Source organism: Balaenoptera ricei, chromosome 17, assembly GCF_028023285.1.
Source record: "Balaenoptera ricei isolate mBalRic1 chromosome 17, mBalRic1.hap2, whole genome shotgun sequence".
Taxonomy (NCBI): Eukaryota; Metazoa; Chordata; class Mammalia; order Artiodactyla; family Balaenopteridae; genus Balaenoptera; species Balaenoptera ricei.
This window is the reverse complement of record NC_082655.1, coordinates 54,318,325-54,384,154: the sequence shown is the minus strand read 5'-3', so window position 1 is coordinate 54,384,154 and position 65,830 is coordinate 54,318,325. Positions and strand designations below refer to the sequence as shown.

Below are 65,830 nucleotides of genomic sequence, written 5' to 3'. Positions count from 1 at the left end.
CTCCTTTCCTCACTTACCCTTAGAAGTAGCCCCTTTCTTGGGACTTCCTTGGTGGTCCAGTGGTTAAGACTCCACAGTTCCACTGCAGGGGGCACAGGTTCGATCCCTGCTGGAGGAGCTAAGATCCCACATGCTGCGTGATGTGGCCAAAGAGAAAAAAAAAAGAAGTAGCCCCTATCTTGAATATCATTATATTTTTATCACGTATATATGTATCATAAATAATAGATGACATTCTTTTTTAATATTAACACTATATAGCCACATACTATGTATATTATGTATATATACAGTGCAACTTGCTCTTTTGTTCAATTTTGTGCTTTTAAATATATATGCATTAACAGTATTATCTCTAGTTCATTCATATTGACAGCTTTGTGATATTGCATTGCGTAAATGTAATAAAATATATATTTTCATTCTGCTGTTTGACGGACATTTATATGGCTTTAAAATTTTTACAAAGAGAAACAATACTGCTGTGATCATTCTTGTATGTTTATCTCTCTAAAGTATGTCCTAGATATCAAAAGATTTTAAAACAATAGAAAGGAAAAGAAAAAGGAAAAAACACCAAAACTGTCATTATCTACAGACTAAATGATTATCAATATATTAGAATTAATAAGAAAATAATTATTAAGCAAGTAATCTGAGTCTAAGGTCAATTATGAATTACACACCAGCATCAAGTAGTATGAAAATGTTCAAAAGATAGAATTTACAAGTGAAAATAAACACAATGTACCTAATTCTAAATTTAATCAAAAAATGAAAGAACATTAAATTTACTTTTAGAGTAGTCTATCTTTTTCTGTGGAGAATGGGTTGGAAAAGACAGGAGCTAAAGCAGAAAGATGAGTTCAGAGTTTTTCACCATTACCTAAAAGAAAAATGATAGCGACTAAGATCAACTTATTTGTAGTAGAATCGGAGATACATGGTGAAATAAAGATATGATTTGGAAATAGAACCAAGAGGACTTGGTAATGGATTAGATGTGGCGGATGAAGGAAAGTATCAAAGAGATTTAAATATAGTTTTGATCAATTGAGTGGTAATGAAATCTACTGAGGCTTGAGACAAATTAGAATGGTAACAAGAGTTCCACCTTAACATATCAGTATTGAAGTTGCCTGTTATGTACAAGTAGATATAAGCAGAGGCTTCTCTTTCCAAGTGAGTGGACTAGCTTGTACCAAAACAACCCTCCCACTAAAAATAATTTTAAATGTATAAAATATTAAGATGTCTATTTGAAAAAATAAGAAATATAGCAAAGCAGTAAGGGTTTAAGCAGTCAAAATCCTGAAGAAAAAAGAAAACTGGAGAAGTGAGCCTGACATTCAGCATCACTTCTCCCCTAGAAGCATTTGGCAATATGTAACTGGTGAATCAGAAGATACATCAAAATAAAATACCTAGACAGAAACATGGAGAAAGAAGTAAAAGATGGAAATACAGAAAGCAGAGTAAACATGTATAATATGGGCACAAGTCTAATATACTTCTGGGATATAATTTCACATCCATCAGATCAGCAAAAACGTTAAGTCTGACAATACTAAATGTTGACAAAGCTGTGAAATTTGGAATCATCTAATAAAACAGCAGAACCCTGTGAACTAGCAATTCCTTTCCTATGAATATCCTAAACTCAAATATGGATTAAAGAAGAAATTGTAAAAAATGTTCATGCAGCATTGAATTTAATAGTGAAAAAAGGTCATCAAAAGGCAAATAGATACATTCATAAATAGAAACTGTAAAGGCACCTTCATTCTTCCAGTTGCCAGGCCCACATACCTTGGTCAATCTTATTCCTTTCAATCTCTCATAACCCCACATCTAAATCATCAGCAAATTCTATAGGGTCTACTTTAAAAATATATCAAGAGTCCAATCACTTCAAACCTCCAATGCCAGCATTCTTGTCCCTAAGCTTAAATACTTGCTAGTTCTATGTACTTGGAGTGGTCCATCCCCAGCTCCTTTCCTTTTTTTTTCTTTTTTCTTTTTTCCCCAGCTCCTTTTCTTGTGTGCAGCTCTAATTCCAGAACTACAAGTAATACAATAAATAATCCAGACAGCCATCTACTGCATGCTTAGGAACATCCTTGGATCAGGAATCAGTAAATAGAAACCCCAGCAACCTCATTTATCTCCAACAGCAGTAAGTTCAATTCAGGGTAAAATTTTCCTCAAGAGTACCTGTGGTTGAGATATAATTCACATACCATACGACTCCCCCATTTAGAAACGGTTTTTGTATATTACAACTTTTTAAAACTTGTGGCAAAATACATATAACACAAAATTTGTCACTTTGACCATTTTTAAGCGTACAATTCAGTGGCATTAGTCATATTCACAATGTTGTGCAGCCATCACCGGGCATATTTGAATTTTTGAATAATTAACATGAGAAACATTTTAACTCTGGCCTTAAAAGAGTTCACAGAATCTTAGAACAATTCACAAGTTAATCATTTTCAAAACCAAGTTAACGGCAGTAATAAAATGCTTATGTAAGGACAATGGTTAAATCAAGAAAGCACTTTGCAGAAGAATCATGGGGGGAATGTATAAGAGTTAGCAATCCACATGAAATTTTAAAATTATTTTTCAGGATTAAAAAAAAAAACAGGAAAAAGGCAAAAGCATGCAACTCCTGAGGGCAATAGGATTCTTCCGTGGAAACATTTTAATATTTAGTGCCACAATAGGGGCAGGAATCTTTGTGTCTCCTAAAGGGGTATTAAAATATTCCTCACTGAATGTAGCTGTCTCCCTGAGTATTTGGGCTGCTTGTGCTGTGCTGACTTTGATCTCCGCTCTCAGTCACGCAGAGCTGGGGACAACATTCCCTAGAAGTGGAGCACAGTATTATTTCCTCAAAAGATCTCTTGGATCCTCTGTTGCTTTCCTCAGTCTTTGGATCAAACTTTTTACTCATCCCTTAAGACTAGCTACTGAAACCTTGTTATTATCTACCTATACAATTCAGCCTTTCTATGCCGGGTGCCCAGCTCCAGAGCTACCAAAGAAGTGTCTAGCTTTGGCTATTCTGTGGTCTTTGGGACTTCTAAATACTCGAGGGGTGCAAACAGTGGCTTGGTTTCAAACTATCAGTACTGTGGCAAAGATGACTGTCCTCTGCTTCATTTCCCTCACTGGGATTGTACTGTTAGGGATTGGGAAAAAAGAGAACATGGCCAGGTTTGAGAACGCTTTCGACGCTGAACTTCCTAAAGTCTCACAGATTGCAGAAGCCTTCCTACAAGGATTGTTTGCATATTCGGGCACGTCAATCCTGAACAGCATAGCAGGTAAATCTTTTTCTGAAATATTTTTGTCGCAGGCATAAAGTTTTGTCTACAAGTCTGTGGAGAAAGATATATCTGATTTGTTTATTTGCAAGGAATTGAATTAAATCTGTTCTGCATGCTCTACATGTATGTAGTTTAATCATCATTAAGACTTGGTAGATACTTATCTATATAATATACACAGAATTTAGTGTTTTTCAGGTCATTCACCTATCACAAACTTGGGAATTTTATAAAGTTTTCAAGAGAAAATTAAGACCACTCTCAGATTTTACCGTACTTTATTCTAACAATTTTTCAAGACATTTTGAGTTAAAAATCAATTATATAAGAAATATATTAACATAATCCATTTGCAAAAAAATAAAGCTATCACAGATTTTATATATCTCCTACCACATTGGTAAAATGTCACATCCTAATTTTGATTCCACAATATGTCTTAGAGAAATTTCCATATTAGTTCTTAGTCATCTGACACATTCTTTTAACTGCTGCATAATATTCCTTAGAATGGCTTTACTGCACTTTCACATTAGTGGTATTTTAAATGCTTCCCATTTTTTACAATTTCAAGGACTGGTATAATATCCATACTTCCCTGCTTATATGCACTGTTGTTTCTGCAGGGTAATGCTGCCCCCTCTGATGTCATGGTACCAAATGAATTTGGTAATAGTTGCATAGCTCTCTAGAGTAAACAAAAGAAATAAATAGAAAACAATTCACTATATTTCTTTTTCATTTTAAAATTATAGGAATATTAAATTTTAAGGAATATATTAAATCTTGAAGTTATATAAAACTTCCAAACAAAATCTTTGCAAAAATTTTAATAAGAAACTGGAGTTTGTTCCTCTAAATATAACGTTGCTATAGATTTTGTGTTTGAAATGTCCTTAATACTTTATCAAAACTTTTAATGATGATTTCTTCAAATTCTAAATTCTTGAATTATTGAATTTTTTTTATGTTCCCCGGTCAATGAGACACTTTGCTCACTCATGTAGATTACTAAAAATTTAACAGTTGATATGATTTTTAAGTACTTTAGCATTTTCCTTTTTTAATTGACAAAAGTAACATTGAAATTTCTTGCAATAAAATTAACAAATTTTAAAATATCAAGGCTTTTCAAATAAGACTTTAATTTACCTAGCACAAATTAATTATGCCAGCAGTCACCTTGCTGCTAGTTTGGCCATTAAAAGGCACATAAGTTATAAGTGAAAATATTGGATATATATGGAGGCAGAGTTTCACAGGTCACTGCTTTTGGAACTGCATCCTCCAGGGGTCACCTAGTCAGTGGGCAGTGGTGGGTTTTGCAAAAATAAATACCCAGATGTTAGTGCATCCCTTGGCTAAAGTAAAGCATTGCACTAGAGCAAGCCCAGGTGTTCTTGATAGTGATCATTACCTAAAGACACAGCACAATGCAGCTTTAGACCCAATTCTGTTTGAAGCACCCATCTCATTCTCCTCCTACTCCTTGGTTTGATTTGTTATCAAACAAGTTAAACCTTGAATTAAGGACAAGAATCCCATAACTGGAACTGATAGAGAAATGTAATTTCAGATCAGTAGGGTTGTGTTTGAAATGTCTAGTGAAATTTTCTGGATCTGCAGACTATTAGAGCAGAAGGTCGAATGTGATGAGTACAGTAACATGGCCAGAACTTGTGGCTAATTGAATGGGGCTGGCTATCAGAACCAGCACTTCATTAACTTACCAAATTTAGAGATCTGGCTTCTTCCGTCTCAAAATAGGGTGATCCTGGCTAGAAAGAACTATCTCCCTCAAGTTTGGTTCTCCGAGTTCCTGAGCTGTCATATTCCTGACCAATTGTAAACAGAATAGATAGCTTGTGTCTAGATTCTTATGCCAGGGCCTCCCAAAGGGATAACACTGCATCCCAAGCACCACTATACATCCTTTATATTTACCTCTGAAATAAGGAATTATATTAGGTCTCAAAGCCATCAGTGCATCCATCTCAGTAGCAGGTCTGCCAATATTCAAAGGAGTCTCTATTGACATAGAGAACTGTTGGGACTCGAGTTCTATCCACTCAATTACAAAAGGACAAAAGGCCACTGCTTCCATAACATGACTTGTGTGACTTTTGCAAGGAACAATCAGACAAGATACCATGGTATGCTGTTTAGAAAATCAGCATCACACAAAGCACGTTAATATTGTGAGCAGTTTAAAGAGACCCTCAGATTTAATAATCTGCCTAGAATTCCCATTGTTAGTGAAGGGAATTTAGGAGGAGAAATAGAGATATACAGTATTGGCTGACCCTTAGAGGAAGTTGCATTAATAATGGCTCCACCCACTTAGATTTGCATCCACTCCTCTGCCAAAGTCCTGAAAGCAGACTTGAAAAGGGTAGTTCCCCAGCTCTATGCACAAGGTGGCCCAGAACAAGTGGTGACTTGTAGCCGGAGCAATACCCTGATTGGCTTCCTGTTAGAAGAACTTTTCAGAGACAGAATATACATGAATACTTGGAAACCCTCCTCCTGACACTTAGCATGTTGCAATATACAGTAGTCCCCCCTTATCCACAGGGGATATGTTCCAAGACGCCCAATGGATGCCTGAAACCATGGATAGGACTGAACCCTATATATACGACGTTTTTTCTTGTATTAAGGGATCAGGACGGTAGCATATACAGCGTGGATCCTAGAAAAAGGGATGATTCTCGTCCTGGGCAGGACAAGCAGGATGGCATGAGATTTCATCACAATACTCAGAACAGCATGCAATTTAAACTTTATGAATTGTTTACTTCTGGAATGTTCTATTTAATATTTTCAGACCACGGTTAACCGCAGGTAAATGAAACCATGGAAAGTGAAACTGCAGATGTGGGGTGGGGGAGGGGTACTGTATCTCAGTTTCAGGGGGTAAAAAAGGACTTCTTGAGAACTGGTGAGCATGAAGCACCCATTCTCTTAAGTTGCTGCAAGATGGAAATCTATGACAGACTTCATTCACCCTCAAGAAATCCAGCTTAGTCCTCCGGAAACTAAAGTTGTGCACACATGGGAGAGAAAAAAAGGCTCATTAGACAAAACTTTCCCCTGCCTGTATGGGAGACCAAGCAGGAGAGTCTAAGCAGACAAGGCCCCCAGCATAAGCTGCTCCTCTCCTATGGTTGGAGATCAGAGGCCCTGGTCTTAGTTTACACTGAAGACAAGAATACCGCAGGAAACACAAGCCACTGTTTTCCTAGACACACTTAAAATTTGGTAATACTCCCAGGTCCTAAGGATTTGACCAAAGTTGGGATCTGTTAGAGAGGATAAGGAATTTTCCACATTAAAAACAGCCAGGCTGAGCCAAGAGACAATATTCTCAAAGGACTCTTTATAAAGGATGTTGTTTTTTGAACAGTGGTGGGAAAAGAGTAGGATGAGGAAGAAATCGTTAAGCTGGCACAGGTTAAATTTTTCTTATCTTTTACTCTTCGCTTCTTAAAGAAAAAAAAAAATCCATGTTAGATGTTAATGTGAGTTTTATAACTTTCCAAAGTTGGAGTTAAAATTATTAGTCAATTTTCTTATGGTATAAATTAAAAATCATAAGTTTTCATAAACCATTAATTTTAACTTATAAATAATGATATACATATATAAAACTAAAAATTTTACATAAAATTCACTTGTTCTTGTTTTTTAATAAGTGGTTGATTACTAAATTGAACATATTAAATGTCACTAAAGAATATAACCTCACTCACAATTTATAAACTGTTTTAATTGTATGTTAAAATGTATTTAATTTTTAAGCACTTTAAATGTCTGACTTGCAAAGCCTTTCTAATCACTTACGTCCTGTAACACTAAAATATTGTCTTAAATATGATGAATTTTAAGTTCTCTTGTACACTTAAATACTGTTCATAAACAATGTCTCCTATACTTGCAACTTAAAATCGCACACCTGAAAATTCATTTACATTTAAAATTTAAGTAGCAAGGCTGTTCTTTCAGGTTATCTAACACGCCAGATTCTCATAAAAATTAGACACTGGCACAAATTGTGTAATTTAGCAGAAAATAAATGGTATCAAAGGTTTTCATTTACCTGATCATTACTGTATTTAAGTTGAAACAGTGCCATCTTATATTGGGTTTCCTAGAAGCAGAGCCTGAGGTGGGGATCCTTGTGCAAGCACTTTATTGAGGGCTTACTTCCAAGAGACAGCTGTGAGGAGTGAAGGAAACAGGACAAGGTGGCGGGGTGGGGGTGGAGCTGAACAAACGTGTGGTTTCAGCTGAAGTCTAGCCTCGGCCAGATCCTACAGAGCCGCACTGTCCAACCTGGTAACCACCAGCCACATGTGGCTAGTGAGCATCTAAAATGTAGTTAGTCAAAGTGAGGTGCTCCATAGGTGTAAAATACACACCAGAAATCAAAATCTTGAATGAGCAAAACAATGTCCAATAGCTCATTAATACTTTTTTATAAATGTTATATACTGCAATGATAACATTTTGGATATCTGGGGATAAATATATATTAACAATTCCATTTCACTGGTTTTTCTTTTATGTAGCTACTAGAAAATTTAAAATTACATAAATGGCTCACAGTATATTTTTATTAGACAGTACTGCTAGAATAGGAATAATACGAAATGTTCCCAACTAGAGGCATTAGGGATGGGCTTTTGTACCTTTTATCGATGCGTCAATGACTGTGGGCTGCCTCTGAGGGGAGACTGTAAACTTCTAGATTTTTCTAAGCAAGGCAGCTTCCTCCCCTCCCTGCCAAATCACCCAAGGACTGAGGGCAATTCTCAGGAGAAGGGTTCAGCTATGGGGAACTAGCAGCCATTATTCACAGAAGCTGGAGGAGAGGAGAACCTGCCAGTCAAGTTGTAAAGTCATTTACCCACACAGGGGATCAGGGTCACTATCTTAGGTGATTGAAGCTGCTGGGTGGACCATCCCAGCTTACACAGTTACTTACACTTCCCAGATTCAAGATAAGACATGTGATCTGAGCACTTGATGCTTCAAGTCACATATGCACAGGCTGGTTCTGTCACACCGTTGCTATAGTAATAGGGGACCCGAAGACCTCACAATTCAGCTGACATTGATTTTATATCAATATCGCCTGATTTCTTTCCGATCGGAATTTGGATGGACAGACTGTCTCGCTTCTACACGGCTTACGACAAATTTCCTTCACTGCTTGAGTAGATTCAAACAATCTCTTGACTGCCTGATGGACTCTAAATTGTTTTCCTCTTATTACTTTATTAATAACCCATAAGATCCTGAATTCCATTCACACCTTTCTTACTTATGATGACCCAGTAGTCATTTTAATACAGTAAATTTGCCTAGGTAGGAAAAGGTTGCTTGGGAGAGTAAGGATGAGAAAGGAACTTCCTCAGAGGTCAGTTTGCTTGAGGGAAAGAGATGATGAGAGAACCATTACTTCTGAAAAAAGGAAGAAATTACGTATCTCAGATGGGATGAAGAGACATGCTACATACCAGTCTTTTTTTTAAACGATTGTACATTTTTTATTTGTACAAATCTGTGGGCTGGCAATCTTTGTTGCCAACTGCAAAACCTGTTTCCCAAGGTCCAACAGCTAGTGAGGGTCACAGCCAGGTTAGAACCCCAGACCATTTAGGTCCAGGCCTATGCTCTTAACCACTCCCCTGAACTTCCTTTTTAAGAAAAACAGTATGATGTTTAGGAATTTTGAGATAATAGGTCAATTTTAGGAATTCACTGTTGATGCAATGTCTCCTCTCCTGAGGTAAGGTCCCTACAATTGACAGAAACTGACCGAAAGGCCCCTACAATTGACAGAAACTGACCCAAACATTGTTGGGTGCCTTGAGCTCATCCCTGCTTTTGGTTTAAAAACTTTATTATGTATTGGAGCTCAAAGATTTTCCCAACTGAGGACGTCTATCCAAGAGGGTGGGAGTAAGTGTCAAAAAGAACTCTGCACCTTCTGTCCAAGAAATCCATCACCTCAAGGTCAAAGAGATCTAGCTACATGAAGGCTGGAGGGTGCAGTGGTTACTGTCTGGTGTCAGACCAAACTTGGTTAAAATCCTGCCCTCACCACATATTTGCTGTGTGACCTTGGGCAAGTCTCTTAACCCCTCTGAGTCCCTGCAGTTTCCTCTGTATTTGAAATGTAGACAAAGCACAGTATGTCCTTGATGCTATCGTGAGTATTCAATACTACACTTTGGAAGCCTCTGTGACAGAGCAAGACATAGATGCGCTCACAAAAGGCTGCCATGGCATGGGGGAGGGGGGGTCTGTTTTCCTTTTGCACCAACTGTTTCCTTTGCATAGAAGGCTACCCACTGAGATCTTCCCATAGTTCCCTCCCTCACTTCTTTTAGGTCTTCCCTCAAATGTCATTTCTCGGCTAACTTATTTAATGCAAACTTCCTCCCCCCACTCTGCTCTCATCTTTGTTTCATTTCTTTCTCTTTTTTTATTGAGGTATAGTTGATTTACAACATTATATAAGTTTCAGGTGTACAAGATAGTGATTCACAGGTTTTAAAGGTTATAGTCTATTTATAGTTATCATAAAATATTGGCTATGTACTATGCACTGTACTATATACCCTTGTAGCTTATCATTTTATACATAGTAGCTTGTATTACATAGTCTTTTCCATCACTGTAAATCCATAATCATGAAATAGTTGGAATAATTGGATTTTTAGTATAAGATGGTGAGAAATCCAAGCTTTCAGGCAAAACTTGCAAAGGAGTAGAATCAGTCAAGCAGATGAGGAAACAACAGACACATGATTAATACTTTCTCATCCTTTTCATTACAAAGAAGTCTTCAAAAGTCTCATAATAATATGACCTTTTCTGATGAGTTTATTTGTGTTTTTTAGGAGAGATAAAAAATCCTGGTGAAAATATTCCCAAATCTCTGATTACTGTCCTTCCCATGGTGGCTGTGATTTACTTACTGGCTAATGTATCCTACCTGGCAGTTTTGACTCCCAGGGAAATCATCTCTGCAGGTATGAATGTGTCTAGACAAAGAGGAAATAGTCACTACTACCTCCTCTGAATAAACAGGGACTCCTATATACTGCTATTTTTTCGATACACCCATAAGAGTGTAAATGTGATGTGGTCCTGCTTTGGTTTTCACAAGAAAGGAAAAATAATCATCTAAACAATCTATTAAAAAAATGAGCACATGCTGAAGACTAAGGTCGAAGGGTAGAAGAATGTGAAGAAGCAAGAACTGAAAAGAGAATGAGGAGGAAGAAGAGGTGGAGGAGAGACATGGAGGAGAAAGAGGAAAGAGGTGAGGAGAAACAGAAGCAAGCAAGGCAAGAAGGCAAAGAAGAAACACTTTGTTAGAAGATGTTCCACCCTTAAAGGTGCACCCAGATACCTGCCCTCAAAATAGTTGTTTGGAACAAGCAGTACCATCTTCATTATCTTCATTTTTCAGATGAGGAAACTGTAGGGAGGGAAGTTAAATAATGAACAGCATTGATAAGATTCAAAAATAGGTCTCAGTCATGCTCTTCTAATGATAAAAGATTACTTCTTGTTCAGGTTATTGCCAGTAATGGATTGTAAATGTGGACAGCAATTTGCGACCATCAAAGGTCAGCAATCTGACCTTCAAAAATATATTCTTCCCAATTCCATCAAGCATGGTGCTCAAACTTACACAGCTAGTAATTGAAAAAGACAGACTGAAATCCAGGTTGTTTGACTCCAAGACCTGTGTTCTCAACCACCATACTAAAATGCCTCAACACAAGCAAACCAAATCAAAGCATAACCACCACTAATAGGGCCTATTAGCAAAGCAAGCAATAGTATGAATATTTATTAATATATATCAGATGATGAATTTTATTAATACATATAATCATATAACATACACATGACTAAATGGAGATACAACAAAAAGTTAATAGTAAATGGCACCATCTGAATGATAATCTTGCAAGATATCTTTTATTTCCTTTTTTATACTGTTCATATTTTCCACAATTAGCATGTTGTACTTATGATCAGAAAAAAATCATTTTAATACCAAATAATTATATTTCCACAGAATCAAGTGATGAAATTTTAGGACACCACTGGGTCTTTTATAAAAAATGTTAAATTATGTTCACTTTACTTTAAAAAGGCAGAGTAGTATTTGAAATATATTAGAAAAGTTCTACAAAATTTTAATTTTTAAAAAATAGTTACTCCTGAAAGAAGAGAAGTTTGGTTATCTAGAAAATTCATTTATTGAGAACAACTAACTCTTCAAATATTCTGGATAGAGGTCAAATAATACATCAACAAAAACATAGACTCCAAAAATATTGTATATACAGATAGGCACAGGGGTCTATGAACACGTATCGGGTGTGTGGTTTTGGAGGGGCTGACTGTGTCACTCCAGTAACTAGAATTCCCCTGTAAGGGATGTGTTTTCAAGGCCAGAGGTCACAAAGAGGATCAGTCTAGTGAGCCGCATCACTGAACTGGAGTTCTGCTCTATCATCTGCATTCAAAGCCTTTACAAAAATAAGAAGCTTTGAAGGTCATTTTTTAAAAAACCTATATTTGGGCTTCCCTGGTGGCGCAGTCGTTGAGAGTCTGCCTGCCGGTGCAGGGGACACGGGTTCGAGCCCTGGTCTGGGAAGATCCCACATGCCGCGGAGCAACTAGGCCCGTGAGCCGCAACTACTGAGCCAGCGCATCTGGAGCTTGTGCTCCGCAACAAGAGAGGCCGCGATAGTGAGAGGCCCACGCACCGCGATGAAGAGTGGCCCCCACTTGCCGCAACTAGAGAAAGCCCTTGCACAGAAACGAAGACCCAACACAGCCAAAAATAAATAAATAAATAAATAGATAATAAAAATAAAGGAATTCCTTTTTAAAAAAAAACCCTATATTTTACATGGTTCCAAAAGTCAAAAGGTGTATTTATGCATCTTCTCTGAGACTAGTATAAAAATGTTATGTTGATTCGAAAAGAAAAAGAGAAATATCAATTTCTAAAAGTAAAAAGAAACACGTTACTTCCCACAATTTGGTCTCACAGGAATACAGTAACACACTAAAGGAGTTTTTTTTTTAATTATTAGCACCTTTAATTAATTAATTAATTTTTTTTTTTTTTTTTGGCTGTGTTGGGTCTTCGTTTCTGTGCAAGGGCTTCCTCTAGCTGCAGTAAGCGGGGGCCACTCTTCATCATGGTGCACGGGCCTCTCACTATCACGGCCACTCTTGTTGCGGAGCATGAGCTCCAGACGTGCAGGCTCAGTAGTTGTGGCTCACGGGCCCAGTTGCTCCGTGGCATGTGGGATCTTCCCAGACCAGGGCTCGAACCCCTGTCCCCTGCATTAGCAGGCAGATTCTCAACCACTGTGCCACCAGGGAAGCCCTAAAGGAGATTTTTTTAACTATTAAAATGAGGGGGAGAACTATAATTTGCCTTTCACCCTACTTCCAAACCAGGCAGCAAGTTCTGTAAAGACCCACCTCACTAACATCTCTCTCTTTGGGTGTTCCCTCCTCTTCTTTCCCCCACTCAGTGCCCAGGCCCTTATTTTTCTTACTTCATTTACAGCAATAACCTCCTAATTTATACGCTCACCTCTAACTTCCTCCTTCCAATCCAGCCTCCACTCAGTCTCTAGAGATGACTCTATAAAACGCAAATCTAATCCTGTCATCTCCCTGCTTAAATATTCCACCATCTTGTTTTCTTGCATCTCCTCCCAATCTCACTCTCACAGCTACTGCAACCACCACCCCATCAGTCCATCACCACCTCCTTTAGACCAACTATCAGCTCCTAACCTGACCATGGCAGGTTCTCCAAGATCTGATTCAAGCCTAACTTTCTATCCTCATCTCCTGCCTTCTCTTGCACAGACACACACCCTCACCACACGTCAGCCTTTCTAAACAACTTATCATTTACAGAATAGATATTATTCTCTCTACCTCCCCAGCAATGCCATCTCACCAGCCCCAGCCTGACTGCCTATTTCATACTTGATGTCACACTAGTAAGATTGATTCCAGATATATTGCCCATTTTGCACCCATGAATACATCATAGATATCATGTAAAGCAAGTCCAAGGCAGATTGAAATGCAGTGGCAAATCACCCCTTCCAATGCATTCTCTGGCCAAAACAGACCACAAGGCCAGACCGTATTCAAGAATAAGTAAAGAGACTCCCTTTCTTAGAAGGAGCTGCAAAATCATATTACAAAGGGTATGGTTGAGGAGAAAGTGAAGAATTATTGCCATAGTTTCAATCAAGCAAAGGGACTGACGTTTTTGAAATTTTTCTAAAATTTTCATAGATGCTGTTGCTGTCACCTGGACGGACAAAATAATCCCTTCCATGCAATGGGTCATTTCTTTTGGAATTTCAACTTCAATATTTAGCAGCATGTGTTGTACAGTGCTTTCGGCATCAAGGATGATCTACACAGCAAGCCAAGAAGGACAACTGCCTTTGATCTTCTCGATGCTCAATAACCACTCGTGTCCAGCCATGGCTGTCAGCCAGATAATCATCTTAACTTCAGTTGTTATTATAACCTCAGATTTGATCAATTTAATAAAATATTCAGGATTAGCAATATGGTTTTTAAGAGGGTTACATATGATAGGTTTACTTAAACTAAGGTACCAGGAGCCCAATCTACCTAGACCTTACAAGGTAAATCAAAATTAAATGATAATAATGAAATGAATGATGATAATGAAAATTATGATGATAATGAAAATTAAAATGATAATATTAAACTTCTATTCTCTTTCTAGGAATATAATCTCTTATTCTATATGAGATGCTTCTAACCAGTCATGAGTCAAATTTATGAAACATCTGAACCAGACCTCCATTTCCCAGCTTACTGATGTGTAATTGACTGTATGGGCTGCATTTGGTCTGATTTTTCTAGAGTAAAACGTCAAAACTGATTCTCCTCAAGGAAGACAGATGTTATCCTTTTTGTCATCTTTCAGGAGCTAGGCAGTAACACTTCTGAGGGGAGGGCTTTTTGCCCAGCTCAAAAGCATCTCCTCAGTCCATGAACAAATGAGGGTGATGTGGCATACTCTTCTTGTGTATGGCCTTGACAGGGTCTTTATTTTATACAGTAAGATGTTAATCTAAGCCTCAGTTTAGGTGATTACAAAAATTTTGAACCTGAACTTAACTAGCAAGATAGAATCACTATCCTCTAGGTAATGTCAGCAGGGCTACTGTAGGTTCCTAGAGTGTCTTCGTGCAAAACATAATAAAGCACCCCTCCCTCTAGGCAGCCCCAGCCCCGTGCCCAGGCACAGAGGACTGGTGAGCTAGATATCAGCCCCCTTTTGCCCCCTCAGATGGGTATGCTTGTATGAGTGTGAACTGCCTAAGCAACCATATGCAAAAGAAATAAAATCAGACTCTCATTTGAAAAGACCATTCTGACAATAGCGTAGAAAGTGAATTAGAAGGAGGGGTGAGCCGATTCAGGTCAAACAGCTGGCATAGATTTTCTTAGCTTTACCCCCATTTAACTCAGGAGAATCCTAGAGCTCAGAGATTAAGTAAATTACCCTAGATAAAAGGATCAGGGCTGGGATTTAAACCACACATTCTGATTTCAGAGACCAAATTTTTGTTATATTTACTGAAAAGATAGTGATGAAATTTTTTATTCTATAAAGGATCCACTGAGGAAATTTTCTCTGATCTTAGCATCAGGAATACTTGGGCCTCTTCTAAACAACTGATTTGCTTATGTCTTTTGGTGGCCTGCTTTCAGAATCTATATGGGGCATTGTGGCATGCATTTTGTGAGCCAAATTTATTGTTTATCCATGTTTCTTTATTTCCCTCATTTCTTTTTTTAATTTTCATTTATTTTGCCTTGGTATAAAATAAGCCATACCTTGCTATAATGTAAATCCTAAAAGTTTCCAAACAGTCTTTGTTTTATTCTTTAATCATGTTATAAATATAATCCAGTGGCCCATATAATTAAGATACTTCCTGGTTGTAGAGATTGTATGGAAAATAAAATTATAGTCCCATATTTCATGCCAGCGACCATAAAACCACTTGAGTGTGCTTGTTAAAAATCTGAATTCCCAGTCTCAACCCTGGAGGTTCTAATTTAGTAGGTCTTAGTTGGGCCTTAGGAATCTGTATATTTATCAATTATCTTGGAGATTCTTATGCAGAGAGGTCGATTGATCATATTTTAAGAAACACTAGCTTAGACAGTTTTGACTTTCTTCCCTCCCAAAAAATGGATCCCTCTTGGCCATGTCCCAAGTTGAAAAAAGTGAACAATAATATCTCGAATTTCAGTCATCCATTCATTCAACAAATATGCAGTGACTATCTGCTATATTTCAGGCACTCTGCTAGGCAGTTCAGAGAAATAAAGATGAATCTTTCCATCAAGAATCTTCTTAGCCTCATAGAAGAGTAAGAAATGTATACAAATCACTGTTATAAAGTTAATTAAGAAATGCCATTTGTTGAGCACATTTTACTGAAGTACACTGTATGCAATTCTGACAAAGATTTTAGGAGACCAGCATTAGATAAAAAACTCATTTTGCAAATGAGTCTAAGAGGACCCTTTTTTTTTGACACTCAGACTTTATATTTAAACCGTAATAACACACAACACACACATATTTCAGGAATATTTGATTAAAAACCTCTGAACATAATTATCCATTAGTACCCGCCGACCCACCGTGTCCTTCCTTCAGTTGTGGTAGGGGTGCGGGGCCCTGAGGGTCTCACTGTGCCGTGTTTGGGGTCCCTGTAGAACAGGCACTTGGGGAACCACCTTCTGGTTGTTCTCTGCAAATGGGTCTGAAGATCAGATTAATTAGGTAGACCAAAGTTATACTGCTAGTCAGTGTCACAAGCTCCCTGGAGAAGAAACTTTATCTGTCCTAAATACCTCTGTATCCTTAGCATGGCACATGCCACTAAGCAATTCAGTGAATATTTCTTGAAAGAATGAGCAATTAAAATAACAGAGATTGCATTTCTAACCAGACTTTTCTGATTCCAGTATTTCTGCTGTTTCTATTACTTGATGGTGCTGCCCTAAGAAAGACTGGCACATGCTCCCTTAAAGAAGCATTATAAACAAATATTTCAGTTATGACATTACTGGATTTTCAAATTCCCAAAACTAAGAATGCTTCAATGATTAATACTAGAATGACATAGATAATTTTTGATTATGTTTAAATGTATTTTTTCTATGCCTGAAAACGAAGCACTAATTTTAGTAAATAAATGACAATATCTGATGAATTGAGTAGGCATTCATGAAAACTATAGAATGAATAAAATACAGTTCCACTTTTTTACAATCATTCAGTCTGCCATTGATTTACTTTCTGTAATGTAATACTGACCCTGTCCCTCTAAATATATTTGAAAATATATTTGTACTTTTCTTCCTGATGTTTGGAAACATTTGTTCCATAAGAAAGAGAATGTTCTTATGTTGTTTATAGAATCCTGAGGACAAAGGCATCACTAATCTTAATATTTTTTTTTTACTTTCAGGTGCCTTTGCCATTTATATTTGGATGCATAGCTATATCTTTGTTTCTGATTTTGACGCCATTGATTCAGGCTCCTAAAATAGAGCATGTCTATGGGCTTATCTTTATGTTCAGTGGACTCCTGTGTTACTGGATTCAAGTTCACCTTAATCAACATTCTGTCTGTTCTGTCAAAATCACTTGTTATTTACAATTACTGTTTAATGTTTCACCACCTGAAGACCATGATGAAGGTATTTCAACAGGAAAAAAAGACCTTAAAGAAATCTTTGTAAATAAGAAACTTTAAAATGTAAAATGTTTAATGAATGAATACATTCTTAAAGGTAACCTTTGCTTTAAAATATATACCCACAAACACAAAGCCTCTACCTCCTGCCCAACCCCCAGCTACACATATCAAACTCTTTACAATTCAAATTATTTTCCTTGTAATTGAGGCCTTAGTTCCATAGTGCCCAACATGTTTCTCACCACTTTCTTCTTGGTCGAAATAAATGCGCACGCACACACACACACACACACACACACACACACAAAGCTTAAAAGGCATAATATGCCTTAGTCACTTAACTACTGCCTACTTCCATGTGTAAAAAATATTATAATGTTGTAAACCAGAAAATAATATAATGTATGTCAATTATATATCAATAAAATAAATAAACAAACAAGTAAACAAACAAAAAAAAAGTCATTGCCAGGAAGATAAATTCATAGGTGCCTAGTGTATAGCAGATACTTAATATTTGCTGAATGAATGAATATAGATGCATCAGCAAAAATAAAGAAAATATTGTAAATCTGAATTTGATATTAATAAATACTATGCATTACTTTCTACTCACTGGTCTAAACTCTTCACAGTGATACCAATTAAAAGAACATATTTTACTTTCAGGTCTCTGTGTTTAGCCTTCATAAAGTGTGATATGCTAAATCATGGCCCTCAAAAATACATCCAGGTCAATTAAGTTCATATCTAGTAAGAGAAGTTTATCAAAATGTTTCCCAAATTTTGTGGAACCCTAAAACCAATACATTAACTGGCATTTAAAAGGGAATAAAAGAACATAAAGACACTAAAGTTTCTAAAATCCAGTAATAATAATAATGACTTTATTTTGTTCCTGTAAAAATAAAAATAAACAAGGCATTATTTAAAAAAAAAAAAAGAAGGGAGAGAATGTCATGAAAACTTGTTTAAATACTTTGAAATCGGGGTGGGGAACTTATTGGATGTCCTGTCTAGTGTACCTTTCTTAGTTACTTGCACTTTTTAATGTCTTTAAGCTATGTTACAACCTAAGTTGTAGAATATTCATAATAATGCAAATGATCTTTGACGATAGAAATATAAGTGAGTTTTGTCTAGTGGTTGCAATGATTACCATGGATACTGACCACTTTTACTTCTACTTGTAAATTTATTTCGACATTCTTGATTGCCTAAGTGTGCACATTGTTTGAAATCTCTTTTAAACTGGTTATAACATCTCACTGGTTCCCTCATTAAATAGTGAGTTAAAATTTTTTTAAATATATATATATGTATAAGGTTATATATATTTTTTAAATATTTAATTCATTTTATAGATATAGATATAGATGATAGATATAGATATAGATATTGATACTGATATAGATAGATATAGATCTCCAGGTCCTAATCCCTGGAACCTCTGAATCTTACTTTATATGGAAAAAGAGTTTTTACAGATGTGATTAAGGATCTTGAGATGAGGAGCATTTTACTGGATTATCTATGTAGGCCCTAAATGTAATCACAGATGTATTTATAAAAGAGAGATAGAGGGAGATTAGATACAGACAAAAGAGAAGACAGGGGGAGACCTTCAAGATGGCGGGGGAGTGAGATGTGGAGATCACCTTCCTCCCCACAAATACATCAAAAATACATCTACATGTGGAACAACTCCTACAGAACACCTACTGAACGCTGGCAGAAGACCTCAGACCTCCCAAAAGGCAAGAAACTCCCCATGTACCTGGGTAGGGCAAAAGAAAAAAGAAAAAACAGAAACAAAAGAATAGGGACGGTACCTGCACCAGTGGGAGGGAGCTGTGAAGGAGGAAACGTTTCCACACACTAGGAAGCCCCTTCACTGGCGTAGACGGGGGTGGGAGGGTGTGGGCGGGGGAGGGAAGCTTTGGAGCCACAGAGCAGAGCACAGCAACAGGGGTGCAGAGGGCAAAGCGGAGAGATACCCACACAGAGGATCGGCGACGACCAGCACTCGCCAGCCCGAGAGGCTTGTCTGCTCACCCGCCGGGGCGGGCGGGGCTGGGAACTGAGGCTCGGCTTCGGTCGGATTGCAGGGAGAGGACTGGGCTTGGCTGCATGAACACAGCCTGAAGGGGCTACTGTGCCACGGCTAGCCGGGAGGGAGTCCGGGAAAAAGTCTGGAACTGCTGAAGAGGCAAGAGATCATTGTTTCGGGGTGTGCGAGGAGAGGGGATTCCTTCCCCATGTGCCCACAGAAGGCAGAGCGCCACCTAAACGAGCTCTAGAGATGGGCGTGAGCTGTGGCTATCACCTCGGAACCAGAGACGGGCATGAAACATTAATGCTGCTGCTGTAGCCACCAAGAATCCTGTGTTCAAGCACAGGTCACTATCCACACCACCCTGCCACCCACCCAGAGCCTGTGCAGCCCGCCACTGCCAGGGACCCATGATCCAGGGACAACTTCCCTGGGAGAACACACTGCACACCTCAGGCTGTTGCAACGTCATGTCGGCCTCTGCCAATGCAGGCTCCCCCCCACATTCCTGTTTTAACTATGTACCCCTCCCTCCCCCCAAACCTGAGTTAGCCAGAGCCCCTAATCAGCCGCTGCTTTAACCCCATCCTGTCTGGGTGGGGAACAGATGTCTGAGGGTGACCTACATGCAGAGGTGGGGCCAAAACCAAAGCTGAACCCCAAGAGCTGTGCAAACAAAGAAGAGAAAGGGAAATTTCTCCATGCAGCCTCAGGAGTAGGGGACTAAATCCCCACAATCAACTTGGTGTACCCTGCATCTGTGGAATACCTGAATAGACAATGAATCATCCCAAAATTGAGGCAGTGGACTTTGGGAGCAACTGTAGACTTGGGGTTTGCTGTCCGCCAATGACTTGTTCCTGATTCTTATGTTTATCTTAGTATAGTTTTTAGCGCTTATTATCATTGGTGGATTTGTTTACTGGTTTTGTTGCTCTCTTCTTTTTTTAATTATTACTACTTTTTAATTTTTTATTTTAATAATTTATCTTTTTCTTTTAATAATTTTTTTAAAATTTCTTTTTCCTTCTTTTTTTCTCTGTTTTCTTCTGAGCCGTGTGTCTGACAGGGTTTTGGTGCTCCGGCTGGGTGTCAGGCCTGAGCCTCTGGGGTGGGAGAGCCGAGATCAGGACATTGGACCACGAGGGACCTCCCAGCCCTATGTAATATCAATTGGCGAGAGCTCTCCCAGAGATCTCTGTCTCAACGCTAAGACCCAGATCCACCCAACAGTCAGCAAGCTCCAGTGCGGGACGCCCCATGCTAAACAACTAGCAAGATAGGAACACAACACCACCCATTAGCAGAGGCTTCCTAAAATCATACTAAGTTCACAGACATCCCAAAACAGACCACCAGACGTGGTCCTGCCCACCAGAAAGACAAGATCCAGACCCACCCACCAGAACACAGGCACCAGTCATGTGTTCCAACAGCCACTGAACCAACCTTACCCACGGGGGGCAGACACAAAAAAAAATGAGAACTACGAACCTGCAGCCTGTGAAAAGGAGACCCCAAACACGGTAGGTTAAACAAAATGAGAAGGCAGAGAAACACACAGCAGATGAAGGAGCAAGGTAAAAACCCACCAGACCAAACAAAGGAAAAGGAAATAGGCAGTCTACCTGCAAAACAATTCAGAGCAATGAGAGTACAGATGATCCAAAATCTTGGAAATAGAATGGAGAAAATACAAGAAACTCTTAAACTGTCCTCATTTCTTTTCATTCTATTTTCTTTTTTCTGTTCATCTTCAGTGATTTCCACTATCCTGTCTTCCAGCTCACTGATCCATTCCTCTGTATCATTCAGTCTATGGTTGATTCTTTCTAATGTATTTTTCATTTCAGTTATTGTATAAGTAATCTCTGTTTGGTTGTTCTTTATATTTTCCAACTCTTTGTTAAAAACTTCTAACTTCACACTCTGTGCATTAATTTTTCTCCCTAGTTCTTTGATCCTCTTTACAATCATTTCCCCAAACTGTTTCTCAGATAGGTTGCCTATCTCTACTTCACTTAGTTCTTCTTCTGGGATTTTATCTTGTTCCTTCATTTGGGACATGTTCCTCTGTTGCCTCATTTTGCCTAACTTGCTGTCTTTATTACTGTGTACCTGGTAGGTTGTTTACATTTCATGACATTTGCCAGCACCAGTGTCCATGTGGTAGAAAGAACTTCCAAAAATGGCTGCCACTACTGTCTATGTCCCCAGGGTGAGCTGCAGTTGCATCCTGCTTCTCCAGTAGATTCCCCCAGTAGGTCTGACCCAGACACCTTTCAAATTACTGCTTCTGTCCTGGGTCCCTGGGCATGTGCAATTTTGTGTGCACCGTTTAAGATTGGAGTCTCTTTCTCCCCCAGGCCCCTGAGACTCTGGGACTCCCCAAAGTAAGCCCACTGGTCTTTAAAGCCAAACGTTCTGGGGGCTTGTCTTCCCAGGGCAGGACCTCTGGGCTGAGAAGCCCAATGTGGGGCTCAGACCCTCACTCTTTTGGGAGAACCTCTGCAATTATAATTACTCTCCTGTTTATGGGTCGCCCAGCTTGGGGTATGGGTCTTCACTATACCATGACTCCATCCTTCTTACCTGTCTCATTGTGGTTCTTTATATCTTTAGTTGCAGAACATCTTTTCTGGTAGATTCTGGTCCTTTTCATCAATAGTTGTCCTGTAATAGTTGTAATTTTGGTGTGCCCCAGAGAGGATGTAAGCTCAGGCTCTTTCTACTCTACCATCTTGGCTGATATCTCAGTAACAACTTAACTTTGATTGCATACAAAAGCCCTAACCTTTTACTCCCCCCACCAAAACCTTTCATTTTGATGTCACAATTTACTTCTTTTTTATATTGTGTAGCCATTAACAAATTATTGTAGCTATAGAAATTTTTAATATTTTTGTCCTTTAACCTTTACACTAGAGTTAAGTAGTTAGCATGCCACATTAAAATATCAGACTATTCTGAATTTGACTATATACTTACCTTTACCAGGGTGTTGTATGTTTTCATGTTACTAATTAGTGTCCTTTCTTTTCAGCTTGAAGAATTCCTTTCAGCATTTCTTGTAAGGCAGTTCTAGTGGTGATAAACTCCCTCAGCTTTTGTTTGGGAAAGTCTTTATCTTGCCTTCATTTCTGAAAGACAACTTTGCCAGGTAAAGTATTTTTGGTTTGCACTTTTTTACTTTCAGCACTTTTAATATGTTATCCCATTCTTTCCTGGCCCAGAAGGTTTCTGCTGAGAAATCTACTGATAGATTGATGGGAGTTCCCTTGTATGAGAGATTTTTCTTTTCTCTTTTTGCTTTTAAAATTCTCTCTTTGCCTTTAATTTTAGACAGTTTTATTATAGTGTGTCTTGGAGAAGATTATTTTGGATTGAAATGTTCGAGTACCTATTAGCATTGTGAACTTGGATGTTTAAATATCTCTCCAGATTTAAGAAGTTCTCAGCCATTATTTCTATAAATAAGATTTCTGTTCCCCTTCTCCATCTCTTGTCCTTCTTGGACTCTAATAATTCATAGATTATTTCTCTAATGGTATCCTATAGTTCATGTAGGTTTTCTTCACTCTTTTGCATCCTCCATTCTACGTTCTCCTCTAAGTGGATAATTTCAAAGGACCTGTCTTCTACTTCACAGATTCTTTCTTCTGATTGATCCTTTTTGTTGTTAATACTCTCTAATGCATGTTTCTATTCATTCACTGTATTCTTCAGCTCCAGAACTTCTGTTTGGTTCTTATTATTATTTCTATCACCATGTTAAACTTTTTATTTTATTCATTTATTGTTTTACTGTTTTATTGCTTTCCTGATTTCACTGACTTGTCTTTCTGTGTTTTCTTGTAGCTCAAAGAGCTTCCTTAGAACAGCTGTTTTGAATTCTATATCTGGTAAGTCACAGATCTCCATATCTTTGGGTTACTGGGAGAGTATTGTATTCCTTTGGTGCTGTCATGTTTCCTTGATTTTTGATGTTCCCTTAAGTCTTGTATTGCTATCTTTGCAGTTGAAGAAGCAGTCACTGTCTCCAGTCTTTAATGACTTGCTTTGAGATAAAAATCCCTTCTGTCAGACCTTGTAGAGATTCTGAATGCATGGTAAGCATTCAACAAAAATGATAAAGTAAGCTCATATTATTTGCAAAGTCACTTTCTTTTATACTATATATTACAATGAAGCCACTTTCAAAGATTATATAGAAGTTATTTTTTATAAGTGGCCTCATTTTTTTTTTACAGAAGAGCTGAAATACCTGGTAAAAATAGCTTGTAGTTGAGGAAATATTTATCTGCCAACTATTAACCCTTTCCTTCCACACAGACACCAACACCACTACCTCTTCTGCCTCCACACAGTCACCATCCATCACTCATCACCACCTGATATATTATACATGTGTGTTTATTTGTTTGCTTACCTCTCCTCTGACTAGAATAAGAAAGTACTTTGTCCTGACTAGAATATAGAAGGTTTGACTGTTTTGATCCTTCATATAGTGGGTACTAGATAAATATTTGTTGCATTTTAGGGGGTCTAGAGATTTTGAGGCTGATAAAGGGAAAAGATAAGATCAGCTTGTGATAGCACATACAAGACTTACTTGGGCAGCACTCTTACTGGTTTGCAAGTGAGAGAAATCACTCACAGCATGAGACTTCCCAGAGGCCATGGCAGGCCACTGGAGGGGAGGAAGGCAAGAAAATTCCTGGGGAAAGGAGAATCAGACAGAGGCTTGTGCGTCTAGAAGATGTCACTCAGCAGCACAGCATGCAGTCTCTGGATCAGAGAGTTCCCAAGGGCAGCAGTGATGTAGAGTCTTTATTGCCCTGAGCTTACCTTACTCGTGCTAACAGATGTTGTGTGCAGTTTCGCAGGGCATGCAAAGCAGGCAAGTTCTAAATGGCTAAAATATGATTATTTGGACTATATTTAAATCAATGGAATGTTTAAAAACTTGCTTGCTGGCTTTAGAGCTAATGGGTTTCAGCCTGCTGTGAGGAAGCAGACAACCTAGAGTCCAGTATGCAGAGGTCATCTTTGGCTCCTTCACATACCATGTGTGAAATGAACAAAACATCACAAGTTAATTTCTCTATAGCTGATCCTGCTACCAAATTAGTGGAGGAATAAATGTTTGAATTAATGAATAAATATACATTGGGTAAATTAATACCTATAAACTGGTAGAAGAGCAGTAGCCTTACATAAATTTAATACTAGACTGGTTTGCATATATACTCAGGCCCAATATAGATATACTAGTTAATCCTAATTGTGGTGTAATTAATCCTAATATGTGAGGTAATCCAACAGATGTTTCACATATATTATCTCATTCAATACTATGGAGCTTATACTATAATATTAAATTGTTATCTTCATTTCATAGATAAGGAAATGTGGATTCTAAAAAAATAACACAACTTGCTAAAAACCATGCTGCAAGTAAGTGGCAGAGTGGGATCCAAACCTTTGCTCACTTGAATGCAAAGTTTACATTCTTTCCATTAAACTACAACTTCCTCCCTAAATAATCATCTACAAAGTATTATTTGAGTTAAATAATATCATTGTTATACCTCCAGTGGAGACTTCTCCACCCAGAACCTTTGAAATCGTCCTTTCTTAATTAGCTGTGACTAACTTGTTCCGTGGCATAGACAATTTTTTAAAAATAATTAACGTGTGAAACATTTTAACTCTGGCCTTCAAAGAGGTCACAACATTGCATAACAATTCACAAGTAAATCATTTTTAAAACCAAATTAGGTTTAATAATAAAACGCTTGTGGAGGATGAGATGGCTAAATTAAGGCCATGTCACTGTTTGGGGAGCCTTTCAGGAACATGGAAGGAAAGTATAAAGACACAGCAATGCACATGAAATTTTAAAATTATTTTTCAGGATTAAAAAAAAAAAAAGGCGAAAGCATGCAACTCCTGGGGGCAATAGGATTCTTCTGTGGAAACATTTTAATGTTTAGTGCCACAATAGGGGTAGGAATCTTTGTCTCCTAAAGGGGTATTGAAATATTCCTCACTGAATGTAGCTGTCTCCCTGAGAATTTGGGCTGCTTGTGCTGACTTTGATCTCCACTCTCAGTCACACAGAGCTGGGGATGACCTTCCCTAGAAGTGGAGCACAGTTTTATTTCCTCAAAAGATCTCTTGGATCCTCTGTTACTTTCCTCAGTCTTTGGATCAAACTTTTTGTTAATCCCTTAAGAATGGATGCTCAAACCTTATTACCATATGGCTATATATTTCAGACTTTCTATGCCAGGTTCTAGGTGTCCATGGAGTGCAGGTGGGGAAGCAGTGAGGTTAGACAGTAAAAGACTGTGAAAAAAATAATTTTGTAAATTTGTTTTATTTTTTACTTGAGTGAGCAAAATTTCTCATCGATGGTGACCATCAAGAACTTGAAGAGATCATCATTAAAACTTTTTGAATTAAAATTTTATAGTCATTTCAAATATAAAATATCTTTTTCATCTTCAAAATTAATTTTTGAAACCATATACATTTTAGAATAATTTTGTCAAGTTCTATAAAAGATTCAGTGGGGATTCTCATGATGGAATTTTATTTGAAGTGTATTTGGGGAAAATTGACATCTTTATAATAATGATTAAAGGTTTCTCTTGATTAAACTTTTTGATAAACTTCAGTTTCTTACACAAAATTTTGCATACTTCCTGCTAGACTTATTCCACAGCTTACAATTTTTGTTGCTATGTTGATTTAGAAAATCCAAGAGAATCTATGCAGGAAATTATATCTTATGCAAATAAAAGCAGTTTAATCTCTTCTTTTTAAATTCTTAAAACATATTTTTCTTTCTTACAGCATTGGTTCTAGTTCATTTTTAAAATAGAGCAGGAATCCTTGATTTGCTCATGACTTTAACGAGAATACTTCTAATGCTTCATATTAAGTATGATGTTTGCTGTACGTGTTTAGAAAATGCTGTTTAGTTACAGCACCATCGTCTACCCTTCACTTGCTAAGATTTAAATTATGAAAGAATATTGAATCTACTAAATGACCCTTGCTTCATTAAGATAATTATGCTTTCTTAATCAACTAATGTAGGGCATCTTTTTTAGCTTAATGAGTCTTCCCTCTTTTTTTCTGTTAGTCTAACAGTTTCTTCATTTTATCTTTTTGAAAAACCAACTCTGTTTTGTAGATTTTTCCTAGTGTTTTTCTAGTCTCTAGTTCTCTTTCTGCAGGAGCCCATAGTCTTTTACTCCCTCTGGTGTCCAACTGATGTACTAACTAGGGGCCAGGATGGAAGGCAGTTCCACTGCTCTCCCTGCTTTCCTGTGGAGAAGCCTCAAGCCCTGGCCTTCTCCCAACCTAGCAGAGCTGTGCCTGGGTGCCCAGCAAGGCTCTCATCCCTTTTCCTTTGTTCTTAGCTGCCCCAGCAAACTATGCCAAAACCAGCCCCACTGGCAGTGCCATGAAAGGCCAGGACGTTCTGGCATGCTCTACCCAGTGTTTGGAGGGGGTGGTGCATACAACTAAGTAACTAGAATTCATGAGTGATGCAAGTTCTTTCAAGGCCACAAATCACAAAGGGGACTGATCTTATGCTCCCATGCCATTGACCTGATGTTCTGCACTGGGATCTGAATGTATCAAGTCATCATAAAATTTTTAAAGCTTTGGGTTTTATTTTGAAAAAAGCTTATATATTTTTTAGATGGTTAAAAAGCCAAATGATGCCTTTGTGTATCTTGTCTGAGAAATTAGCATAAAAGTGCTAGTTGATTCTAACAGAAAAAGACAAACGTAAATAACAGGATGTAATAGCACCATTACATTTTGGTCTCACAGGAATGAGGTAAAACACTAAAGGATATTCAAAAAATATCAATGAAGAAAAAGTTAACAACTATAGTTGCCTCTACCCTGCATCCAAATCAGTCAACAAAGTTTATAAAATCTATGTTATTAACTTCTCCTCAGGTATTTTTTCTCTACCATCAGTCCCAGTCCTTTGTCCAGGCCTTCATTTTCCTCAGCTGGTTTACTGCAACTGTCTCTTAACGCCTGCTGCCAATCTTTTCCCTCCAATCCAGCCTCCACTCAGTTTCTAGACATGTTATAAAACACAAATCTAATCCTGTCATTTTCCTTCCTAAATACTCATCTTGTTTTCTTGCATCTCCTCTCAATCTCACTCTCACAGCTGCTGCAACCACCACACCATCACTCCATCATCACCTTCCTTCAGACCAACTATCAACTCCTAACCTGACTATGGCAGGTTCTCCAAGATCTGACTCAAGCCTAACTTTCTATCCTCATCTCCTGCCTTCTCTTGCACACATACACCCTCACCACACGTCAGTTTTTCTAAACAACTTATCATTTACAGAATAGATACTATTCTCTCTACCTCCCCAGCAATGCCATCTCACCAGCCCCAGCCTGACTGCCTATCTCATACTTGATGTCATACTGGTAAGATTGATTCCAGATATATTGCCCATTTTGCACCCATGAATACATCATAGATATCATGTAAAGCAAGTCCAAGGCAGATTGAAGTACAATTTAAAAATATAAAATAAAACTGCAGAATGTAGTTATTGAAAAGAGTTGATTACAGATTATTTACAATTACAATTATTTACAATTACAACCTATTAATGATAGGTTTTTTGAATTTTAGAACTGAGATCTCCTATAGAAACTACTTTAATAATTTTTGTTTTGCAGATAAAGAATTAGAAGCAAAACTGCAGGTTTCTAAGCACTTGTGATTTTAACAGGCAAATAATAGAAGTACAAATTCATCAAATTATCATTCTGAAAAATCAATCAACCTTTAAGTGCTGAGGTAACCCAGATACAATCTACAATTTTTAAACTCTACTAACTATAATAAATATCTTGATTAATTAATTTAATTAATTATAATTAATTACATAATTTTGGAGGAAATATCCAGTACATTTAATATCATTGCAGAATGACTTGTTTCTTATATCAGTTGTTTGTTTTAGGTTAGACTATAATACTTATCCTCATTGAAAAAAATCTCTATTTTAATTGATATTCAGTTATCGTATTAGTGACTTATCTGTCATCTAATCCTATCTCCTCCAGAACAAAACAAAACCCTTTATTTAGCTCCTATTTCTGTTATTTGGCAATTTGCACTGGTTCAGCTAGCTGCTTCCGGGCTCATGCATGCATCTGTGTGTCCTTAGCTGGGGTGACTTGTTTCTGCTACATGTAGCTTGCTCAAATGGCAGCTCAGGCAGTCTTCCAAGAGAAGGAGCAGAAGTGTGCAAGATGTCCTGAGGCCTAGCATTAGATGTCTTGGGACTAGCACTAGAATTCCAATGAATTCTATTGACCAAAACAAAAAGTAACATGTAAGCCCAGAATCAAGGATCCAGTAAAGAGTTTATACCTCTACCTCTTGTTAAAAGGAGTTGCAGACACATGGTAAAGCATGTAGCTATAGGAAATAGTGAATTGTGGCTACAAGTTTTAGAATATATTAGGTACAGCTAAACAATAGGAGAATAATGACAGTTAAGTCTGGATATATCTTCAACATTAGAAAGTTAGCCCTTTATTTGACGGCCAATGATAATCAATAAATGATCTATAATAAAAATAGGAAAGAGTTTTATTCCAGCCAAACTAAGAACTATAGCCCAGGGGACACAGATTCAAGAAGTACTTGAATTATGTTCTGCTGGACAACAAAATGGGGAAAGCAAAAAACAGCAAAATTATATAAATTGTCAAGAATTGGGCTTGGAGCTGGTTAAGAAGTAAGGGTGTTTGTTAATCAAGGTTAGGTTGGGGTCTGAAATGGTTGCATAGTTACAAGGGGAGACTTTGAGACCATAATGTTGCAGCTGGCAGCTGCTAGCAGATATTGTTTTGAAAACAGCTGGTGGTGTCCTTGAGTTTGATACAGTTCAGAAAATTCAAGTTCTGGAAGATGCAGGAATATGTTTGAAACCACATCTACAACGGCTGCTCAGCTCCATTTTGAATGCCTGAATCAGTTAATCCATTTTGATTTTTAAATGCATTCTTTCCTTTAATGGTTAAAGCAGATGTACAATGCATGTTTGACGTAAGGTAGGCTGTTCCAGTTAGCATAAAGCCAAATCATCTATAAGCCAGAATGACTTCCCCATGCCTCAGTATGTGAAAATTTCTTCCGTCACCAATGGGGAACCACGGAAGATTTTAGTTTAGGATAGTGACTGGTCCAGGGTTGAGATAAACATTTTGTCTCCATTTAAAAATATTCCCTTGGGCTTCCCTGGTGGCGCAGTGGTTGAGAGTCTGCCTGCCGGTGCAGGGGACACGGGTTTGAGCCCTGGTCTGGGAGGATCCCACATGCCGTGGAGCAACTAGGCCCGTGAGCCACAATTACTGAGCCTGCGCATCTGGAGCCTGTGCTCCGCAACAAGAGAGGCCGCGATAATGAAAGGCCCGCGCAGTGTGATGAAGAGTGGCCCCCACTTGCCGCAACTAGAGAAAGCCCTCGCACAGAAACGAAGACCCAACACAGCGATAAATTAATTAATTAATTAATTTAAAAAAAAAAAAGAGTAACCAGATTTAAAAAAATATTCCCTTGACTCAGAAAGCAATGTAACCAGGAGGGTTCTTGCACCTTATTTGGGTATTGTTTTCCTACCTGGAATGCCATTCTGTCCAGAACACACTGTGAGCTAGCAAGACTCTGATCAGTCATCTACTAATGACTTCCTTTTATAAAACATTCCCACTACCCACAGGAATATACAGTTGGCTTAAATGCTTCTGTGCTATTCCTAGCACTGGCCCTGCTGCACAGCAAGTCTCCTTCCTCCACTGAACTATGAATGCTTCCAGGAACGAGAATGGGCTTCATCTTATTCCTCACTGCATAGGGAGGTGCCTGGCACAAGTAAGGCATCCAGTAGACGCAATAACCTGGGGGAACAACTTATAGGTGTGTAAGACTATAGGTCTGTAAAAACAAACTGCTGTGAAATCGCCTTCAGAAGTCAGTCGCTTACAATGCAAAAATCATACAGAAGAGCCACAAAGGTAAGACCCATTCCTTCCCCAACCACCAAAGGCCAGGCAAAATGTTTCGCTTTACGGCAAGGCTCGGGAGTCGCGCCGTAGATACCGTAAAAGGGAGGGAAGCCCTCGTTGGGGAAGCTCAGGCTTCTGGCTTTGCGACACCGTCGGGGCGGGAAAGTGCCGGCTGTCGGTTGGAGGGAGGGTCCTCGGCCGCCCCCTAGGGCCGGACTTCCGCGCCCCCGGGAGGCGTATTCCGGCCTTTCCGACCCAGCGCTGGGCGCGGGTTAAGACCCAGCTCCGCGTCGCCGGTGCCATGGAGGTGCCGCTGGAGGCGGAAGTCGAGAATGAGGACGGCGAGAGCAGCTGCGGGGATCTGTGCTTCATGGACAAAGGCCTGCGGAGGTAAAGGGCAGCTTTACCGGAGACCGCACGGCAGGGGCCGTGGGCAGGGGCCGTGGGCAGCGGGCGGTGTCGGTGGAACGGAGGCGCGGGGCAGCTTTACGGAGACCGCACGCAAAGGCGTCTGGCTGTCGCCCGCCGTTCTCCGCCACAACTGCGCTGCTGAAGTGCCAGATCCAAATCCAGCGAGCCCCCTTTCCTTTCCTCCAGGGACTAATGAGCACCCTGGAAACTGCCCCACGTCCTGGTTCCCTGCCGGCGTTTGACCATCCTCCCTTTTTCGCTGGTTCTCCTTTCTTTACTGGCAATTATTTCTTTGCTTGCCCTGTAATTGTTGGTCTTCGCGGGTTCTGTCCTCTCTTCTTTGCTCTTTCTCTATGACAGAAAGTGGCAAAGTAGTATCTCTGGCAACCGTAAAGCAAGAGTGTGCTGCTCTTCATTGGTTTTGCCTTGATTCTATTAGCTCCTGGTCTAATTTCTACTTTGCAGAGCCCTGTGATACACATACTGTTATACTTATTGAAAATACTAAACATAACATATTTAGTTCACCGCTTTCCTCTTTCATGCAGTCCAAATTTGTTCACGATACTAGGCTCTTGGTTCTGCGTTGCTGATTGGTCCCTCTCTGCCTTTTCAGTCTTGCCTCTTAACCTTTCTCCGGTTACACCCTGTGATTAGCCACACTAAGCTACATGCGGGCAGCTCCATAGTAGACTTCTCTGTGCCTTTCCACACACTGTTCCTTTGTTGCCTGCCCTCTCTGTGCACCTTGCTGATAATTAAAGCAACTTGTTCTGGATCCTGATCTAAAATTTGCCAGAAAGCCCCAGGAAGGTGTTTTTCAAAAGAATATTTATATTTATATTTAATAATAGCTGCCATTTACTGAATGCCATTTGTGTATCCATGTTACATATATTATCACAAATCTTCACAACAATTCTGCAAGGTAGTAATTTTATGAGGGACAGATCTGAGATTCAGAGGATCTTTATAATTTTCCCAACATCATGCAGCTGGATTAAGTTTGAATTCAAAACCATTTCTATCTAATTTCACTGTCTGCTTTTTCGACTATACTATATTATATGCACAATACTAATTTCCAGAAACCGAAATGCTTCAGAAAATAGATGGCTGTCATTAAGAGCATGTGTTAATAGCATAAAGTCTGGCACTAAATAATAGCTCAGTAAATGACAGAAGCAAGATAATTGGAAAATATTTAAAACAGTCACATTTAGAGATTGCTAGTTTGAAATTTAGAAATGCTTTATCATTTTCTGCCAGGGGTTCTTATGTGCTTCAGTCTGAAGACTAAAGGATAAGTTGAATGACCTTATGTCATATTCATACTTTTCGTGTTTTAATTTTAAATTTGAGATTCTTAATGCAAATTTGGAAGCAAACTTGAATTCCTTGTTTTCCCTTTACTCCCTGACTGCTAAACTTCTCATTTTCCTGCTACTAGATTTCCTACAGCTTTACTATAGCTGCTATAGAACATAGAACAGATGCCAATGACATTGTGTGTCCCAGTTCAAGCATCTCTGAATTATGTGCACTGTAGTTTATATCCCTGGAACTCCTATCTTCAGAAGAGGTTCCAGTTAAAAATAGCAGTAATTGACAGCATGAAGAGATGAGTTCCATTTAGAGGAGATGCTTTCCAAATTTCAGCAAGGGAGGACAGGGACTGTTGCACTACGAATAGCAATAACTAGTGGTTTATTTTGAAATCAACTACATTCTGGGTTAAACAGTCATAGCAGACAGTGAAGAGAATAAGATTGTAAACTCTAGTGCCAGATCTGTATTTATACTGGCTCAATTTGGTAATAGCTACAAGAATTTGGACAAGTTATTTAATTTCTGTAAACCGTGGCATCCTTTGATACCTACTGCTTGGAGTTGTTCTGAGGATTAAATGGGCAGAGGAAACAGGTAATTCATTTACTCAAGTAACACAGCAAAAGTGGTAGAGTGCAGATTTGATCTTGGGGTGGTAATTCATTTACTCAAGTAACACAGCAAAATTGATCTTGGGGTGTTATGATTCTAGGAACTGACTTTACAAATAACTGCTTTCACTCAGTGCTGATGACTTTGTTTGCATATAAAAGCTAGAAATGCCCGGTATCCCATGCCTCTCTTGATAATGGTCCAAAATACTGGTTAGTTGTAAGAAGCACTGTACCTTATGAGACATTTCAAGGCTACCACAAGTAGGAAGAATTTTATTATAGAATGAATAGAGCACATACTTACTATCTACATACTGTTTGGTTAATTTTAGTTATTTGGTCATGATTTTTAATCCATTTTTTACTTGTTTTTGATAATATATATTTTCCTTTGTAGCATATCAGAGTTATCCTTAGATTCAGACCTTCATGCCATCAATCTTCATTGCAATAACATCACGAAGATCAAAGCCATTGATCACATTTGGAATTTACAACATTTAGATCTGTCATCTAATCAAATAAGTCAAATTGAAGGGCTAAACACACTGACAAAACTACGTACTTTAAACTTGTCCTGCAATTTGATCACAAGAATAGAAGGTTTGTAAGTGATTTTCATCTAATACTTTGCATAGGGGAGCTGATTTAAGTCCATTTTTCATCTTCTTCCCAAAAGAATGGGATAAGTATTATCATAAACTTTTCAAAACTGACCCTAAAACTCTATATAAAAAGTTTTCTTCTGGAAAAATTATCAATTTTTAAAAAATTATTTTGTAAAATACCAACAGAATTGATTTCACTGTTATCAGACTGTAGATTTGCTTCAGAGCAGTCTGAAATAGTATTGTAATACCATATAACTCTAATTAATTGATTATTTGAATCTTATAATGGCTTTATTTTATTTTAGGACTTGAAGCACTAACTAATCTGACTAGACTGAATTTATCTTATAACCACATAAATGATCTTAGTGGTAAGTAGATATGCTTATGTTTTCTATAATGCTGAGTATTTGCCACGTATAATGAGTTAGACTGAGCTATGCATATTGAAGAACTGAATAATCCAATTTTTGACCAAAAATCTTATCTAGAGGGTGTTTCTCAGTCATATTTGGTTTTTGTTGGTGCTAAAGCTACAGCTGGATAAAAAACTAGGAATAAAAACCAGAGTAATCAGTAACAGAAAAAACTTGGTTAGAAAGAACCTACTTTGGGAGAATAATGTTTTAATCTTAGATAATTAATATACTATTATGTAGAGAGGAATAGTTCCAGCAGAACTTTTTACAATGATGAAAATATTCTGTATCTGTGCTATCTGGTATGGCAGTCAGTAGACAGATATGGCCTTTGAGCCCTTGAAATGTGGCTAGTACACTGAGGAACTGAATTTGTAATTTTATTTAATTTTAATTAAATTTTTATTTAAATTTAAAAAGCCACATGTGGCTAGTGCTACCGTATTGGACAGTGTAGGTATATAGCATTCCAAAGCCTATAGCAAATTAACAATCAAGGGTTTTTTTCTTTTAAAGATTTATTATTATTTATTTATTTAATTTATTTTTTTGGCTGTGTCAGGTCTTAGTTGAGGCATGCGGGATCTTTTGTTGTGGCGTGTGGGCTTCTCTCTAGCTGTGGCATGCAGGTTTTTCTTCTCTAGCTGTGGCACGTGGGCTCCATAGCTGTGGCACGCAGGTTCCAGAGCGCATGGGCTCTGCAGTTTGCGACATGCGGGCTCTCTAGTTGAGGCGCGCAAGCTCAGTAGTTGTGGCACACGAGCTTAGTTGCCCCGCAGCATGTGAGATCTTAGTTCCCTGACCAGGGATCGAACTCGCATCCCCTGCATTGGAAGGTGGACTCTTTACCACTGGACCACCAGGGAAGTCCCAGGATTTTTTTTTTATTTTCTTTTTGACTTTACCATATATAAGAAGGTTAAAAATTGTTAATCTTTTAATTGATTAAAGTGATACACTGATAAAATGAACGGAGTTTTATGATAATTTTTAAAATTATCTGTCAGAACTAGCAGAATTTCTCTAATTATCTTCATAATCCTTATCAATATTTGAAACAGTCTTATTATTCATTTGTTTGTTTTTCTCCCCTGCTAGAAAAATACGACCCTACGCCAGGTATTTAGTACACAAAAAAATAAAATACAATGACTTAGTCCCTACCCTTAACCAAGGTAGCAATGGTATTTTAATTTTTAAATACCTTTTTCCCCCAAAATGTGAAAGTATTAGAATTGACTATTAACTGTAGCTCTGTCTCTGCTGTGTGATGCTGAGCAAAGTATATTGTTCTTTGGATGCAATTTCCTTAACTGAAAGATGTGAATTTTGGATAATATAGTTCATTCATTTACTTCTTTAGTGATGAAAAAATAACAACAACAAATAGATAAAGTTCTTATCACAAGGCTTACATTGTAGTGGGGAAGTAAAACAAATAAATGAGATCATGTCAAACGCCCCCAAAAAAATAAGCAAAAGATTTGAGCAGACCCTTCTCCAAGAGGATATCCAAGTTGCAAACAAGCCCATGATAAAAAAAATGTTTAGCATCCTTAGTAATTAAGGAAATGCAAATTAAAATCATAATGAGATCCACTTCATACCTACTAGAATAGATATACTTTTAAAAACTTAAAATACAAACCGCTGGTGAGATTGTGGAGCAACTAGAACTTGCATACATCGCTGGTAGAATTCAAAATGGTAAAGCTACTTTGGAAAACAGTTTGAAGGTTTCTTATAATGTTAAACAAATACTTAGCATATAATCATGCATTTCTACTTCTAGTTGTTTACCTAAGAAAAATGAAAACATGTCTAATCAAAGACCTGTACATGAATGTTAATATGATTATATCACTTTTTAATATAATCATGTTTATATGATTATTCATAATCTCCAAAAACTAGAAACCACCCATTTGTCTATTACCTGGTAAATGGATAAACAAATTGTGATACGTCCACAGGATGGAATACTACTTGGCAATAAAAAGGAATGAACTATTGATATATGCAGCAACATAGATAAATCTAAAAAGAATTATGCTAAGTGAAAGGAGCCAGACACAAAAGATTACACTGTATGATTCCATGCATACGATATTCTGACAAAGCCAAAGATACAGGGGCAGAAATGAGATCATTAGTTACCAGGGGTTGAAGATGAGGAGAGAAGATTGATTTACATAGGGACACAGTGATTTGGGTGATGAAAATGTTCTGTATCTCCATTGTAGGGGTTACGTAACCGTATATGTTTGTTAAAGCACATCAAACTCTACTGTATATATTTTCTGCAAACCTATTAAGTTCTAATAGATAATTCTTAGAATGATAATATTTTATATGTTCAGAAACACTTCAGTAAGTAAATAATGACAGTTCATACAATTAAGAACATGCAAAAACACTAGGGCGTGATCAAGCTTGCCATGATAAAGGCAGAAAGAAGGCTGCTGTGGCTAGAGCATAGCAAATGAGGGATTAATGTGCTAAGAAAAGAGATAACAAAACAGGCAAAAGTGAGATCACGTACAGCTTCATAAGCAGGGTAAAAAGTTTGCATATTATTCTAAGTACAATAGGAAACCATTGGAAGGCTTTAAACAAGTAAGTGACTCAATACATCTGTCTAAAGGATCACTTTGGCTGCTGAGTAGGTGAAGAATGGACTTCAGTAGGACAGGGGTGAAAGTCAGGTGACAAGAAGCTATTCCAGTGGTCTGGATGAGAGATGATGGAGACTTGGACTAGGATGGAAACAATATAGAGGAGTACATACATTATGCTTTGCATGTGGAGTTCATAGAACTTGCTGATGGATTGAGATGAGATGAAGGGAAAAGGAATCAAAGATAATTAAGAGTTTTCTTTGTAGTAACGGGTGGATGATGGTACTATTTCCTGACATGGGGAAGACTGGAGGAGGAACAGGTTTAGAGATGAAGGGGTAAGAATGAAGGATCCTATCTTAAATTCGAGAGCCCTATTAGATATATGTGTGTGTATGTGTGTGACCTGCGGGTTTGGGGTAGGGCATCAGGGGTGGTGTTGCAGGTTTGGCACATCAGTGGTGTTTGTTGCCTTGACACTATAGGAGATTCTGGAGAGTGTATGAATAGAGAAGGGGGTGACCAGGAATGCGCCCTGGGGCACTTTAAAATCAAAACATAAAAGGGACATGAAGCTGCAACATAAGAGAAAGAATGAGTAACATGGAACAGGAACTTAGAAATGTGATGGTAAATTAAGAAGAAATGCTGAGTACTCATAAGAATGCTTGACAGGAAATCTGATCCTGTAGTGAGTGGTCAGAGACTTTTCTGAGGGTGTGACAGATGAACAGAAGTTAGTGATGAGGACTATGAAGAAAATAAAAGAGGCAACCCTGTAAAACAGATGAGTAGAAGTTAGCCAGATATGATAAAGATCATTGAGGAGAGAAGAGTATTCCAGTCAGGTTGAAGAAATTGAAGGGGAAAAAAAAAAAAAAAAAGGTGAGTAAAGTTGAATTTATACATGGAGAGTACTAAACTAGGCAAAATTGAAAAATAAGACCTTCATCTGAACAGTGTAGAGTGTATCTCAGAATGGCCCTTCCAAAAGAAGGAAGGCTAGGGCATTCAGCCATGGATGATTCTCCTTTTGTTTTGAGGGGTTCCTGGAGGTGTTAACTCCTTCACACTTCTGAGCTAAACTCTTGCTCAACAAGCTCCATTTTGAAGAAAATTCTGAGGCATGGCCCCTGTCCACCACAGCTGCAGCTGAAGTCAGGCTGGCCAGGGAGATGTGCCAGGAACCAGTAGCCTCTGCTACAAACCTAGTTTCTAACATTACCATGCTCTAGATAATCTCATGCAAGAAATGTTACCAGGGAGCTAAATCAAATGGGTGCTATTTATATTTATTTTATGCTCAAACCAATGAAATTGGAGTGTTAGCTTATGTCTCCTAATTTAAAATAATGTGTTGAGAGCCTAAAGCCATTGCTTTATTCTTATTCTCATAAAAGTACATGGGCCCGTAAAATAGATAGCTAGTGGGAAGCAACCGCATAGCACAGGGAGATCAACTCTGTGCTTTGTGACCACCTAGAGGGGTGGGATAGGGAGGGTGGGAGGGAGGGAGATGCAAGAGGGAAGAGATATGGGAACATATGTATATGTATAACTGATTCACTTTGTTATAAAGCAGAAACTAACGCACCATTGTAAAGCAGTTATACTCCAATAAAGATGTTTAAAAAAAAAAAAAAAAAAAGTACATGGGCCTGGGGAGGCTCATTTGTTTTGTTTAAACAGAGCCCAGGTACCCCTGGGCTAAGGCCTCAAAGCGATGCCAAACCTTTGTTTCTTCAAAACAACAATTGACTTTGCTGATACCCTGTTCATTAGATATAGCTGTTTACAGAAGGGTCTTATTAATGCTACTCCTTTGCCTCTTGAAATACAACTTATATAAAAATTATTTTTAGTTAGCTGTTAGAAAAATTACTGTTGTGACATCAAAAAAATTTTTTTCCTGTTGCAGGTTTGATGCCCCTTCATGGAATTAAACATAAACTTAGATATATTGACCTACATAGTAATTGTATAGATAGTATCCATCACCTACTTCAGTGTACAGTAGGATTGCACTTCTTGACTAATCTTATTTTGGAGAAAAATGGAGAAGATAATCCTGTCTGTCATTTACCAGGTATGATCGATTAATTTAATACTTTTTGTAACAGTTGATTTTCAGAGCTCTTTTATTTCCTGCAACTTGTATTTATGACCTCCTTGAATTTGTCTTAAGCTTTGCAACTTTTTATTATGTATTTGGAAAAGTATAATTGCAAATAAATTATTTTATTAAGACAAACTAAATTGCTGTTAAAAGAGGAATACAAGCTGAAGAGATAAGTAATTCTCTTTAGACAGTTTTATATTTGATAAGTGAATGCCTCAAAATTAAATTGTGCTTATGATATATTCTTATAGTATAATACTAAGCAGCCATAAAAAAGAATATAGAATCTCTTTAGCTACTGATAAGCAGATATCTCCAAGATATACTACTGTTAAGAGAAAGAAAAGCAAGTTGCGAAACATTGTGTATAGTACGCTCCCATTTGTGTGCAAAGGATAACACGTGTGTGTGTGTGTGTGTGTGTGTGTGTTTGCTGAGTATATATATATAAAATATCTAGAAGGATACACAAAAAACTGATAATAGTGGCTAACTTCAGTATTAGGTAGGTAGGGATGAGGAAATGAGAAAAGGGCATCTGGGAATCAGGAAATGTTAGGAAAACTTTTTACTGAGTACCTTTTGAATTTTATACCATGTGAATGTGTTAAATTATTAACAAGTAAATGACTTTTTTAAGAAGAAAGCTTAAACTTAATATGAGCTTAAACTTATTAAGATACAAGATATATAGACGATGCTGCTGAAATGCCATTTGACCTAATTCCAAATCATTGAGGTTGGCAAAGATAAAGCAGACCAGACTGCCATTTCTAGAACTCACTTATCTCAAATTGCTTAACCCAACAATAAGATACAAACGTAGAATATGAATATACATTCTAAAGATGTGTTTGGGTAGAAGTTGGCTGCAGAGGCTGTATTCTCATTAATATGCAGCTATGAGAAGGCTTTTGCCAGAATGGAAACCTATTTTGATAATTTTACTTTGCAGAAGAGTGTATTAGATTTGAGATCCACTATTTTCCTAAGCCCATATAATGATAGAGTCTCCCTAAAAATCAGAGCAGATTTCCATTTTGGGGGGAAACCCTTTTCTTGGAAAAAAAACCTTATTCCTAAGACAACTTTAATTTACTGACCCACAAGTTGGATTCTTTTTCCTAATAATCTCGTCTCAAGAACCTCTAGTTCCTATAGTCTGAACCTTTGTTTTTCATTTTCTTTCCTAGATGAGGTATTTCTCTGAACACAGTTGCCCTTCCCCCAGAATTATTACTGAAATTACTTTTCTTTCCTCAAAATTTCTAACATGAATTTGCCAGACTTCTTTCTTTTGTAGTTCTTCCAACCACTTTATTTTACTTGGTTTTAAAATTTATCAAAATTGAAGTGTTTCTATTAGCCTAAACACCAAATTAATGTTAATTTGCCAGACTTCTCATATGTAATTAGGGAAAATAAACATATTCTTAAATACTTGATTGATTGTTTTAATCCTAGTTATATGGAATTTAAGAGGAGAAAGCAGGAATGTTTAAGTTTGTTAATGCTTAGGCCTCACTAGCAAAATTCTTGCTTCTCTGATTGTTATTCTCATCATCCTGATTTACATCTATACTAATCATATTACAAATAAACAAGAGATATGTTTGGCTTTCTGTCTGGAATAAATTGCCACTGGTTTCATGCATTTATAGCTTTACAGCAATTTTATGAAAGATAGATCCAGAAATGATGATATTTTAACTTTCTGACTTTCATCAGGAGGGTTGTTTGGGAGGGATTGGGGGGGGTAGTGTTTTGTTTGTTTTGTATTTAATGATTATGTACTAGAGAAGAACTAAGTAGTTTTTTATTACACGTTTATTAGTTGCATTCCAGGACTAATTTTATCATTCAGGTGATATATCTGGTAGCTGATAAATTTACTTCGTTCTAGAAATAATTAACCTTTCTTTCTGTGCTTGAGTTTTCATTTTGAATGATTTGTTTCCAAGGGTACAGAGCAGTTATGCTCCAGACTTTGCCACAGCTTAGAATCCTAGATTGTAAGAACATATTTGGTGAACCAGTAAATATGGCAGAAATAAACTCATCACGCCTACAGTGCTTTGAAGGTCTTTTGGATAATTTAGTTTCTTCTGACTCTCCCCTAAATATAAGTGAAGATGAGGTATAGTACAGTTTTTTTTTTCTAATATAAAAGATATCTTCAAATTTTAATTAATAAATAAATATAAATTTAAAGGATTTTGGTTTGTTTCTGTGTCATAGATCATTGACAGTATGCCAGTGGTAACACCACCTATCGATGAAGTAGCTCCCTTGGATCACTTTGCAAGTACACCAGCAGATACTGGTTTGGCATCCTTTATATCTGTGTGTCCTTCTTCTGCGCCAGAGAAAGTTAATAATGAAAGTGATTTTCAGAATGAGATGAAACTTCAGAAATTAGATGACCAAATTTTACAGCTTCTCAATGAAGTAAATATTTTTCCTACTTTTCTAAGCAATGTGTTTGTTGAAGAAAAAATAGTAAGAAAATGTGCAATAAAATTGCATACAAGCTGACCCACCAGAAACAATCTATATTTATTGCATTGGTGTGTAAGTTTATTTTTTTTTCTTTAAAATAGGATTCTATTGTAGTAGCGGTAGAAAAAACATACTTTTTTCACTCATTTTCCTTAATGTCCTCCTTCAAATCTTCATTATGTAATTCCTTTGTTGTTCTGCTGTACTTCACATTATTTCCACCCACCCACCTTTTATTTCAAGTAAATAGAACTCTTTGGATTCAGTGCTTATTAACATAGAGGCTACGTGAGCTACTTTTGGCCTCTACTTTCTCTTCAGTTGTTTCATGGTCAAAACCACTTCTATAACCTATAGCTAAATGGCAAGTTATTTTATATAATTCCTGCTTCAATTCCTGTTTGCAGCAGACCCTTACCAAATAACCTCTGCTTTCTTGAAATACTAATCCTTTTTTACGCCTGCTACTGGTTCTCTGGTTTTTAGAAATCTTTGAACTATGTGGATGATCTGTAATTCCTAGAATTTTCTACTATTTGAGTCTCCAACCTTCTCTCTAGCATTCTTGCTCTGATCTATACTGACAGTTGTTTCCTTAAACACTACACCTCCCAGAATGCAATGGATTTTTCCTTTATCCCCTACCTGGACATGGGGGAGAAAGACTGTGGGATAGGCCTGAAAGGCTATTAGTCAAAAGTCAGTTTGACCTAGAAATTTGTAGTTGAATTTTAATATTTAAATTTTTTCTGAAAATGGTGGGTAGTGGAAAATGCTTATGGAATGATTATGGTTCAATTGGTTTTTAATAATCCTGAACTATTGTCTTAGCTATAACATTAGCAATGCTTGACAAACATGAGGTCTACCTTAGGTGGGTGCGTGAATAAGACTATAAGGATTCTGTGTGCCAAAAATCCCTAGAGATTTCAATTTGGGCCACAGAGGTAGATTGTAGTAGAACTGGGACAAGAATGCTGGCAGATGCATTCTTTGACATCATTGATATATTACTGAGATACTAGGCTCTTCATCTCTTCAGGTTTCATCTTCCATCTTAGAATGGCTCACTCTTCTTTCTCAATGTCAGAACTTAGATTTAAGCTTAATAACCTAAATTTGAAGTGAACTTTTCAGCTTCTCTTATGCCATCCTCATTTCATTCTCACAGTAACTCAATCAAGTAGATAGGGATTAATATATCGTTGTTCTTGTTTTATAGAAAAGAAACTCAGTTTATTTAAGAGTCGTTTATTTTAGTGAGGCAGAGTTGAACTTCAAACCCAAATGTCCTGATATCCAATCTGATATTCTTTCCACTGTCATGCTTCTTATGCAGTTAGTGATAATTCTTCCTACTTTATAAATAAGAATAGGAGTCTAGCTCTCTGGGGGAAAAAGGATGATTTGTTGCTATGCATATAAAAAATGTTTAGGAGAAGGACTTCTTGTTTGCTAACTTACTTGGTATAAAGGGTAAACATACAATTTGAATTTCAGTTGATATATACACTTAAATTATAAGTGAAGTCATAAAGTTACTGAAAATGTGCTATAATATAATGATGGTTATTGTTCTTAATTACTGGACTTATAATTGTTACACTGATTTTGAGAATTCTCTCTGTGAAAGGCTGTTTTGTCTTTAAGTTTTCATTTTTCCCCCACTGTTTTATTATGAACATTTTAAAACTTCGAGCAAATTTAAGAGAATTTCTTAGTGAATTAGCAGTATACCCACCAACTAGATTCCACCATCAACATTTTACTATACTTATTTCATCATGTGTCTATCCATCTACTCATTTATCAAACTATCTTATTTTATGACACATTTTAAAGTGAATCACACGTATCAGTATACTTCCCCCTAAATACTTAAGCCTGCGTATCATATCATTATAGTTCAGTATATTTTTACAGTTTTTTACTTTTACTTTTTCTTTTTTTTTTTTTTACTTTTGATGTAAAATAGAGATGTGTGTATTCCCTGAATTGACAGTACGTAGGCCTGTTACCCAAACTTTTATGAAGGTAAGCATCACTGTCCTAAAATGTTCCCTCATGCTGCTGCTCACAGGCATTCCTCTCCTGCACTCCCCACCCTCACCATCACTTTTCTCATTTTTTTTGACCATAGATTATTTAATACTCCTTCCAGAACCTAATATAAGTGGAATCATACAGTATATATACTCTTTTGTGTAAGGCCTCTTTCACTCAGAATAACCTTGAAATCAGTCCATTATTATGTGTATCAGTAGTTTGTTTTTATTGCTGCGTGGTATTCCGTTGTATGAGTATGCCACAGTTTATTTTTCCATTATCCCTCTTGATACGCCACTGGGTTCTTTCCAGGTTTGTGGATAAAACTGCTATGAACATTACAGTACAAGTCTTTTTGTGAACTTAGGTCTTCATTTCTCTTCAGTAAATAGCTAGAACTAGAATTTCTAGATTATAGGGTAGGTGTTTGTTTAGTTATATGAGAAACTGCCAGAGCTTTCCTAAGGTGATTGTTCCATTTTATTCCCACCAACAATGTATAACTGACTGTTCCAGTCGTTCCATATCCTCACCAGTGTTTGGTGTTAGCATTGATTTTATTTTAGCCATTCTAGTGGGTGTATACTGGTATTCATTGTGACTTTAATTTGCATTTCACTAATGAACAGTGATGTTAAGCACTTTTTCATGTACTTATTGAATCTTTGGTGCAGTGTTCAGAAATTTTGCCCATATTTTTATTGAGTGATTAGTCTATTACTGGGTTATAGGAATTCATTTTATATCTTGAATACTAATGTTTTGTCAAATATATTTTCTCCCAACCTGTGGGTTGCATATTCATTTCCTTAAGGGTCTTTTGATAAGCAACAGTTTTAATTTTACTGATGTTTATTGTCTAGTTCTATCAGTTGCATGTGAGATATTAGATTCTTCAACTATGATTGTGGATTTGTCTACTTCTTCCTTTAATTCTCTCAACATATGCTTGCCATATTTTTAAGCTCTCTTACTAAGCACATACACATTTATGACTACTTTTTCTTCCTATTTAAGTGACTCTTTTATCATTATGCAATGTAAATTTATGTTTTTACTCAATTTTGGAATTTTTGGACATCATTGCTTCAAATATTTCTCTGTCCCATTCTCTCTTTTCTCTTTTTTCAAATTCCATTTAGACCTTTTGATGTGTCCCACAATCCCCTGATGCTCTGTCCGTTTTATCAACTTTTTTTCTCTGTATTCTTCATATTGAATAAGTCCACTGAACTATCTTCAAGTTTACATATTCTTTCTTTTATCACCTCGTTCTGTATTAGTCCAGCCACTCAATTTTTACTTTAGACATTGTATTTTTCAGTTGTAAAATTTCCATTTTTTTAAATAATTTTTACTTCTCTGCTGAATTTCCTTTTCATTCATGATAAGCATTTTTTATATCATTGAGCATACTTATGATCACTGTTGTATAGTTCTTCTCTGCTTATTTGAACATTTAGGTCCTCTCAGGTCTCCATTGATTGTCATTTCTCTTGAGAATAGGTCATATTTTCCTGGTTCTCCCTATTGTGAGTAATTTTGGATTTTGTCCTGGACAATGTGAATGTTACTTTGTGGAGAATCTAGATGCTGCTATAGGCCTCCAAATCCTTTGCTGGGCTTCTTGCAGTCTATTCCATACTATCCTCAGATTCTTCAGACCCAAAAGTTTGTGGGTTTCCCACCTGAGTTTTAAGACTCCCTACGTAGTGCCGATTGTGCTGTTTTCTTAGGATAAAAGCCATAAAGCAGAAACAATCCATTCTGGTCATATTTCCAGGTGTCAACGCTCCTCTAGAATAAGACTACTTTTGTTCACTTTCCAGAATTCCAAGTAGTGTTTGTTTGTTGTTGTTTTCTTTGTATTTTTCCCCGGTTTGTAATTGTTATCTTGAGAGCATCAACCTCATAGGAGCTTACTTGTCCATACCAGAAGTTGAATCTTGTCTTTAATTCCAAACATACCTAGTTTATAAATCTTTAATCTTGTAAAAAGTTATAACATTTTAGAAAATGTCAAATTATGTTCTTTTATACTGAATTGAACTTTTAAAAAACTTTGGTTTTTTTATTCTAGACTTCTAATTCTTTAATAGATAATGTTCCTGAGAAAGATCTCAGACCAAAAAGAGACACAGATGTGACTTCTGAAAGTGACTGTGGAAACAGAAAAGAATGCAATAGAAAAACTCCTCGAAGATCAAAAATCCCATATTATTCCAAAACTATTCAAACTATTAAGCACCACAGTAAAAACAACAGTGCTTTTATAAGGTACTTCTTTTAGTTCTATAAATTCAGATAAGGCACACAGAAGTTAATATTGCTGGCTTCTTTCTTAAAGCTATCTCATGGTCATATTTTTTACTATTCTAATGTCAAAAGATTTGACTTTTCAGCCTTGCAGCCTCAGATTTAGTCAGCACTTTCATATAAATTTATATAAAAGGCTCTCTTTCCTTATGCTGGATTATCATTACCTAAGTTGTAAAAAATAGTTATAAGTATTATACATTTCTTTGAGTTATTTTTTGTGGTTTTTCTTTGCAGTTGTAATCGTAAAATGAAACAACCTTTCTTTAAAGAATTACACGTAAGATCATCTTTAGTGAACAATAATATATTAGAAGAATCAGAAAAGCAGAAGACTGAAATAATTAAAGTAAACAACGGTAGCTCAGAAAATGCCACTTACCGGGTATGATTTAAGAGATTAAGAAAAATTGGATATGAATAATCTTAGTTTTATATTCAAAGTTAGTCCCAGAAAAATTATGCATGTTTTTATGAGCAAAAAAATATTTCGTGTAATTTTATTGGGGTTTGCGGTTGGGTTATTTTCCCTTTCCTGATTTCCAGATTTTGTGTAATGTTACTATTTTTGTAATTTTTAAAGGAATGGAAATTACACATTTATTTAAGATCAGATTTCAGTGAAATCATTTTGTTGTATGCTTTGGAGGAGAAAACATGTCTGAATTTTTGAATTCTTCCTAAAGCAATGGTTCCTAACTTATGAGTCTCAGACTCCTTTAAATATCTAAGGAAATCTATGGGTTTTTGCAGAGAAACTTCCTTAGAGAAACTCATAAAATGTTGTATATAATTTCAGGGTATTCATGGGCTCTCCTGAAACCCAGTTTTGGACCCACGGATTCCAGATTAAGAGACATTCAAGAATTTTTAAATTCTTCAATATTTTCCTTAATCATTCACATGTTGTTAAGAATCTTTAGCACACATTGATTTATTTTATATTTTTTATTAACTTGCCCTTATTTTACTGTGAACAACTGGTTATACTTATGATTGTAATGTGCACTATTCTTCCAATAGTATGATTACTTTTTGAAACATTTCACACCTTTCATGCTATTGGTTTTGTCCCCTTATTCTCAGGTATAAAGGCCTTAATATTTAGAAAATAATAAAAATCATTATGACAATAATAATAGCAGCTAACATTTATTGAGTGGCTATTTTGTGCCAGACACGTTCTGCATGCTTTACTTCCATTCTTTTGGTTAATTCTCACCACAGCCCTTTGAATTAGATGCTCTTATTCCCACATTATAAATGAGAAAATTGAGGCAGTGAGAGGTTAGGTAACTTTTCCAAGTTCACATAACAATATTGTTTTCTTTCAGGCACTTGTTGAGGAACTAGACCAAGAGAGAGAGAAGAGATGGAAAGCTGAACAAACTGAAAAGAAACTTATGGATTATATTGATGAACTGCATAAACATGCAAATGAAAAAAAAGATATTCATAGCCTGGCTCTTCTTACTACAGATAGGTAAGGGGAAAGTCTGTAAACCATAAGTTATCTCATAGCACAAAGAATGCTGAACTTGGAACTGGAATGCCTTAGTTTAAACTAGCTGTAGTATGATAAAAAAACTATGTATGTGGTTTTAGTTTGAACTAATTTTATTTAAAGATTTACAGCTTTGTCAGTTTTTTACATTAACAAAGGATTCAGGATATTTGAGCCCTCAAGCTGGGAGATGTCAGATCAATAAAAAAAGTATTATAAGTAAAAAACAGGAAGAGTGTAGAGCTGAGATTGGCAGGCTTTTTCTGTAAAGGATGGGGCTTTGCACACTTTTTCTTTAGGCTTTCTGGGTCATAATCAGTCTCTGTGTTGCATATTCTTCTCAACAATGGGCTTCAGTACCAGATAACCCAAGTTTCTTAATTCTAATGTTTTTATTCCATCTTATTCCATTTCCCGTTTCATCTCTTTTTTTCTGTAGTAAATTATGTAATACAGGATTGTCTTATTCCAATATGTGAGAATACCAACTGGTTTTCTGAAATAACAATAACTTTTTTCTTCTGTTTCCTATAGGCAATTACTTCGAAAGTTATGCTTTTCCTTAAAAGGTTATAAGATTTTTTCCATGGGGTTCCTTTCAATTTTTATCTCTTCTTCTCCTTGAATGAGCACTGGGTTTCTAGACTTGGTATTTGCCAACAAATAGGGCTTAGGAAGTTGCTCTTGGTTCCATTTCTTAGCTGCTTATACAGTAGATAATTCCCTTTCTACAATCTTCATTCATTAGTAAGTTGACGTACATAGCTCTCAGCCCAATTCCCAGGTTCTTTTAAGCATTTAACTAGTAAAGTTGTGTGGTACTGATGTGGTATTTTCTACCCCTCACTACCTGATTCTCTGATTCTTTGTACTTATGGAATATAAGGAAAATTACTATACTGAACGTGTTCCATGAAAACCTCTGTAATTACTCAAGCTATGATGCTTTGTGCTATTACTAGCCAAACCACCACTACCCACCAATTACTTGCCTTATACAAGACAGTGCTGGACAGCGGTAAAGGAACAGAATGGATAAAATAACTGTCCTCTGACCACCTCAGAAGAAACAGCACTTTTGTTTGCAGTAGGTGCTTAGGTAGCCAACATAGTTTAATGATAGATTTATAGAGACTGTGTGACTCAATGAGTCACAGTCAGACAATGAAAGAGAGGATATATCTTCCCTTTTTTTTTTTTTTTAATCCAGAAAGATACAAGGCAAAGCCTGAGTGTTCTAAGAGCTGTTATTATTTTAATTTAGTTCCATTTGCCTTATTGTTGAAATTCCTCCCTGATTTTGGCACTGTGTTTTCTGTTGTTTAGCATCATATGTGTATGAATTTTTGTTTTATTCTGTTTTGTAGGTATTATCTAGTGGAATATTAGAGAAAGTTATGTCTGGGGTTGCTAGCCAAATTCTATTTTAATTGGAAAGCTTTGGACACACCTCATCTTTATACTTCTTTAACCTCTCTGCTGTTGTGCCATGTTTCCCGTGTTACATATTTGTTGTTCTCTTGAAAATTCATCTTCAATCTTTTCTGATTCTTTTTGCATCTATACCCCAAATGTTTTTTGGGGATTAGGTCCTCACCAATCTTCATATTCCCTTATGTGACTTGGTAGGGACTCTGTTTTCCTCATACCTAAGACAGGGTCTAGCATCTAGGTACCATGCTGTGAGTATATATTATCTCAAAAAGTGAATCTTCTCTACTATGCTTTCAGTACCTAACCAGTAAGCTCCCAAATCTTTATCTGTTTTATAGGCCTCCTTGATTAACAAATTGTTCATCTAATCATCTACTAAAAGTTTCTTGTCTACATTGCTTATAAGTGTCTTAAGATCAACATGTCCTTAGGTTGACTTTTTCCTGCTCCCTTATTCTGTATTCTTTGTTCTAATAAATGGTGTTCCATACAGTCAGCCACCAAAGCTAGAAATTTCAGAATGATTTTTTTTGCTTCCTTTCTCTTTCTCAAACTTCATAACCAGTTGGTATTGATACCGTCTTCATTCTGCTTAAAAGGTGTTGAACTATCTCCTCTCTATCCCCAAATGGTTGCATCAGTTTAGGCCCTTATCTCTTGCTTTAGAGGATTTCTCTAATTTTACTGATCGGTAGCTTCTCTGCCCCTTCCACCATATGGTCCACAGAATAAAGTCCAATATTCTTTCATATAACATACCAAACTAGAGTTGAGAGAGTGAACAAAGGAAGACCAGTTTGGAGACGACTCTCAAAGGCAAGAGGACAAGAATTGGAGAAATGACTATAGTATAGAGGCTGATGAGTATAGGGATTTTTCTCAGTTATGGCTTGGCAATTATAGTAGGTACGCATTGGAGTGGCTGCCTAGCTCAGAAATTCCTTCATGAGGCTATGCCTTTGCTATTCGTTGTCCCCTTTTCAAACACTCGACTTCTGTTCTGTCATGAACTGCCTCTCTGCCTATAATATTGGTTAAGAGGTGAGCCCCTGACCCAGGCTGGGTAAATATATGCCTTAGCCCACATGGCCACAGTGACCACTGCATGGAGTGGGCATATGAACCAAATTGGACTAACCAGAGCCTTTCCCAGAGCTCAGTTCTCAGTTGAGCTAGAGAAAGGTAACCTTTTCTGTTTGGTTCTCACTGCTGTCAGAGATGTTTATAGCCTTCCCCATCTCCCTGGCATATGTTACAAAGAAGCCTGCCATAGGAAAAACTGAAACCAGCCTGTAGGGAATCAGAGAGAGAGACCTGATGGTATTCATATCCTTGGTTTCAGCTGTCCCTTGGAATAGTGCCACCCCAGCCTCTGAATTGGTTATGTGGGTCAATAAATTCTCCTTTCTTACTGAAACTAGTTAAGAGTTTTTAGTCAAAAGGCTCTAAGTAACACAGAGGTAGTATAGTACTAGGATATAGTACTTAGTGTCTGGGGAAGATACAGGGAACTCAGAGTTGACTTCCAGGTATCTGTTCAGATATTGCTTCTCTCCTGTAGCTTTATAAATACATCTGTGTCCCCTCTGCTAAATATTAAGCTCCTTGAAGACCAGGCTGTATCTTATTCATCTTGCTTGCTTTTAAGCCTACATCTAACACAATGCCTGAAAAAATAAGGTGTTTTGTAGTTTTGCTGTTGAATAGTAAAGTTCACATAAGATAAAGTTTCATTAATTTATTTTTTTTCTCAATCTCAATATTTTATTTTTCAGCTTTGTTGAGGTATAATTGACAAATAAAAATTGTATATATTTAAGATGTACAATGTGATGTTTTGTTATACATTGTGAAATCATTACCACAGCCAAGCCAATTAATATATCCTTCACCTCATATAGTTGTTTTTTTGTGTGTTGAGAATACTTAATATCTACTTGCTTAGAAAACTTCAAGTATACAATGCATTACTTTTAACTTTAGTCACCATGTTGTACATTAGGTCTCTGGAACTTACTCATCTTATCATTGAAAGCTTGTACCCTTTGGCCAGCATTCCCCCCACTCCTGACCCTTGGTAGCCACCATTCTACTCTCTGTTTCTATGAGTTCAACTTTTTTTTTTTAATATTTATTTATTTATTTTGGTTGCACCAGGTCTTAGTTGCGGCACACAGGATCTTTAGTTGTGGCATGCAGACTCTTAGTTGTGGCATGCTTGCAGGATCTAGTTCCCCAACCAGGGATCGAACCTGGGCCCTCTGCATTGGGAATGTGGAGTTTTACCCACTAGACCACCAGGGAAGTCCCATGAGTTCAACTTTTTTTAGATTCCACATATAAGTGATATCACCATTTATTTCACTTAGCATAATCTCCTCCACGTTCATCCATTTTGTCACAAATGGCCAGATTTCATTCTTTATTAGGCTGACTGATGTGGCATTTATTTACTTATTTATAACCTTTTAATCCATTCATCCATTAATAGACATTTAGGTTGATTCCATATCTCGATACTGCAAATAATGCTGCAATGTAGATGGGAATGCAGGTATCTCTTTGAGATACTGGTTTCATTTCCTTTGGATATATACCCAGAATTGGGATTGCTGGATCCCACTTTTATGGTAGTTCTATTTTTAATTTTTTGAAGAACGTCCATGCTATTTTCCATAATGGCTGCACCAGTTTAAATTCTCACCAACAGTGTATAAGGCCTCCCTTTTCTCTATATCCTCACTAAGACTTGTTATATTCTGACTTTTGGATAATAGCCATCCTAACAGGTGTGAGGTGATACCTCACTGTGGTTTTGATTTGCATTTTCTTGATGAATAGTGGCATTGAACATGTTTTTATATACTTTTTGGCCATTTGCGTATTTTTGGAGAAATGTCTATTCGGGAGTTTTGCCCATTTTAAAATTGGTTTATTTGTGGTTTCTCTGCTTTTGAGTTGTATGAATCCTTTACATATTTTGGATATTATCCCATTATCATATATATGGTTTGCAAATATTTTTTCCCATTTGTCAGGTTGCCTTTTTAGTTTCTTGATTGTTTCCTTTGCTGTGCAGAAACTTTTTATTTTGATGTAGTCCTACTTGTTTATTTTTGCTTTTCTTGTTCATGCTTTTGGTGTCCCCATGGAAAAATCATTGCCAAGATCAATATCATGGAGTTTCCTTCTATGTTTTCTTCCAGTTTTATGGTTTCAGGTCTTATGTCTATGTTCTTAACCCAGTTTGTGTTGATTTTTGTGTATGGTGTAAGATAAGACCCAATTTCATTTTTTTTCATGTAGATATCCAGTTTTCCCCATACCATTTATTGAAGAGACTGTCCTTTCTCCACTATGTATTCTTAGGGGCTTTGTTGAAAATTAGTTGACCATATATGTGTGTGTTTATTTCTAGATTTTCTATTCTGTTCCATTGGTCAATGTGTCTGTTTTTGTGCCAGTGCCATACTGTTTTAGTTACTACAGCTTTGTATTTTTTTTAATTTTTATTGGAGTATAATTGCTTTACAAGGTTGTGTTAGTTTCTGCTGTGCAGCAAAGTCAATCAGTTATACATAGACATATACCCACTCTTTTTTAGGTTTCCTTCCCATTTAGGTCACCACAGATCATTGAGTAGAGTTCCCTGTGCTAAACAGTAGGTTCTCATTAGTTATCTATTTTATACATAGTGGTATATATATATAAATCCCAGTCTCCCAATTTGTCCCACCCCACCCCCCTTGGTAACCGTAAGTTTGTTCTCTACATCTGTGACTATTTCTGCTTTGCCAATAAGTTCATCTGTACCATTTTTCTAGATTCTACATATAAGCGATATTATACGATATTTGTTTTTCTCTTTCTGACTTAAGTTCACTCTGTATGACAATCTCTGGGTCTGTCCACGTTTCTGTAAATGGCACTATATCATTCCTTTTTATGGCTGAGTAATATTCCACTGTGTATATGTACCACATCTTCTTAGATAAAGTTTCATTAATTTTTGTAAAATGTTTTTCCTCTTGGCCCAATGCTAGTTTCAGGGATGGGCGAAAGGCATACTGTTTTTCAACTATTTTTTATCTAAGGAGAATTTGGAACATACTTCAAATCTTCCTCTCTACTGTAACTTTTAATGTTTAGTACAGTTTTTATCCTTCTATATGTGTAATATACTTAAAGCAACATTTGATTTATGCTTTAGGCTAAAGGAAATTATTTTTAAAGAGAGAAATTCCAAACTACAACTCGAAATTATGGTTCACAGACTTCAAAATGAAATTAAAAAACTAACTATTGAATTAATTAAAGCAAGAGATCAACAAGAGGATCACGTTAGACACTTAAGAACCCTGGAAAAAGCATTAGAAAAAAAGGAGAGGCAAAAAGGGCAACAGCAAGCAGCACAGGTATTTCTCTATTTTACTCTATCAGTCCCATGAATTAACACATTCATAGCTTCTGTCCTGAAACAAATTATGTCATTATATAGTAAACATAAAAGATGTTAGGCTGAATGCAGAAATTAGTTTAAATGTACCAGTAATTTAACCTATGGAATCATTTCTTCAATTAGGGCTGCCAGCATTCACAAAGCAGAGTTGGTGGAAATGCTGCAGGTTGTTAGGCTTGTGTTTAAGAGCCAGTTTTTAAATGTCTCCTTGGGGTGCTTGGAGACTTTTAATTTTCATGCCTTTTGAATGGAAATTTTCAATAAAGTCTGTGGTGAAATAAGAGTTAATGTTAATGTGTTTGATGCTTCTAAGACTACACTTTACGTGACCATAGCATTATTTAATAAATTTTGAAAATCAGCTTAGTCACTAGGTCCTGTTATTTAGAAGGCACTTGTCTTTGGGGAACTGACATTAAAATAGAAGCAGAGGAGATTATTATCTAAATACTGTAATGGTGTGTATTTCACTCAGATGCAACTTATCCAAGAGGTGGAACTCAAAGCCGCAGCAGCTGATAGAGAAATAAACTTACTTAGAACTTCTCTTCATCAAGAAAAGGAACAGGTGCAACACCTTCATGAACTTCTTGCATTGAAAGAACAAGAACACAGGTAAATAAAATATGTATATTTTAGGAAAATATGGACATTTAAAAATAGGAAAAAGTTATTTGGTTTTCCCCCCTGCCCCCGCCAAGACTAGACAGTGATTGAGCAGTGGTAAAGTCTGGCACAGTTAGCTCACGGAGAATGACATGTTTATGTATGTATGCTTTAGAATCAGTCTTAGAGTTAGAACTAGTAGCTTAAAAACAAATCAGTAACTTTATTGAGGTTGAGGTATGGCCTTATAGCAATGAAGCTCATTTTCCATTTCTCTAAGCCCAACTAAAAATTGATCATTGTAATACAGAGAAAGCTGTTTTAATTGACTTCCAAGTAACTACTTGTTAAATTATCAGTATTCTTTATCCCTTTGAAGCAGGTTTCTACAAACTTTCTCTGTGAAGGTCCAGATAGAAAATATCAATACTCTAGGCTTTTCAGGTCATGCCTAGCTCTCTCTTTGTACCACAAAAGTAACCATAGACAGCACATAAGTGAATGGGCGTGGCTGTGTTTCAGTAAAAGTTTACTTCCCCACAAGAAGGGCAGCAGGCCAGATTTGGTCCCTGGGCTGTAGTTTGCCAACACCTGCTTTTTAGAGTCCCCAGTAATTTAAGCACATTCAGCTAGTTATCTGCTTACTACCAGTTGAATGATTGCCATGAGTTAATTGTGTTTGTTCTCAGGCCTGTTTTGGTTTTGTCCTTGTGTAAATTAAGTTTTAATATATAAATTAAATTTTGATGCTCTGGGGAAAATTGTCATCATATGTGTGGTCAAGACAACTATAAAAGATTGGGGGGCAAATAATCACAAAAATCTAAAAATTGGCACTTAATTTTCCTTTCAGATATCTTTTAACTTGTTTTAGTTTAAAGAAACCAAAACCAGAAATAATGGGTTTTGTTTTATGAGTTTGATTTATTCAAGAAAAATAATGGAGAACTCTGAAGAATGAATTCACATTTAAATTAAAAAATTGGCCCTATATTAAAAGATTGGTGAAGTTTCACACATAACTGTTGTTTTCAATTAACCAACCACCAGAACCAGTCAGACTGTATTTATTGTATGTCAAAGACTCAACCAAAGTAGAAGATGCAGTGAGATAGAACCTGACTTCTGTGAATGCACCCAAAGAATTTTAGAAATCATAAAATGATTCTGAACTATCTCAGTGAAGTTAAGATTTGGCATACTCCTCTTATCCCTGTCACCACTGAATGCGCAATCAAAACTCATATTTCTGTATCTACCATCCTATCCCCAGTTTTCGGTGTTTGAAAGTGAGGAGCTGATCTTTAACAATAGGGAATATAGAACATTTAATAACTATTTAAAGACCTTTAAAGTTTTTCTTTCCAGATAAACAGCATCCTGTGATTTTCATTTGTTTTTCATTCCAGGAAAGACCTTGAAACAAGGGAGTTTTTTAGTGAAGCTGAGTTCCAGGAAGCCTTAGCTAAAGAAATTGCTAAAGAAGAGAGAAAACATGAACAAGTTATAAAAGAATACCAAGACAAAATTGATGCATTAAACCAACAGTATATGGATTTAGAAAATGAATTCCGTATTGCTTTAACTGTTGAAGCCAGAAGATTTAAAGATGTAAGAATTGGCGTCTAGCTTTTTATTGAAAACAGAATCAACAAGATATGGTTTGATAAGAGGACAACGTTTTAGAATTCTAGCTCTATTTGCATGTTGGCTATATGATCTTAACCAAATTACTTAAATTCTTAGAGCCTTATTTCTTCACCTAAATAATAGCTAATCTTCAGTGCTGTTGCCAAAGCTAAGTGAGGTTATAAATGGTCAAGTAAAGAGAGCACGAATAGGAATTAGAAACCCTGAATTCTCTATTACTATAGAGCAGGGATTGGCAAACTGAAGTCTCCGGGCTCGATAAATGAAGTTTTATAAGAACAGAGTCGTGCTCACTTGTTTACATAGTATCTGTGGCTGCTTTTATGTTATAATAGCAGGGTTGAGGACTTAAAACACAAACACATACGGCCTGGCTAGCCTGCAAAGCCAATTATCTGTGAATTTTATTCTGATTCTAAAAATGAAAGAAGTAAGCTGTTTCCAGAAACAGATATTTTCTAAATATTTGCAGAACTGCTATTTATAATGCAATTTTGAAATATAGGTTAAAGATGGTTTTGAAAATGTTGCAACTGAATTAGCAAAGAGCAAGCATGCTCTTGTTTGGGCTCAACGAAAAGAAAATGAATCTTCCTCTTTAATTAAAGATCTAACCAGTATGGTGAAGGAACAAAAAACAAAACTTGCAGAAGTTTCTAAATTGAAACAGGAAACAACGACAAATTTACAGGTAAGACATTGTAACATTATATTTCCTTTTTAATTTTTTGTGTCATTTTCTCAAGAATATTGTGATGATTTTAGGAAGTACACAATTATGAACTATATAACACTACTTATATATTCTTACATGTGTGAAAAGTAATATAATTAGGAGATAAACCATGATTGCACAGATTGTATTGCTTACACTAAAATAGTATTTAACTAAAATAAGTGAATTAATTTTAAGAAGCATACTAAGTAAATGTACCAGTTTTACAGTGATACAGGTTGTTGAAGTTTGGGAAATACATGAATTGTTGATATATTAATTTTGTGGTAGTGGTTGTTTTTACATATACCTAACTATAATAATTTTTTAATTACTTTATTTCTGTTGTCTCAATTTTAAATATTAGTGGTATTTTGCCCAAAAGGATTCACTTTCTATAAGTAACCTTTAGACTATTGATATAAATATTCAATATTTGGTGAGAAATTTTGAGTATTACATGTGTAGTTGCTCTTTTAAGATATTAAATAAAATTCAGAGCGTTTAAAGGAGTAGGCTCTTAAAATTTGACTTTTTATTTCATGACCTACATTTATCTTTAGTTAATAAAATTTAAACATTTTCTGATGTAAAATTTAGGAACATTTACTTTGTATTTGCTTAAGTAACATTTTTTCTCATTATAAAATGCAAAAAGAAAATAAAGAAGCACTTAAATATAATAATTACTTTGCATTTTTTTTTCAATGTGTTTTGGTGGTATACAGAATCAAATCAACACACTTGAAATTTTAATTGAAGATGACAAGCGGAAGAGTATTCAAATAGAACTTCTCAAGCATGAAAAAATGCAGCTTATTTCCGAACTAGCAGCCAAGGAATCGCTAATTTATGGTTTAAGGACAGAAAGAAAAGTATGGGGACATGAGTTGGCACAACAGGGTAAAATTCTCAATTTTCAAAGGGAAAAAATAGCCCATTCTGCTAATCCAACAAATCTGTGTATTAGAAAAGGAAGGGCTTAACTCTGCCTAGACATACCAAGAAAGAAGGTGACACTGTATATGAAAGGAGAAGTAGTCATTTGCCAGTCAAACAGGATTGAAATTATACTTAGGAATTGGGAAGTAGTTTATTACACCTGTTATGAAGTTATAGCTCTGATTTTTTTGCTGTTGGTTTTCTTCCCCACTATAATTTGGTTACGTTTCTGAACAGGTATACATTTACAATGCTACAACTGAATAAGTCATTGAAAACAATTCTTTCGTATCTAGTGATTTTAAATTATTTGTACATATGCAGCATTCATTTTTTTTTAGCTAAAAATGTTGGTAACATTTATGTTGTTATATGTGGAGAAATGTGAAATTGTTTATGAATGAAAACCACTTTAGGTTCAGGTAAACTTACCCTCAGTCTCATTCCCTTTCCAGTCACCATAAGGCAAGAGATATATACCATTTTAAGGCATTCTTAGAGACTTTACAAATTATGAATAGTAGGTGTTGGCCTAAATGGAACATTGTTCATTTGTCCATTCCATATAGAAATCTGTAATATGATTTTGTTTGGACAGCATAACATGACCCATTAAATATTTCATGTCTGAGTTAGTTGTTCATGATTTGTGGTTTTAGGTTCTCAAATAGCCACAGTTGTTTAGAAGGCCTTTTTGTTCTTTTCCCCTTTCCTCTTCATATTGTGTGCTATTATATATTTTGTTTCTTTATTCAGCTTTTCTTTTTATTTACTATATTATACATTGTGAAATTAGATGTTCATAAAATATAAATTCTCCAAGGTCTTTTTAAGTTTTTTACTGATGATGTTTGTTTCTTAGGATCTTCTCTAGCCCAAAATCATGGGAGACTAGACGCTCAAATTGAAAGTTTGTGTAGGGAGAATGAATCTCTGCGAAAGGCAAGTGAACGTGATAATGACACATTAAGAATTAAGTGCAAAATTGTAGAAGACCAAACTGAAACCATTGGAAAATTAAAAGAAGTAAGTTTGACATTTTATTATAGGAAAAGAGCATGTGGAAAGTTTGAAAAATCTGTGGATCAAAGTATAATAATAAATATTTGTCTCAATGCATCCCAACTGTTATGGAATTTAAGACATATTATCATGTTTTTTCTTTTATGTTTGGCTCTTTGCTTTTAAAAGTTATATATGACATTTATTTATTAACTTATTAACTTGAAATTACTTTTACCTCAAGATTTTATGGAAAATGTTATTATGGCCCTTTGAAATAATTGGAAGTAGTGTCCATAAAGGGTTAGGAACCACAAAAACAAATATTTAAACTTTTCATTGTTTAATATCTTCCAGTATTGCTAATTCACGTCTCGAAATTATGACAGAACCTACTATCCTATATTTTAAAGTATTTGAATAGAAAGAACGTAAAAGATTCATGCTTGTTCCCAAGGGAAACCATTTTTACCCTCTTCTTCAATATGGCCTATCTTAAGAGAGAATACTAACAGGATCACTTGTTTCAAAGTATCTTACATGAAAATTTCCAGAGAAATATTCTGAAAGTTAGCTTGAACAGTGAATCAAATTTGAACTCCAAAATTTTCTTCTAGAGATTATCTTTAAGGTATAAAAATAGCTGAGAAAAGGGTTTTTAAGAAACTTGTGAGATTATCACCCATAAAGTTAGGAACTCATTCTTTAGAGTAATTATAACTACCTAAGATTTGATTTTTTTTTTCCCCTTAGTCATTTTTAAGAAACTCCTTGAGAACTTAACTTCGTCAAGTACAGAAAATAAAGAAACATATTTATCACCATGTTGCTATATCCATAGCTAGATTTAGACTGTGAATGCTAGAACTGTATTACCCTAAACAATTATATTGGTTTTTTGGTTTTGCATGAAACCAGAATTTCAATTATATCTGTCATACATGCCAAGCTACACTGAAAATTATTTAAATTTTTTAGCAGTGAGTATTTTTTCTTGTTTAAAAATCTATGCTTGGTATAATACTTGTGATTGACATAACTACTTCCACAGTAAGACTACTGCTTATTAATCTCTGAGCAGAGTTTTGGGAGGAAATGACTAGTAATGAATAACATAGCGGAGCCAAAAAACAGATGACTTTTAGTTTTAGATTTTTGGTTAAAAAAAAAAGTTTTCAGATTTTCAACTCATCATTTTTCTTTTCACAACTTAGTACACTTACTTTAAAGAACACTGTATCAGCCTCAAAGATATGAGCATTAATGGTGCATTCCATCTAATCACAGAACATACAGAGATAGCTAGGCATAATTTCTTTTAGCAGTAAATTCATCATAGCTAATAACTTAAAGGGATAGTGACCTAATCTGCAAAACTTGGAGTTCGATGTTTTCAATTAAGTAGATCCTGTAATTAACTTCTGACTATGGAAATCAGAAACAAATCTTTTGAGATTTGGTTTCCTCCTATGTCTTATTTTGGTACTTTTAAGTATGGATCACAAAATTCTCCGATGCTACAATGTTATTCTTTTTATTAATGGGGTTTTTCATAAGAATCTTCTATAGCTTTTGTGGATTCCTAATATAATATGTGTCAAGACTGCTCTCCTCTAAGTACTTACTTAAGTATTACTCTTAAGTACGAGAGTTGTGTGGAGAAAATAAACAATTCATGCCTTTTATGCAAATGTTGGTCAAGACTAGAAGACTACCTGATATCTTTGCTTAGAATTTTTAGATATATAACACACTGAGGAATTGAACCACATTTTTTAAAATACTGATGAATTCATGCCTAAATTAGCCTTGTTCAGTATTTGTTTGTTTGCCTGCATCTTCTTCCCAAAAGGGAAAAAAAGGCAAGGTGGGGCAGGGGAAACAGGGTAAAAACAAAAACTACCAATTTCATCTTTTCACACTTTTGGAGACTGATATCAGTAGTTGGTGTTATAGCAGGGCTGTTCCAGCCGTTCAGGCATACCCCCTTAAAGCAAACATGTTCACTGAAGTAAGTAACCCATATAAGGCCTAATACCTGCAAACACTTAACAGTGCCTAAGGTGGTCTTGAGCTTTCATTATCCTCTGATTTGTAATATGCAAATAGAGGATAAAGTATGACTCACAATATAGAAGATATAATAAAAGGAAGTTTTGGAGGATGTAGAGCCTATTTTCATGTGACATTGTAATAGTGATGAAATCATACTTTATTTTAAAGTATTTGCTCACCCTAATGCAGAAGACACTTGTTAGCATAGTAGAAATAGCATTTTAATTTGTGTCATACATGTACAGTGAACATGTCTCTGCTGTATTCCATGTTAATTGAAATTTTCATTGCACAGTTTTCTTTTCCTTCTCTTCTGCTCCCTCTGTGTGGTTGGTAGTTACTAACTTAATGAAATAAAAAGTGTAAATAGTTCATCTTTCTTAGTGGCAGTTAAAACAAAGTAGTAGTGCTATTCCTTACTGATTGTGATTTTTGAAATGTTCTGTAAATCTTTTCTAAAACATTCTTTGAATGTTCAATTTATTTTTTAATCTGTAGTTTTTATAATAATTTTAAACCATATTGAATTAATTAGGAAATGAGATATTCAAGATTAATAAAAATAATTATTTTTTTAAATAATGATTTTTTTTCTGTAAAAATGAAGTGTTTACAGGAAAGGGAGGAACAAATCAAAATATTACACAAAAAGATCACTGAAATACAAAAATGTACCCAAGAACAACTTGATGAAAAATCTTCACAACTGGATGAAATAATTGAGAAATTAGAAAGACACGATAAAAGAAAAGAAAAACTAAAACAGCAGTTGAAAGTAAAGGAATTAGAACTCGAAGAAATTAGAAAAGCTTACAGGTATTATACGAATTTCCTGTTGAGAAATAACATGTGGCTTAATAATTTCATATAACCAATTTTATTTTTTTAATTATTTCTTCTCATATTAGTACACTTAATCAGAAGTGGCATGATAAAGGAGAGCTTCTGTGTCATCTTGAAATGCAAGTAAAAGAAGTGAAAGAAAACTTTGAAAACAAAGAAAGGAAACTTAAAGCAGAAAGAGACAAAAGTATTGAACTGCAAAAGTAAGGATTAAGTCCTAAAGTATGTGGGATATCTTTAAACATAAAACTGAATTGGGATGGGTGGGTTGTGTAGAACGGCGGGGGGATGGGGGTGAGGAGGGTAAAAACATGTTGGACATAGGTATTTGCCAAGTACTTTATTTCCATTCCATCTATAAAATGAAGATTATAATAGTTCCTACCTTAATGTTTGATGTGAGGTTTAAACTTTATGTATATGTGTATTTATATGGTTTGTATGGATTATTTAGCATTTAAATAGTACCTGACACATAGTAATTGCTGTATAAATATTTCATTTTTATTACTGTGATTATTGTTTTCAAACTCTGTTTGAATGAAAGCAGCAAGTGATATTTTTGGCTGTTGTATGTGGAGTTTAGAGGAGGAAATCACTGACTACCAGGGACAGTCAGCTCCTGAAGAAGCTAAAACAGATTTAGGTAGCAGTTGGCCTGCACCAGCTGAGGATAAGAGTTGATTTTAAAGAAGGGGAAGAAAATGTATACATATATGCCATTGTTTTATGGATTTTATAAAATACTCTAGAGGAAATGAGGGTTTTACCTTGTAAGCTGTATAACTAGACTTGTTAAAATAATTTACAAAGTTGACTGCCTTAAAAATTAGGTAGCATGGTTTAGTGACCAGTGCTCATGTCAAGATACAGAATAGCATAGATAACATGGCATATAGGTAGCCCAAAAATCTCATATAGAGGTAGGTTCCCATTATATCAAGTCTAATAGAACCTGGAAATTTGGTTTCTCATATTTTAATTCTTTATAAATGAAAAGGTGTTATTATACTCCCCAGAAAGTTTTGATTGATAATACAGTCATTTGTTTATTTGCTAATGGACCCTGTTCCACTTCGCTTTACAACCAAGCACTAATACAGAGACCTTGACTTGGAACCTATTACAGTTTTCTCTCCTGCTGGTCACAGCTTTGCAATTTGGAGTCCTTTCGATCCTAAAAGAAACAATCATTTCATATAACTAGCAGTTCCTAAACTTAATAAAAATCATAAAGCCTGACAATTTTTAGAATCTCTTATATTGCATTGTTCATCATGTCTTTAAGAGCAAAACAATAAAGGCCTGATTTTATACATTAATGCTTTTATGACTAAGATTGATATATGATTTTTAATTTAATGGAATTTTAATAAAATAAGTAAATTATTATTCATAAGAATAGATTTTATTTGCATAGTTTCTTATAATGTATAAATTGATTTTTTTCTTATATCTTATTTTGAACCCAGCAATAATTCTGTGAGGTTGGCTGAACAGGCAGGATTATTGTGTTTTATAGTTGACAAACTTTAAACACAGAGTTTGTGACTCGCCCTTAGTTTCATAGCTACCAACTGTTGCAACTGGGAATAAAAAAAAATGCTTTTGATTCATGGTCCTGATGCTGAAAACTCAGCCTCTGTACACTGGTGGAGAATCAAGTCTCAGAGACAGAGTTTCGGGTGAAATAGAGAAGAATAGCTTTATTGCTTTGCTGGGCAAAGGGGGACACTACAGGCTCGTGCCTCAAAAAACTGTGTCCCAACCTGGGAAGTGAGGAGTTTTATAGCAATGGTTCAAGGGCAGAGTGGCTAATAAGGATTCGGGTGTGTGCAGTGCCTGGACTCCTTTAATCTGGCCTCAGGTGGTCTCCTGATGAGCTTCTCTGGTTCCTTTAATCTGGCATCAGGTGGTCTTCTCCCTAGTCTCTGTGTCCCCTCCCTTCCCTCATTAGCAACTGTTTGAATCTGCCCTTTGGAACTCAGGGAAGGTCATGGAGGCTGGAGTCTATTCCCTACAAACAAGAAATGGGGACACAGAAAGGCTTCCATGCCCAGGAGCCCCACAGGGTCCTGCTCGGTTTCAGTCCCAATGTTCAATCTGGTATTACAATGGGCTATGCCAAAATCAGGAAGTTTGTTCATTATGGACTTAACATTTTTAACAAAATTATTCTCACTTAATACAAAGGAATGGGCATTTGGCCTATAAGAAACTTTTAGCACTAAAATTTTGTGAATACTGTTTATAATTTGTTTATTAACATAGGGTTTTATCCATTAAGCATTAACATAGGGAAGTCAGACATATATGCTTACAAACTTGAACCTTCCTATAGTATATATACCTCAAATTATTATCACACTGCTAATACGTGGAGAAAAAAAGATTGATAGTAGCATCTATGAAGGTGCTTATAAACCATATTCTTAGACTCAAAATAAATGAGAACCAATGTACTCTAACTTTCAGAGGGTAATAGTGTAACAAACTTCCATTGATATTACCCTACTCTATTCTGTTACTAAGATTCTGTTGGATGGTGAACTACTTATATCTTTAGTTACTGAAGATAGCCCTTTGCTATTTAATGGAGTTATGCTTCCATTAAAATATGAATGTAAGAGCTTCCATCTGAAAAGACAAAAAACAGCCTAATTTTTATATGTACAGGTAGATATGTGGGTTTGTTTTGTTTTTAAGGGATGCAACAGAAAAGCTTCATAGTATGGATGATGCCTTTAAAAAACAAGTTGATGCAATTGTTGAAGCTCATCAAGCTGAAATAATACAGCTGGCAAGTGAAAAGCAGAAATGTATTGATTCTGCAAATTTAAAGGTACTGTAAGTAAAATTCACTTTGATAATCAGTATTTAATTGTTATAGCTAAGTTAATTGGATCTTTGACAAAGATAAAAGAGAAAAGGAAGCATGATTTAATAACCAAATAGATATGAAGAAAATTGCCAGTACAATCATGAAGCCAGACCAAAATGTCGGTAATACTTAGATTAGTTGTAGAATATAATTTTAATGAAACCAAGATTATAAGTTTGATTCTGATGTGCACCTGCTCCATGAACTCTGGATAAAAATTTCCATATCCCTAGCCAATTTCAGCTGGAAGCCCCTTTGGTTACACATAGGCCAGATGAGAATGTGAATGTATTAAATACAGTCCATCACTACCTAGGACAAGTTCTCAAGGAGTGTTTTATTATCAATTAGGGTTCAAAACTGTCAAGTTTCTCATTTTAATATCATTGACAAAGGAATGGGTTAGGATGATAATAAATCAGAGGCAAACATCAGAATTACCTGCAGAGCTTTTTAATAATACATATGCATGCGCTTCCCCCTCAGACTTTCATTCACTAAGACTGGGATCAGACCCAGGTATTTTCCTCAACAGGTGATTCCCATATGACCCCTCTGTTAAGATCCACTAGATGAGCAGACAGTTATGAATTTCCATTTTTCCCTGATTTTGAAGTAATAATAAGAAACAGATATCTTTAAGACTGGAGATTTAGAAATCAGCAACTGGAAAAGGAAAAGAGTTAATAGAAAAGGAAAGTAATACTTCATATATTATAATCAAGGTTGTATAATTAAATGACATTACCATCAGGAGTCTATGTAACCAGGAGTCTATGTAACCAGAAAGAGAGATTTAGGTCTTTGGAAATAATCACAATGAATAAGGAAATATAACTTGTTCAAAATTTAGTTCTTTATTTCATTTCAAGCCAACAGATGTTTCAGATATCTTATTTAAAATCTACTGATTGTTGAACAAGAGTACATTAGGTATTACTAAATAAAGTATAAAAGTAGGCCTTTAACTAAAAGGAAAATACTATGTTTGATTATGGACATCTTGCCAGTATGATGTAATATCAAAGGGAGGTGTTTGTTACAGAATAGAAGAATTTCACCAAAGCTTAAATGTGGTAATCATGAAAAAAAATTTTAAGGTATCACATAGAGCTCATCATTTAAATTAGGAAAAATGTTAGTTTTCAAAGGGAAAAAAATTAGGAAGTCTGTATTAGAGATTAGGAAGAGGGAAGTAAACAGAAAGGGATGGTTATATTGGTAGTACTCTCAGGAATGTTGTATGTTAGGAGAGAGAGTTTCAAGCAGAAATTAATAGTATCAAATACATTGAATCCTAGGAGAATGTAGGTTAACAATAAATCATAAGATGATCTCTCAAAAAGATGGTAATTTATAACCACCACCAGCAATTTTAGAAATGCAGTGTTTAAATTAAAGAGTTTCTTTGGGAACAGAGGTTGTTTCAGTTTTTAAAGTCTGTAAGGGTAAGTCAAATTCATGATTCAGCATTCATAATCAGCACAGGACAGTGGAAAGATTAAGTCAGAAGACTGGGTATCATCCAGATATGCTACTGAGAAGCTACACAACTTGAACAAGTTTTCTAAATTGTAAAATAGAGTTAAAATAAATTACCATGTGTTCATCACAAGAACCTATGAGAAATAAATGGATAATACACATGTAAGTACTTTGTATACAGTATAACATTTTCCCTATTAGTATTTGAACAAATTAACATTTTATTAACCTCTGTGCTTTAAATGAACATCACAAAATACAAAATGTATAAGAATAAATTTTTTACTTTTTGTATTTTTTAAAATACATTTTCATTAAGAAATGTAAATGTTATAAAATTTATATATTGATTTAGGTTCATCGAGTTGAAGAAGAAATGCGTGGACTTCTGGAAGAAACATGCAAGAACAAAAAAGCAATGGAAATAAAAATTAAGCAACTTGCTTTTGCTCTAAATCACATTCAGCAAGAAATGTGATGGTTCTGAGAATGGATTGAATTGAAATGAACCAGCAGACCTATTGTAAAAATGATTAAATATTGTGATAGTAGTAACTGCTATGACTTTGAAATGTCTCTTTCTACACATTTCATTCTGATTATATTTTAAAAGGCTTGATCAAGTATTTATTAATTGTATATGTAGGTTTTTTATAATAAATTGTTGACAATTATGTGTATTAGAAAGACATATCAAAATAACTAGACTTAAAACACTTTTTCTTGTTTCTGTGCTATACATTGTTTGGTAATTACACATTTGCCTACAAATATGTTAATGAAAATTAAGATTAGTATTTTGACTATATGAGGGAAAGTATTTTAATATTGTTGTTAACCTTACTGTGTTGATGAAGAACTAATTATATTTATTGGTTGTCCTTTAGTTGACATAGTGCCATTCTTTTAAAATGCTCATAAATGTAGCTAAAAAATATTTTAAATCTGTATAAGGGATGTGGTA

At 36.0% G+C, this 65,830-nt stretch overlaps 2 protein-coding genes across 3 annotated transcripts; both read left to right on the top strand.

The window, feature by feature from the left end:
* Window positions 1-2,563: 2,563 nt before the first annotated feature.
* Window positions 2,564-18,344, top strand: LOC132351921 (solute carrier family 7 member 13-like). Of its 2 annotated transcripts, XM_059902035.1 has the most exons (4): window positions 2,564-3,332; window positions 10,247-10,378; window positions 13,704-14,065; window positions 16,943-18,344. In XM_059902035.1, exons 1-4 carry the CDS (start codon window positions 2,666-2,668, stop codon window positions 17,228-17,230), a joined length of 1,449 nt encoding a protein of 482 aa, XP_059758018.1. In that variant the 5' UTR covers window positions 2,564-2,665; the 3' UTR covers window positions 17,231-18,344. The 2 variants fall into 2 exon arrangements, with proteins under 2 accessions (XP_059758018.1, XP_059758019.1); XM_059902036.1 differs by lacking the exon at window positions 10,247-10,378.
* An 11,789-nt stretch (window positions 18,345-30,133) lies between these two features.
* LRRCC1 (leucine rich repeat and coiled-coil centrosomal protein 1) lies at window positions 30,134-65,568 on the top strand. The gene is made up of 20 exons (XM_059902034.1): window positions 30,134-30,174; window positions 30,272-30,698; window positions 33,060-33,265; window positions 33,579-33,644; window positions 38,229-38,396; window positions 40,391-40,566; window positions 40,668-40,877; window positions 45,055-45,251; window positions 45,528-45,675; window positions 46,625-46,773; window positions 52,439-52,643; window positions 53,163-53,302; window positions 54,703-54,904; window positions 55,449-55,634; window positions 56,387-56,561; window positions 57,463-57,626; window positions 60,265-60,473; window positions 60,566-60,703; window positions 63,207-63,342; window positions 65,222-65,568. The coding sequence occupies exons 2-20, from the start codon at window positions 30,610-30,612 to the stop codon at window positions 65,342-65,344; spliced, it is 3,087 nt and encodes a 1,028-aa protein (XP_059758017.1). The 5' UTR covers window positions 30,134-30,174; window positions 30,272-30,609; the 3' UTR covers window positions 65,345-65,568.
* The last annotated feature ends 262 nt before the right edge of the window (window positions 65,569-65,830 follow it).

Coding starts and splice junctions, on each gene's coding strand:
- LOC132351921 (XM_059902035.1), top strand. CDS start 2,666: ATGCAACTCCTGAGGGCAATAGGATTCTTCCGTGGAAACATTTTAATA. Junction 10,379..13,703: donor CAGGGAAATCATCTCTGCAG/GTATGAATGTGT, acceptor AAATTTTCATAG/ATGCTGTTGCTGTCACCTGG. Junction 14,066..16,942: donor ATCTACCTAGACCTTACAAG/GTAAATCAAAAT, acceptor TTTTACTTTCAG/GTGCCTTTGCCATTTATATT.
- LRRCC1 (XM_059902034.1), top strand. CDS start 30,610: ATGGAGGTGCCGCTGGAGGCGGAAGTCGAGAATGAGGACGGCGAGAGC. Junction 45,252..45,527: donor AACAACAGTGCTTTTATAAG/GTACTTCTTTTA, acceptor TTTTCTTTGCAG/TTGTAATCGTAAAATGAAAC. Junction 54,905..55,448: donor AAGCCAGAAGATTTAAAGAT/GTAAGAATTGGC, acceptor TTTGAAATATAG/GTTAAAGATGGTTTTGAAAA.